At 38.8% G+C, this 70,528-nt stretch overlaps 6 protein-coding genes across 8 annotated transcripts in view; 4 read left to right on the top strand and 2 right to left on the bottom strand.

Annotated features, from left to right (window-relative positions):
• The first annotated feature begins 18,367 nt into the window (after nt 1-18,367).
• Nucleotides 18,368-25,951, top strand: LOC103937636 (probable cytosolic oligopeptidase A). The gene is made up of 17 exons (XM_009347585.2): nt 18,368-18,796; nt 18,982-19,149; nt 19,372-19,495; nt 19,907-19,983; nt 20,377-20,520; nt 20,616-20,846; nt 20,920-21,010; nt 21,341-21,462; nt 21,695-21,802; nt 22,020-22,265; nt 22,884-23,029; nt 23,494-23,611; nt 24,335-24,494; nt 24,586-24,617; nt 24,774-24,839; nt 25,453-25,524; nt 25,665-25,951. The coding sequence occupies exons 1-17, from the start codon at nt 18,383-18,385 to the stop codon at nt 25,746-25,748; spliced, it is 2,403 nt and encodes an 800-aa protein (XP_009345860.2). The 5' UTR covers nt 18,368-18,382; the 3' UTR covers nt 25,749-25,951.
• A 1,213-nt stretch (nt 25,952-27,164) lies between these two features.
• LOC103937635 (protein BRICK 1) lies at nt 27,165-29,173 on the top strand. Of its 2 annotated transcripts, XM_048570708.1 has the most exons (3): nt 27,165-27,397; nt 28,180-28,354; nt 29,035-29,173. In XM_048570708.1, the coding sequence occupies exons 1-2, from the start codon at nt 27,265-27,267 to the stop codon at nt 28,308-28,310; spliced, it is 264 nt and encodes an 87-aa protein (XP_048426665.1). In that variant the 5' UTR covers nt 27,165-27,264; the 3' UTR covers nt 28,311-28,354; nt 29,035-29,173. The 2 variants fall into 2 exon arrangements, with proteins under 2 accessions (XP_048426665.1, XP_009345859.1); XM_009347584.3 differs by lacking the exon at nt 29,035-29,173 and having other exon boundaries at nt 27,166-27,397; nt 28,180-28,443.
• LOC103937640 (nodulation receptor kinase) lies at nt 28,916-37,557 on the bottom strand. The gene is made up of 15 exons (XM_048570202.1): nt 37,464-37,557; nt 36,508-37,083; nt 34,746-35,336; nt 34,500-34,650; nt 34,020-34,106; nt 33,859-33,927; nt 33,036-33,107; nt 32,875-32,946; nt 32,601-32,773; nt 31,323-31,549; nt 30,881-31,007; nt 30,712-30,780; nt 30,045-30,234; nt 29,569-29,701; nt 28,916-29,415 (listed from the first exon to the last, which is right to left on the bottom strand). The coding sequence occupies exons 1-15, from the start codon at nt 37,555-37,557 to the stop codon at nt 29,086-29,088; spliced, it is 2,961 nt and encodes a 986-aa protein (XP_048426159.1). The 3' UTR covers nt 28,916-29,085.
• Nucleotides 37,558-41,023: 3,466 nt separating this feature from the next.
• On the bottom strand, nt 41,024-44,397 carry LOC103937641 (ABC transporter G family member STR2-like). The gene is made up of 3 exons (XM_009347592.2): nt 43,473-44,397; nt 42,411-43,159; nt 41,024-42,104 (listed from the first exon to the last, which is right to left on the bottom strand). The coding sequence occupies exons 1-3, from the start codon at nt 43,953-43,955 to the stop codon at nt 41,105-41,107; spliced, it is 2,232 nt and encodes a 743-aa protein (XP_009345867.1). The 5' UTR covers nt 43,956-44,397; the 3' UTR covers nt 41,024-41,104.
• A 12,676-nt stretch (nt 44,398-57,073) lies between these two features.
• LOC103937637 (uncharacterized protein At4g37920) lies at nt 57,074-60,470 on the top strand. Its single transcript, XM_009347586.3, has 6 exons — nt 57,074-57,414; nt 57,668-57,945; nt 58,256-58,421; nt 58,736-58,980; nt 59,571-59,758; nt 59,862-60,470. Exons 1-6 carry the CDS (start codon nt 57,195-57,197, stop codon nt 60,073-60,075), a joined length of 1,311 nt encoding a protein of 436 aa, XP_009345861.1. The 5' UTR covers nt 57,074-57,194; the 3' UTR covers nt 60,076-60,470.
• Nucleotides 60,471-68,348: 7,878 nt separating this feature from the next.
• Nucleotides 68,349-70,528, top strand: part of LOC103937638 (glycine-rich domain-containing protein 1) — a 5,176-nt gene continuing 2,996 nt past the window's right edge. The window contains exons 1-5 of one of the 2 annotated variants that reach the window (XM_009347587.3): nt 68,349-68,510; nt 68,835-68,998; nt 69,261-69,378; nt 69,468-69,722; nt 70,243-70,528. The exon at nt 70,243-70,528 is cut by the window's right edge and continues 170 nt beyond it. In XM_009347587.3, the coding sequence (XP_009345862.2) occupies nt 68,841-68,998; nt 69,261-69,378; nt 69,468-69,722; nt 70,243-70,528 (817 nt within the window). In that variant the 5' untranslated portion in view covers nt 68,349-68,510; nt 68,835-68,840. The remainder of the gene's footprint in view (nt 68,511-68,834; nt 68,999-69,260; nt 69,379-69,467; nt 69,723-70,242) is intronic. The other variant, XM_048570674.1, reaches the window with a different exon arrangement.

The following is a 70,528-nucleotide window of genomic DNA, read 5'->3' as shown; positions in this document are numbered from 1 at the left end:
TTATTCTTATTCAATGGAGATTTTTCATGAAATGACCAAAATAATTGATGATGGATAAACTCAGGGACCAATTCTATTGATTTCAATTCTCAAGGACCAAAGTGAGGAGTTATGCAAATTTCAAGGACCATTTTAGCTAAAACGCTTATATTTAATACAGATGAAACCCCATGGGCCTTACCTCTATAAGAAATCTGATACAAATAACAGTACAAATAGACAGTAAGATATATTTTATACAACAAACTAGGGGTGTAATTAGGGCAGGTTGGAAGGTCAACACAATCCTAACCCAACTTTTACAATTCGAGCTCAGGTTCAGGTTGAGTTTCATTCGGGTTCATTTGGGCTAGGGTTTAATTGTGTTAGGGTTTACTTGGGTTGGGTTCGGGTCACCCGACATTTTCAAGTTTACTCTTGTAACAATTTAGTTTCCAAGAATTCCTAAAAAAAATTAAGCCAAGTAGCATTAAAACTAGCTAACTTTAATTTCATAAACCAATCTACTATAAAGCTTTAGGATTTAGAGACTACAAATATGGGCTGACTAACTAAAGCCTCTTATTTCCTAAAAGCTTAAGTAATTATAAAGGGTAATTTGTTAAAAAAATTATTAGAAAAGACGTTGGTTTTCACTTGGTTGTAGTATAAACATTAATTAATTTAGGTTACAATCTGGTTAGACTGGGTTTGGTTAGTTGGGTTAGGTTGGGGATGGACGGGCAAATGATCAACCCAACTCAACCCAATCAATGAACGGGTTGGCTTGGGTTCGAGCAAGTTATAACTAAAAAAAAATCCACTTGTTCAGGTTTAAAGTCGGGTTGGACATGGACGGGTTTGGATTGGCTCAACCCAAGTTCCACCTCTACAACAAACTATGAAAATATTCATGGACCATGTGAAATGTGGCTATGAACACTAACGCTTAAAGATATAGTAGTAATTTTGTAATTATATCGGTATTCCGTATGTACTTTGAGGGACAAGACTTATAATGTCTCATTGAATAAGTGTATATTTCTTGAAAATCTTTTGCATTGTCAAGTTTTATTCAAAACAATTTTATATAGGTGCTGTTATTGCCACTCTAAAAACTTATTGTACACTCCTTACAATTGAATTTTTCTTATAAAATTGAGAAAGTTTGAAGTGCACAATGTGTTTTTGGAGTGTCAATAACATCTTTTTATTTATGTCCAAACATGTTTGTCTGTATATATTCTAGTTGCATATGTGGAAAACAATATTAAGAGGCTTTTTGATAGGTTGTGTAACTTATAGTTATAACCCACCCAAAAAATTTCTGGCATCATCCTGAAGTGGCATTTAAGTATCTTCATTCTTAAGAGGTTAGCTAAGAGCCTAAGGGCTTCCACAATGAGCTGGAAAGTTGAGTGTGATACCAATAAAGAAATCCAAGTAGACTAGAAAGTGATATGAGAGTGATTATTTCAATGTATTGGAACTCATGAGTGTGATTCCTATACAATAAATGACAAGAGCGAAAGGTAACTAATTACAAAAGAGTAGTGTTATTCACACACTCATTTTTACCTCTCACTTACCCTTGTTAATTTTTTACCATTGATCTTCTTCAATTCATTTGATTCGACTACCACAAATTGAGAGGGGTGTGTGAAAAGTAAAAATGGTTATGATAACACTACCTATCACAAAATACAAAAAAAAGAAAAAGTAGACTGGTCATATATTTAATATATAAAGCTCACCCCTACTAAACTCACACTAGTGTGCCGGTAGTGTAATATGAATCAAACTCACGATGTAGGATTCTTATATTTAGACATCACACTCACCCAAACTAAGCTGGAAGACTGTAAACACGAATTTTCCTGAAAACAAGAATACGTGTACAAAAACAATATTTTATATTAATGATTTTGGGGTTACAATCTCTTTTAATTTGGTCCTCTGATTCTATCTTCGTAAGGTGTGGGTTTATGGAAAAGCTGTTGATCCAAAGGGCTGTCGGGGCTTGATCTAGGGATCAACAGTTGATGAATGGATCTTCAAGGGCCGTTGGGGCTTAATCTTAAAGAACAGTTGTTTGTTGATCCAATGGCCGTCGAGGCTTGATCTTAGGATGAACAAGTGATGAACGATGAACACTTTCTTCAAGGGCCGTTAGGGCTTGATCTCGAAGGTTTAGGGAAGTTTCTTCAAGGGCCGTCGGGGCTTGATCTTGAAGGAGGATTTTGACGAAGAACGAAGAGGGTTTTTAATGATCCTTCAAGATTTTCTTGAGAGCTTTAGAGTTTCAAAGCTTTAAGGTTTTTGTGTGATGTAAATTCCTCCTTTTTTCCCTTGATGGAGGAGGCTATTTATAGACCAAGAGAATGAATCACCACCACCCATTTTTTTTGGTGAAATGAGTGGATGTTGTAGGTGAAATAAGTGTGTGTGAGGTTGGTGAAGTAAGTGGAAGTTGTAGGTGAAATGAGTGTGTGATGTAGGTGAAACGAAGAAGGTTGTAATTTTAATACATTGGTCAACATTTATTTCACTGAAATTTCAATGTCTACAAATGCCCCCACTTCAAGGCGCGTTATATACATGTGTTTGTCATGTGTAGAAGATGCGCTTTGAAGTCCCTTAATGTCGATGTCGATCTAAGGGCCGTCGAGGCTTGATCTTGAATTGGCTAGAGATTTCTTCAAGGGCTATTGGGACTTGATCTTGAATTCAACTGGAAGATTTTCTGGTCCTCCAATCGTTGATTTTCCATAGGCTTAATCTTGAACTGGGCTCGAGGGTTTTCTGGTCTCCTCAAAAGGTCTGAACTTACTCCTTTTATCTGGAGCTAAATTTGATTCAAGGGTGGTGAACACTTGATTTTGAATCGGACTTGTGATTTCTTCAAAGGCCATCGAGGCTTGATCTTGAATGAAAGTAGGACCACGAGCGGTTTCAGGATTCGGACACATAACAGGCAAGCACGAGGTGGAGGTGATGGCTTGTTTCTTTGTTTAATCTTTCCAATTCATATTGAAGAGGGTTAGGGGATGAATCAGTACGTGCAGTTGTTGCATTTGTTGACGATCCACAAGATTGATGCTTCATTGTCATTCGCCTATGCCTGGCACCTTCAGTGTAAAGAGCCAACATCGTATCAACTATCTTAGAATATCTGTTGAGGAAATTCGAGACCCACCAACAGTTGAAGACGAGCACTTGAGAGCAGTGCTAGGTAAGCAACTAGGCAAAGCTTTCGGGGAATCAGTTCCAGATCGGACGTTTGATTTCAGGTTCCGACTGATTGTTTTTTTTTTCCTTATCTTGAAGGCAAGAGTAAGGGCAAAGGGAAAGACAGGGGAAAAACATGATATGAAATAGCTTTTCTTTTGACCCTGATGATATGAGATACGTTTGCTTTTGAAGAAGTAGCGGATGGATCAGCATATGTATTTGTTGCGCTTGTCTCCATATACTTTGATGTGTCATCTTCACTTGCCTCATCTGTTTTCCAAGCAGATGTGGTGTCTTCTTTGGAAGTACATCAACGGTTGAAGATGAGTACTCAAGAAGCAATGCTAGGTAAGCAATCAGGGAAGGGGTTTCTAGGCAGTTGGTTCCAAGTCGGAAGGTTGATTCCAAGTACCGGCTGATTACTCTTTTTTTCTTTGACCTACAGGGAAAAATAAGAACAAAGAAAAGGACAGGGAGAAGACATGCTATGAGATACTCTTGCTTTCGACCCGGATGATATGAGATACGTTTGCTTTTAAAGACTCGGTTAAAGATGTGTTTTCAGGGAAGAAGAAAACTGAGTATATTGAGAGGTTTAGTTGCAGCTGCATTCTTGGCAAAGAAGAAGAGTCATGCGTTTTGGATGTATGCCTTGCTATGGAGGATGAATGTTGACATATATAAGGATTTTAATAGCAGGTAGTGGTGCAGGTGCGACTTTGTTATCCACGCTTGTCGGCAAAAGTGTGGTAGTTGGGATAGTGAACTCCATGCGTTTTCAACTTTGTCAGAGATCTTTGATAAAGTTACGCGCGTTATCTGAAAAGATGAGATTGCGTCTAAAAAGTGTTGACGAACTTTACGCAGGAAAATTTGGCTTTTAAAATTCGAAGAGTGGTGTCTCTTCGATTCTTTTTTTTTTTTTTTTTTTTTTTGAGTTGGTGGCTGTGTTGCCTCTCCTTTTATAGAGGTATCGATCACATCCAACATGCACACTTTGAAGATTGCCTGTTCGTGAAAATCGTCTCCGGTGTATTTTATTTTATTTTATTTTTTTGAGATTTTACTCCATCCAACCCTTTTCTTTTAACATCTTTGAGAATGTCTAACCCATCTAACATTTGTTTAGATTTGAGTCTCAGCGGTGATACAGGTACATCGTGTCAGGGTAATATATGGTGCTCGTCCTTCTTATCTTCTAATGGCCCTCTTACAGGTGAAGACTTCGTGATGAGGGATGCAACAATGGCTACGGTAGTAGCTAGGAACCTCCTCATCCCTAGAGATAACAGGCTACTTTCAAGATGGTCCGATGAGTTGGACATTCAAGAGTCCCTAGCTCTCAGCGTTCAGTGTGCGGGCTCTGTGTCCAACATGGGCCAACGCCTACTTGCTTGAACCCGTCAAGTTGAATCATTAACGGTCGAGGTGGAAAGTCTTAGACAAGAGATCATACAGCTTAAGCGCGAGAATAGAGATTTGCATATGCTTGCAAATAATTATTCGACTGAGCATGAAGAGAAAGCTTGATCAGCTGCAAGAATCTGAAGGTCGAATTCAAAGTGACCATCAGAGGTTTGTGGCTTTCTTCTAGAGGCATCTTTTGCCTTTGTCATCTAGCATTCAACCAAGTATTGAGGCCTCAAATAATCTACCTTTAATGCCTCCTGCTCTTGGGTTTCGCCAAGTAGTAAGGCTTCGCGTGAGCAACCTTTGTGAAGGCTCCCTCTTTTTTTCTTTCTTTCTTTTTTTTTTTTTGTATGCATTTGTAATTTCTCGGAGATATTAGTAGACATGCTTTATTTCATTCAGTGTATTGTGTTAAGTACAAACAAAACATATTAAGATGTGTTACTTCCTTTTTATTGTTATTTTTTTAAATGATACTTTTGCAAGGTGCCGTGCACCTTCCTTCCCCTATTTTCTTCTTTTCAATAATTCTGTCGCCACCATCTCTTTTCCTTTTTCTTCTTGACTTGCTAACAGTAGCTTGCACCTTCTTTTTGTGTGCGTGTACATTGTTCTGATGACGAGTATGGTAGATTGGCACTGTTGGGTTCCTTGTTGCACCGCATGTGAACCTTTTTCATTTTTTATTTTTTATTTTAATTTGCACAATCATCTTATTACATTCTTCATTGCATGGAGATTACTGTTTGCATAGTCACCGCACCATTATTTGCATAGTCACTGCACTTCATTCACTTCTCTGGCTCCTCAATAGGATCCTCGCCTGTATCCTTTTCTGCATGCGGACTCGCACAGTCACCGCATCATTACCTGCACATTCACGTACTCCATCTGCTTCTATGGGTTCTTGTACACATACATACATATATATATATGGGATCGCACCATCACTGTGCAACCATTGCACAGCTGCTGCAATATTTGCTGTCTTGTGGTGAAGGAAGGAAAAAAGGCATCACTCGAATCAGGCTGCCTTTTATTGAAGTCAAAGTAACCCAGCAGCTGGTGTCTTTTTAATGTTATTTTCTGCTTGTGGCATCCTCGTCGAGGAAGAGGGAGACTCGGCCTTCTATGGTTCTGCTTCAGTTTCTGCATGTAGAAGCTTTCACATCTTTGGAGCCGTATATAGATAATATATATATGTGGCAGTGTTTGTTCCACCACTCTGCATGTATATATATGGCAGGTAATTGTCATGGCTTGTCCTATCACTCCATACATACATATATATATATATATATATGTTGACTGTCTCGTAGCTTGTGTTTGTTCCACCACTCTGCATATATATGTATATGGCAAATAGCTGTCATGGTTTGTAATGTCACTTCATGTATATATACATATATATATATATATATGCTGACTGTCTTGTAGCTTGTGTTTGTTCCACCACTCTGCATGCATATGTATATGGCAAATAGTTGTCATGGTTTGTAATGTCACTTTATGTATATGTACATATATATAATGTCACTTCATATATATATATATATATTGATTGTCTCCTCATCGTGCGTATACATATATAAAATATGTAATGTGTGTATCCCACTGATGGATTTCTTTGTTGTGATGCTAGGATTTTTTTTTAAAATTTTATTTTGAGAAGACAAAGCGTGATGCTGGGAACCTCATGAAGCTTCCAAAGGTGTGGTAGCTGGTGGCGGAGTGGGCAGGATTGCAGGTGTACCTGTGCTTTCTGCTGCCTAGTGTTTGTGCAAGAGACTGCAACGGGGTTCCGCTATGTAGTGCCTTTTGATCACAGTTTTCCCTCAGTGGTGTGCTGCTGTGTGGTGCTGTGCAAAAGACTACAGCGAGGCTTCACTGTGTAATACCTTTTGGTCACAGTTTTCCTTTGGTGGTGACGTTGTCATACGGTGCAAGAAACTGCTTGCGTAATCGCTGTTGGGTTGCGTAATGCGATTGCGTGGCATTTTGGTTTTCTTTACCACTGTAGCGTGTCTTGAATGACCGTTCTATGGCTGCCCTCTTTGCTGTACTGCTCAAGTTTTGTGGCTAATTTTGCTTTGTTGCGGTCATGGTATTGTTTAAGTGTTTTAAGAGCAACACCATCACCATTCTTGCGAAGGAAAGTGATTCGCAAGATAGGGGAACAACATTAAAGCTTTACGCACCACTGACTGGTCCTAAGGCGTTTGCTCTTATTGCAAAAGACAACTTCATGCATATTAAGTCGTGGTTTTCTAAAGTATTTTGGGAGGTGGTAGACTTTGTTCAACCAAATACAGAGAAGAAGGTGTGCACATTGAGGATTCTTATCTTAAACCCTTCGCACCATGTTTGTGACAGTCATCTGGCTTCGTTTAAGCTTCTTGGTGATCATCATATGGCTTGGAATAATACCTTGTTGACTACTCGAGAAGCTGTTTTTGCTGAGTCTTATTGGGAGTGGCTTGAAGATGTCTTGGGCCGATCTAAACATGTGCTTACTAGCATGGGCCTTTACTACGCCATGTACGCATCTTTGTTCAGTTATGATCTCCATCCTTCGTCCTTCATGCGTTCTTCAAGCATTGGTGTTCAGCGACTAACACGCTTTATACGGCTCATGGAGAGATGTCAATTTCACTTTGGGATCTTCACAGGATAGGGGGCTTGCCAATCGAAGTAAGTTTTATGACGAGGTCGTTCTAGTGCGGAGAAACTTTCTCTCTACAATAGCCGAGGATTGCCTGCGAGTTGTCGCTGTTTGTTTTAGGTGTATCACAAGCTTTCCCAGGATGCTCGAGGTAAATCAGGCGTGAAGATTTCTTCATGGATTCGATTTTGGTATTGGGAGGACATAAGGTACAAGAAGTCCTTGAAGCAAAGAGGTTGCAACAAGACCACTAAGCCAAAAGGAGACCCATATCTGTCTGGTGCTATTGGTTCAGCTAGGCGCCGCTTCCCTGCCGAGTTGAAAGCGTTTGAGGACTTTGGCATAGCATCAGAGCATGTGGAAAAATCTTACCTAGCTGTTTTCCTAGCTTGTTAGCTTTGTAAGTTTGTTTTTCCAACAGGCGACGTCAACTTTGTTCGTCCTAGAGTTTTCAAAGTTGCTAGCAAGATGCCTGCAGGGAAATCTTTTGGTCTTGTTATCCCGGTCTTAGCTAACATTTATAACGGCTTGAGTGTTGTGTCAAACTCGGCAAGCACTGAAGATCGTGCTGCGATTCTTCCCTATCACTATGTGAATGGTTGGTTGGGTGAGTACTTCGGCACTCATTTTTCTTCTTCAACTTTAGATAAGTCGGGGCCTTTGATGACGAAGTATTCTGGCGTGCTTTCTTCGAAGAGCCTCGATGATTCCCAAGCGCAAACGCTGTTTAGAAGTTATGAATGCTTGAGGATGAACCATCTGGCGAGAGTTGGCTAGGTATGGTAAGGCATCATGGATGATTCGCATCTTCGCTTCTCAGGCTTGTCTTAACTTATAAGTCTTCGCTCGGGGTATGTTTCTTTGCGGCAAGAAGACCGATGTATTGTTCAGCCGTATGGTCCCCACCATTTTCAGCAAACCATTTGGTTTTGTCCAAAATGTGCCAGGCAAGCTGAAGGAAAAAAACCAATTAGAATCCTTGCAAGCCGTGTATATGCATTGGGAGTCTTGTACCCGTGCATATATAAATGCTTCTATCACCCTGCCGGCCAAAGACGAGTTTAAGAGTAATCTAGTGACTCGTGCTTACGTAAGTTGGTGGTCAAAGGTACGTTATAAGAAGTTGGGGATGGCAAGTGGTACCAATTCTTCTCATTCACGCCTTGATGTATCGATGGGGGTTGTTCTGTGGTTCCTATGCAACTGATACGTTTTGATTACGCGAGTGCTGCTACTTTGCAAGATAGACCAGTGGTTTTAGTCCCTCAATGCCCACGCTTGTCTTTTCAATATCTGGATGTATCTGAAGAGGCCAGTGATGAAGTTAATTCGCATGAATATGGACTTGTTTTGCGGCAGCATCAACAAGTTTTAAACAAGTGACGACTTGAAGGCGCTCAGGTCGACAGTGATGTCAATTTTCGTCATAAGAATAAAGAAGTGTTTAGGCTTCCTCAACTCGATAGTAGTGTGTCATTTGAGAAAGATGTATGCATTTTCTTCTCTCTTGTGACTTCTTCTGCTTTCATTGTTTTAGCTTTTGTTTCTAACAGCTTTCTTTGTTTTCTTTAGGTTGGGCCTTCTTGCTTTTTGACTTGGCGACCACAGGCATTTATTCCTATATGGAGATGCTATTTGGAGGTGACCTACCTATAGGCAGGGAGATCGAGGATCCGCCGGGTGCAGAGCTTGTTCCAAATCCGCTAAGTTTCCCAAGTTTGCTGTGTGTAGGTGAAGGTATGCAAGAGCCCGTCATGCATTCAATACCTTTGCCAGCTAGCTCTGAGATCTCTCTAAGAGGGCCAAACCTTAGTGGTACTGAGCAACTTATTCATTGCATCAATCTTCGTGCGGTGATGGATATCAAGAGCCAAATTGAGGGGAGGATTTCAAAGTGCCCGTTGGAGGACCTTGCGTTGCTTAAGGAGGATTTGTCAAAGCTTGTTTATGCAATTGACAATCTTAACATTGATTCTTCATCCTTGAAGATCAAGATTGCTGAACTTATGGCCGCCTCGACTGAGTATTCTTCCTTGCGTACTATTTCTTCGAAAAAGTTGAGTCCAGATGTTAGAGCTCACCAGCTTGCAACAATAGACTTGTCACTAACCCAAGTCCAGTCTTCTCAGCAAGCTGCTTCGAGAGGTTATCAAGCCATAGAGACTTCTTTAGCTTCCGTCCAAGTGCGTCTAGATACGTTGATACGAGAGTAAGAATAGCTGGGCATCGAAGCATCACAACTTGAAAGTGTTCTCGGGGAGCAGGGAGCTACACTTTCTTAATGCCATGAGGAGATTTCACGCCTAAAACAAGAGAAAGGCATGGCTATGGAATTGCCTATCTTGTCTCCCACCGAGGTAGAGACTTTGAAGACTTTGGAAGGCTTGCTTAAAGATCACCTCCGCAGTTTTAGGGACATAGTTTTCAAGTAGTATCTTCTGCTTTTTTTTTTTTTTTTTTTTTTGTAATAAGGCTTTGGGGCCGACTTTTTCCTTTAAAGAAATAAAGTGTTTGCATTCTTGAATTTGCTCTTTATTCTTCAAAGTATTTGCGTTTTTGTTGATGATGTGATTGTACTTGAAGTTTTGAAATTTCAAGTTGCCTACGTACCTTTGGTTGAGGAGAGATCAAGTCATGACGTAGTTCAAATGAGTAATGGTTTTTTTTTTTTTTGATGATTTTAATGGTGATTTTGATGATGATTTTGCCGTACACAGTTTATGCTCTTGCAGGCCAGGAGCATGGTGCGTTTGTTTTAGGGGTAGTAGCGCTTCAAAAATCTGCCGTTGATGGGGCCGATCTTCAAGCCGTCTTCTGCCATGATTAAGTAGGCGCTGTTGGTGTAGACCTCTTGTATTACGTATGGTCCATACCACTTTGATGTGAACTTGCTTTTTGTCTTGTGAGTTGTGATGATAGGCCTACACAATGCCAGTACGAGATCTCTGGCTTACAAAGACCTTGGGAGAACCTTCTTGTTGAATGCCTTGGATAGCCGTGCTTGGTAGCATTCCAAGTGTTGAGCTTCGAGCCTTCTTTCATCCAGCGCTTCTAACTTTTGAAGGCGCAACTTTGCATTTTCTTCATCAGTCAAGCCTTCTTGTATAACCATCCTTAGTGACGGGATTTGACTTTCGAGCGAGTAGAACATCTTCCATACCATACACGAGAATAAGGCGTAGCTTGGGTGGGAGTCCTATGTGTAGTCCTATATGCCCAAAGTGCTTCACTTATTCTTTCATGCTAGTCTCTCTTTGTTCGGTTGACTACCTTTTTCAAGAGGTTGCACATCGTCTTGTTAAATGCTTCTGCAAGGCTGTTGGCCGGAGCATGATACATGGAAAACTTGTGCTGCTTGAACTTGTATTTGTCGCAGAGCTTGTCCATGAGTCGGTTGGAGAACTGTTTTCCGTTATCAGTGATAATGTAGCGAGACACACTATATCGGTGGATGATATGCTCCTTGATGAAACGAACAACAGTTTCCTTTTTTACTTCCCTTAAGAGTATGTCTTCAGCCCACTTAGAGAAGTAATCTATTACAGCTAAGATGTAAGTTTCTCTTACAGATGACTTTGGCGTAATTGGTCATACAACGTCCAATCCCCATGCGTCGAATGGCCATGAAGCAACTGTAGGGTGTAATGGTTCAGGCGGTTGATGTATAAACTTGGCGTGGAATTGGCAAGCTTGGCACCTTTTGGCATGTTCCAAACAGTCCTTCACCATGCCCGACCAGTAGTAACCCATTCTTTTGAGCTAGAAATATAGCTTTGGTCCAAACTGATACGCCCCACACACACATGAATGTGCTTATTTCATGGCTTGATTGGCTTCTTCCTCACCTAGGCATCTCAGGAGCACTCATTCAAAAAAGCATAGGTAGAGTGTTCCTTTGTGGTAAAATAAGCGGGGTGCTCGTCAACGTATTTTGGAACGATGTCTAAGATCATCTGGAAGCTTTCTGTGCTTTAAGTAGTCGATCAGCGGCTGTCTCCACTCTTTAGCGTCGACTGGAAGTACTGAGATGACATTTGTATCATCTAGTAACATTTTAGTAACGAGCGGGATCACCCCTCTTTGGCAAACTGGCACGTCTGCAGCTTCATCTTTTCCTAGTGTCATACTCGAGGCTAGATTGGCAAGAGCATTTGCCATTTGATTTTCCTTTCTTGGCACATGTTCTAGTGTCACGGCCTCGAACTTTTGTAGCAGTTGAGTTGCCAGCCGAAAATATGGGATGAGATCATATTTCCTCACCTTATATTCAGTTAATAGTTGATTGATTATGACCTTGGAGTCCTTATATACCTCAAGTGTTGTGATTTCCATGTTGATCGCCATTTGGAGCTCGATGATCAACGTTTAGTACTCAGTGACATTGTTAGAGCATAGCTCACTCAGTTGGAAGAAGTAAGGTAGTATTTGCCTTTGTGGTGACATGAATACTACTCCAGCCCCCGCTTCGTCTGCTCGTGCGAATCCATCGAAGAACATCGTCCATATCAGGAAGATGTCGATGTAGAACACCTTTTCGTTAGGCAAGTCGTCTGAGATTTTCCAATCAGTCGGGATTGGGTGATCGGCAAAGAAGTCTGCTAGCGTTTGTCCCTTGACGGCTTTAGCTGAGACGTAGATGATCTCATATTGATTAAGAAGCAAAGCCTATTTAGCGAGTCGCTCTGTCAAGACTGGCTTGGACATGACGCATTTGACAAGGTCAGCTTTAGTAACCAGGTGGATGGTGTAAGCATGTATGTAATGTTTGAGCTTCTGAATGGGAAACACCAAAGCGAGGCACATCTTTTCTATTGGGGAATAATTCAACTCAGCGCCGGTGAGAGTTCGACTGAGGTAGTAAAGTGCTCATTCTTTCTGGGATTCATTCTCTTGTGCCAAAAGTGCTCCAATTGAACTTTCCTGAGCAGCAATATACAATATGAGTGGTTTCCCAAGCATTGGTGCCCCCAGGACAGGTGGACTTGACAAATATTTCTTTATGCTTTCAAAAGCATTACGGCATGCTTCGTCCCATACGAATGAAACATTTTTCTTCATGAGGTGACTAAACGGTTGACAATGCCCTGCGAGGTTGGAAATGAAGCGTCTGATGAAGGCTAGCCGTCCTTGTAGACTTTTAGCTCGTGCAGGTTTCTTGGCTCGGGCATGCTTTGAATGGCCTTGATTTTTGATTGGTCCACTTCAATACCACGGTGCCTGATGATGAAGTCAAGGAATTTTCCAGAGGTGACGCCAAACGCACACTTTAACGGGTTCATCTTGAGGTTGTATTTTCGCAGCCTTTCGAACACTATTCGTAAATCCTTCAAGTGGTCTCATTTTTTCTTTATCTTGACCACCACATCATCTACATAACATTCTAAGTTTTTGTGTAGCATGTCATTAAAGATTTTCTGCATTGTGCGTTGATACATAGCTCCAGCGTTCTTTAGACCAAAGGACATCACCTTGTAGCAGTAGATACCTTTTGGAGTGCGAAAGACTGTTAGTTCCTCGTCTTCAAGGGCCATGCAAATTTGATTTTACCCAGAAGAGCCGTCCATAAATGACAATGCCTCATGGCCAGTGGTTGCAGTCCAACATGATTTTAATGATTGGCAAGGGGAAGTTATCCTTTGGGCAAGCATTATTAAGGTCCTGGAAGTTTACATAAACACGTATTTATCCTGATTTCTTAAGGATAATGACAATGTTGGAGATCCACTTGGGGTCTTACACTTCTTGAATAAAGTTTGCTTCGATTAGCTTGTCGATCTCGACCTTGATTTGTGGTATGAGCTCAGATCTATAGCAGTCTTTGATGATGACCGCAAGATGATGAACAGCAATGATAAGGTCCTAGGCCTGGCATTCTTTATAGGTCCAAGCAAAGACGTCTTCATACTCTAATAGCAGCTGGTAATACTCCTCTATTTTATCCGTACTTAATAATGCACTTACGAAGATAGGTTTTGGTTCTTCGTTTGTGCTTAAGTTGAGTTCCTTGAAATTATCAACCGTGGCTTACCTTCCATCTTCGAGCTGTGATGGTGCAGCAGTGACATCTTCCTCAGGGATTTCGTCTTCTTTACCATCTTGAATCGTGATGTGGAAGACATCTTGGACGTCTTCTTCAGTGCTGTCTTCTCGAGCTTGTTGGCATGAGGATTGTCCGGTGTGGATGATAGTACGCCTTTTTACTTTCAATGGTTCATTTGTGTCAACCTCTAAGATTGCTTAGCACTTCATCCTTGAAGGAATCAAGCTTCGAACATCGCCTTTTTCTTCTAACCCGTCGAGCTTTTCGTCCTTTGGTGTTGTCTTCCTCTTTCTAGAAGGCTTCTCATTATCTTCAAATCTTTTCGAAGCTAACCATCGCCAAGGAGAGCTAGCTGTGTTGCTTTGGTTCTTAAGTTTTGACAATCTTTCAAAAACAGAGCTTTGGGATGTTGACACGTTAAGCCTCTTGAAGACGGAGGTTCGGTCTTGACTGCCAATGCGATTAAGCACTGAAATTCTGGGTCTTGAATGGCTCATCCTATCGAAGACTGACGTCCGAGGAGCGAGTTTGGGCTCTTCTTGGTCTTGTTCAATGCTCACAGCTGACCTATTGAGCGCTAGTGTTTTTCGCTTTGTTTGAAATCAACACGGGTGCATTTGGTGTAAAGCCAAGTCCAGCTTTGCTGTTGTCAACCCCATAACCATGCTCCTTTAACTTCTTTTGAGTCTTGGTGAGGTTACGTTCTTTGTCGCTGACGGTGTTTAAAACCTTCTTTCCAGGATTAGAAGAGGAAGCGAAGTCATACCCAGCCTTCGATATGAGTTTGTAGGTGTTTGGATCAAAACCTTCATCGGTCCTCTTGGTTGGAAGAAAGCTTGATTCCACCCCTTTTGGTAGAGTTTTTTTAAAGCCTTGTGGTAGTCTTGCAACCTTAGCACCGCCTAGCTATGTCAGAGGCAAAACTGCATTCGTTTTGAGCAACTTCACATTATCCTTGTGCCATTGTGTATCGGCTTTTCTTGCTCCAATTTCGAATGAAGATTGACCATTCTTTCTTCTTGACATCGGGATGTATCGGAATATGGGTGTGTTCAGTCATTTTGAAGTCGTCCTACACCCTTTGGTTGTTGTAGGTTTAGTAAGCACGTCATCGTCTTTGCTTGAAGATGGCATAGCTTGCCTTTTTTGTGTTTTAGGCATGGCTTGTCACTCCTGCTTTTTAAGTGCTGCTTTGCCCATGGATCTGATCTCTTCTGGAAGAGCTTCGGGCACCATGTCTTCCTTCATGTAGAACTTGGCGTCTGCAAAGTGTGATTCGGCTTCGGTGAATGGTTTGGTGTCGCCTTGGATCACCTTTACAAATTCTCGGTAAAATTTTAAGCATTGGTGAAGGATGGACGATACTACCCCATTTGCGTGGATCCAAGGTCTTCCTAAGAGCAAGCTATAGGAAATTCTTGCATCAATCACATGGAATATCGTGCTTGATTTGTCACCAATGGTCATCTCCACTCGGATCATACCCATCGCCCTTTGTCCTCCCTAGTTAAAACCCTGGATTAACAGACGGCTTAGGGATAATTCATCCACCTTGATGCCGGTTGTGGTCATTGTTGATTTTGGCATGATGTTTATGACCAACCCACCATCTACAAGCATGTGGTTGACTTTGTGTTCCCTTGCGTACCCCGAGACGAAGAGATGATGGTTGTGAGGCTTTGATCCCAGCAATAAGTCTTCGTCAGTGAAGTTAATTGAATCATGGGTGACACAATATGTGGCACATTCATGTGGCTGAAGCTTCAAGTCTTCATCATTGCCTTCTTGCACTTCGTGGTCGCCGGGACTTGCCAAGACTGCTGCTAGTGCTCTTCGTATCTTTTTTGGCAATTGTAGCATTTCCTCGATGCTAAAGTGTGTTGGCAAACCTTCTTTGGGTGTGAGGGTATTTTCTACCTCAATGGCGATAGCTTTGCCTTTTGAGAGCTCTTCTATTTCTACTTCAACCATGTGACAGGCGACGGTAGTGCATTGTTGGAAAAAGTCATTCGGGAAATAATCGTGCAAGGAAACGGGAATGCGTGGCTCCTGCTTCATAGGTTCCCCAACATATGTTGTCTTATCAACTTTTATGTTTCTTTTAGGCTTCCCATTGTTGCAGCGATGGTGATTTCCTCTTTGTTTTGCCTTTGGTTGTATGACTCGTGGTTTTGGCTTCCTTGTCTTTTTGTAGGTTACCAATGTCCATCATTCTTCATCATCGGTATATGCATCTTGATCGCTTCCCCCCCCCCGGTGATGGTTGTGCAGGAGGTGCCGTGCAGCTTGAGCATTCACGGGAATGGTTAGGTGCCGCTTGGAATGACATGGGATCGAACGATCCAAACGCAATTGTAGTGATATGCGTTGCGGCCATGTCTTCAAGGTCGAGCTCAATTTGCCCTTATTGTGCTAGCTTCATGATGAGTTCTTTAAGAACGAAGCACTTGCCAGCAGAATGGCTCACAATACGATGGTACTTGCAGTACTTAGGATCATTTATGTGATTCATCTCTTCAGGGCGCTTGCATTCGAGTTGCTCGATCACCTTTTTTTCCAACAAGTCATCTAACATTGCAGCCATGTCAGAGTCAAGAAAAAGGTACGTTTTCTGTTCCAGCTTCCTCAAGGTGTTCTTGTACCTGTCTTGGGTACGAGAAGACTCACCTTTCTTTATCTCATTCGTTTTCTTCTTGGAGGAGATCTTGATGGGGCGCTAAGGAGGTCTTGATGGGGGTAATGTTGACGGTGAAAGCTTCTTTAGTGGGCCTTTTCCCAGTCTTGTCTACATGTGGGGCGAACACTTTATCCTTCTTGAAGTTAATATTCGGCTCATTCTTCCCGTGATTGGCGATACTCAGCTTCATGTTGTGGGAACGAGTTAACAGCTCCTCAAATGTTCTCAGTTTTATGCCTTGGAGGATATAATGTAACCCCCAGTGCATGCCTTGAACGCACATCTCAATGGCAGAGGTTTCAGAAAGTCGATCTTTGCAATCCAGACTTAAGGAGTGCCATCTATTGATGTAGTCAACGACAGGTTCATCCTTCCACTATTTCGTATTGGTCAGCTCTAGCATGCTTACAGTGCAGCGAGTGCTGTATAAGCGGTTGAGGAATTCCCTTTCTAACTGATCCCAACTGTTGATAGACTCAGGTTCGAGGTCGGTGTACCAGTAAAAAACGTTACTTTTCAGTGAACGCATGAACTGTTTGACAAGGTAGTCTCCCTCTGTCCCAGCATTGTTGCAAGTTTCAATGAAATGGACAACATGTTGCTTTGGGTTGCTTTTTCCATTAACTGTATGAATTTTGGGGGTTGATAACCCCTTGGTATCTTCAAAGCATCAATCTTCTTGGAGTAAGGCTTTGAGTACAGTACGGAGTCATGTGAGCTTCCTTCGTATTGTGTCTTGATGGTGCTTGCAATCATTTCTTGTATCTGCTGGATAGAAAGAGATCTCATGAACGCCGTTACTTGGTCTAGCTTTAGCTTCTCTTCGACTTTCTTCGCTGGAGGCTCCTCTTATTCGTTGACTTCTTTCTTTGATGGATCAACATTTAGGTCGACTTGCACGTCGAGCTGCACATCTAGTTGGTTTACGAGTGCAACGATCTGCAAGTCCTTCTCTTCCACAGTCCGTGTGAGCTTTACGATTGCTTCATTCATTTGAGCTAGCTGCTCCTCGATTGAAGTTGCTCCAATGGTCATGACTTGCATGGTTGTACTACCGCTTGAGTCGGCATCGAAGAGTAAGGACTCTGAGTATTTCCTCGGACCCTCCTCTCTTGGTGCCCTTAGCGAGGCTAGGGTGATCACAGGGTCGTGCCTCAAGTGCTCTTGTTCCTTTGACAGAGTTAATGCAGGGGCGGAAGCTGCGGCAAAAAGAGCTCTTGCCTTGCTTTGGGTTATGATGCTCGAAATATCACCACTTGCGGTGATGATGTTCTTGTTCTTCACTTTGATTGCGAGAACAGCTTGATCCTTTCTTGATGTCATTTACGCTTTTTGACGATTTGAGGACAGAGATGAGAGGTAGAGATTATCCCACCGGGCATGCCAAATTTGTCAACACGAATTTTCTTGAAAAGAAGAATATGTGTACAAAAATAATATTTTATATTAATGATTTTGGGGTTACAATCTCTTTGTAATTTGGTCCTCTAATTCTATCTTCGTAAGGTGTGGGTTTGTGGATGAGTTGTTGATCCAAAGGGTCGTTGGGGCTTGATCTAGGGATGAACAGTTGATGAATGGATCTTCAAGGGCCATTGGGGCTTAATCTTGAAGAACAGTTGTTTGTTGATCCAAAGGCCGTCGAGGCTTGATCTTAGGATGAACAAGTGATGAACGATGAACACTTTCTTCAAGGACCGTCAGGGCTTGATCTCGAAGGTTGAGGGAAGTTTCTTCAAGGGCCGTCGGGGCTTGATCTTGAAGGAGGATTTTGACGAAGAACTAAGAGGGTTTTTACTGATCCTTTGAGATTTGATTGAGAGCTTTAGAGTTTGAAGGCTTCAAGGTTTTGGTGTGATGTAAATTCCTCCTTTTTTCCCTTGATGGAGAAGGCTATTTATAGGCCAAGAGAATGAATCACCACCACTCATTTTTTTTGGTGAAATGAGTGAATGTTGTAGGTAAAATAAGTGTGTGTGGGGTTGGTGAAGTAAGTGGAAGTTGTAGGTGAAATGAGTGTGTGATGTAGGTGAAACGAATGAAGGTTGTAATTTTAATACATTGTTCAACATTTATTTCACTGAAATTTCAATGTCTACAAAGACCTACATAAGAGACTTTATAATTTTCATAATTTTAAATCCGATACTTCTAGGCTTAAAAGGTTTTAAAAATTTGTTATTAACACTCCAAGTAGTCATCACACAGCAAAAAATTGTATAGAAAGAAGTAAATAATGATGTATGACGTTTTATCACAATGACAAAAAATAATCATATCCATACACCATAATCCACATTCAATTCCCACTCATTATAGAACCTGAGACAGAAACAAAGAGATATTTTGTTGGTCATTACAAAGAGGTAAAAGGAAAAACAGAATGAAGCGTATTATCTTACGAAACAGAGTCGTATTGGCTTCTCTTCTTATACTCAACGTCCTCATGGCAACTCGCTTCATCCTCTCTCGCTCGGTCCACCCTCTCCTTAAACGCCCTCCTCCTTTTCCCCACTTTGCCCCCAAACGTTTCCCCAAATCTCATCCTTGCCCCCTCTGGTCTCCCTCCTTCTCCTTCTGCCTCGCTACTCCCCACAAACCCACCACTCCCACCATTCCATCGTCACTCTCCAGTCGCTCTTGCTCCTCCCTCTCTGCCACCGCCATGGCCGCCTCCGCCGCCGCAGACGAAACTGTCGCAGCCAACCCCCTCCTCCAAGACTTTGACTTCCCTCCCTTCGACGTCGTCGACGCCCAGCACGTCCGCCCTGGGATTCGCGCCCTCTTGAAGAAGCTCGTAATATTTCTCTTCCGTTACTGGAAAATTTCAATCTTTTCATCGTATTTTATGTCGTTTGATTATTTGATGTGTTTTGATTTCTGGGTTCTTCGTGTTTTCGTTTGTTTTTGAGATTTTTGAGGATTTGGGTTATGGGGTTTTCTGGGTTTTGGATTTGATGGCTTTCATGGTGGGGTTTAAAGGAGGCTGATTTGGAGGAATTAGAGCGCACGGTGGAGCCGACGTGGACGAAGCTGGTCGTGCCGCTGGAGAAGATCGTTGACCGATTAACCGTGGTTTGGGGATTAGTCAACCACCTCAAGGCTGTTAAGGACTCCTCCGAGCTACGTTCTGCTATTGAAGAAGTCCAGGTCTGTATTTTTGGTTTGTTAGATTTTGTTTCTGTGTGTTGTCGATTTCTTGTAGTTCCATTTTACGCCTTCGAATCTCGAATTGCTGGGTTTATTTCAAAGGGGCCATGTTAGATGATATTGATTTGACTCTGAAAGTTCTACTGTTACTTGGGTCTTAATGAATGAAATTTTTGTGTTCTGATTATTCCTTCGGTTTTTGGTTTTCGTGGTGTCTTGCAGCCGGAGAAAGTTAAGTTTCAGCTTAGGTTGGGGCAGAGTAAACCAATTTACAATGCATTTAAAGCTATTCGAGAATCTCCTGATTGGCAGACACTGAGTGATGCTCGCAAACGTATAGTTGAAGGTGAGTATTCGAATAATATCGTACCATGTATAGTGGAATCTGCGCAAGTCATTTTGTTCACAACCTTGTTATTCTGGAGTAGTTGTCATTTTTGATGAACTACACATATACATCTGATCCTTGCCTTATTTTACACTTGAATAAAAATATGGCTTGCATTTTGTGCTTCAACTGGGAACTGGACTGGGAGCCCTGTGCAAAGCATGTTATTACCTTAATGTATGTTTGTAAATTCTTGATAGGATATCCAAGATTTATAATTGTCAAATCATTAAGGAACAAAAGTAACTTCTAAGCATCCTGCTAAACCAATATCCTCATAAATTTTAGTTTTTCTTTTACCTTGAGATTGTTGTTCTGTGCTTATCTTGTCTGACATTTGTCTTTTCCCTTTTAATCGTGCCTGTGCAGCCCAAATAAAGGAGGCAGTGTTGAGTGGTGTTTCTCTTGAGGATGACAAAAGAGATGAATTCAACAAAATTGAACAGGTAATTTTCAATACCATTATTAAGCAAGTACTGTAGAAGTCTTTTTGACCATCATCCTGAGTTGCTGATATTTTTCTTTTGTGAAGAAGGCTTGGTACCATTTACGATAACTCAGTATTTATCATCATCATATGAGTTGCTTCAGTTACAATGGCATGCTAATTTATGCTGCATTATTTCTCGGTAACAGTCTTATGTAGCCTTGTATGAGCACTGCATATTAACAATTCTCTCTTTTTTCTTATATTTTTTTGCGGGGGGATGAGTGGGTTGGAGACATTAGTTGGGCTTGCTGTATTAGATAAGTTTTGTTCTGACAAATAGATTTCGGGGATGATATTCTCTTTATAGTTGGGTTTCAATGTTACTTCAGTTTGGCATCTCTAAGTGCAGGAACTAGAAAGACTGTCTCAAAAATTTTCAGACAATGTTTTGGATGCAACAAAGAAGTTTGAAAAGTTAATTACTGATAAGAATGAAATTGAAGGATTGCCAGCCACTGCTCTGGGAATGGCTGCACAAACAGCGGTGTCAAAGGTAAGCCAATTCTTACCCGGACGATGGATCTTAGTATTTGTTATTTAGCTCTCTTTGTATCATCTGTTGCATCTCTAATCTGTGTATCTCATCAGGGGCATGAAAATGCAAATGCTGAGAATGGGCCTTGGATTATTACATTGGACGGCCCAAGTTTCCTTTCTGTCATGCAACACGCTCGAAACCGGGCTTTGCGTGAGGAAATATACCGTGCTTATGTAGCTCGTGCATCCAGTGGAGATTTGGATAATACTGCTATCATTGACTCGATTTTGAAACTTAGGTTGGAAAAAGCGAAACTTCTGAATTACAATAACTATGCTGAGGTACGCCAATTCATTTTGTTATATTTGGTTTGAAACTTTCTTATGATAGGGTTGCTGAGATATAGTGTATCAGGTAAGCATGGCAACCAAAATGGCTACTGTTGAAAAAGCAGAGGAGCTCCTAGAAAAGCTTCGAAGCGCTTCATGGGATGCTGCAGTTCAAGGTACATTATTGGCATACTGCATGGGAGGTTATTGCTATTATTTTTAACAGTGATCTCAATGCATGCAAGAGCTTTTCATTCTTAAAATGGATTTACCATTCACTCTTTCTGGTATTCAAAATTTTTCTTTTTGACTTAAAGTTTCCAATTTTGATTTCTAGAAATGAAGTTTCTTTCTTCTATGTTCCTTGGTTTCTCAAAGTGTCTTAGCTATTTCTGATAGCAAAGAAGGAGGAAAATGGATATAATTTAATGAAACTATGTTTAACATAAGTCGCTCACATTAGAATGATAACTGACGTTTTTTAATTTATTTATTGATTCTTGTAGATATGGAAGATCTTAAGAATTTTTCCAAGAGTCAAGACGCTCCAGAAGCTGATGATTTGAATCACTGGGACATCAGCTTTTGGAGTGAGAGGCTTCGTGAGTCAAAATTTGACATCAATGAGGTTCTCTCTTTCTCTGTGTGTGTGTGTGTCTGTTGTACTCAACTTGTAATCTTAACTGGTTTGGAATTGCATGTGTAACAAGAAATGGTGTAATTAGGATCTGCTACTCTCATTTACTTCATTAAATCTTGTATCACTTTTGTGTGATAACTTATGGTTTAAAATATTGGAGAAACATAATTGCAAAGGATTTTCTAACTCTTGCTTTCTTGTGTTCAATTTCTGTATACAGGAAGAATTGCGTCCATATTTCTCCTTGCCCAAGGTCATGGATGGCCTATTTAGACTAGCAAACATGCTTTTTGGAATTGATATTGAGCCGGCTGATGGTCTAGCGCCGGTAACATTTCAGTTGCTTCATTTGTGCTCTATTTTGGTTCATTGACGAAGCTATGAATTTGTGTCCCCTACTCATATATACATATATATATATATATACACACATTATTATATAATACGTATATATTATATAATACATATATATACACACATTATTATATAATACACATATATATATATGTACATACACTGGATACACTGATACACATGTTTTTCAGGTTTGGAATATTGATGTTAGATTCTATCGCATCAAAGACTCTTCTGGGAGTCCCATTGCATACTTCTATTTTGATCCATACACTCGTCCATCTGAGAAACGGGGTGGTGCATGGATGGATGAAGTTCTTGCTAGGAGTCATGTCTTGTCACGTGATGGTACCTCTGCAAGGTTACCTGTGGCACACATGGTGTGCAATCAATCACCACCAGTGGGAAACAAGCCCAGCCTTATGACCTTCCGTGAGGTAAATTAAATTACACTCATTTTCAGCTTACTGGTCATGACCAAAAAGCTAGAGTAACAGAAAGACTGTTTAATTAGTAGGGGGAGCGAAAATAACGGGTCAGGGGACATGGAAGAAAAAATGTGTTCTTGGTTGAACATGAATGGAATTGGAGTGGTCCTGTTTTTAAGGCCCATCATATTTTGTATGAGGAAGTGTGTCAGAAATCTGAATAGTGCATTACGGATGTCACATCAGACTGAAACGCATTCGTTAGGATCCATCCATTTAGTGGATGGAGGGACTTTAGAAATTCTGATTCAGTATGAATGAGTGCCAAGCAGGTTATTTATAATATTTTCGCACTTTTAGTATTGATGCTGTGATGGGCTTTGGTCCAATATGTATTACCAAGCCTAGGCTTGTGCTATTGCTAACAACTGACAAGTCCAGTTCTTCTACTGGGATAATTTTTTTTTCAATCACTAAACTCTTTATTATATGTTGTGTGGATAATATCAACAGCTTAGTAAGAAGGCTTTAATTTCATTGTGGGAAGAAATTCTGGGAAATTTTGGATTGGGCAGTGGATGCCGCAATTTTGTATTTCGAAGTTATGAACGACCGATCCATTTGCAGGTAGAGACTGTCTTCCATGAATTTGGTCATGCACTTCAGCATATGCTGACTAAGCAGGATGAGGGTCTAGTTGCTGGTATTCGGGGAATAGAATGGGATGCTGTGGAATTACCCTCTCAGTTCATGGAAAATTGGTGCTACCATAGGTAATCTTGTCTGCTAAAGTCGGTTGAACGATTCTGCATCTCAATTTAGATTTTATTTCTGAAATCAAGGACCTTTATACTGATTGTGTCAAAGAAGGGAGATAGGAAGAGGAAAGGGATTATGTATTCAAATATGTAATTTGCTTTATCATCACTCAACTTGACCTTTATTTCTCAAATTACTGACCTATATACTGATTGTGTCAAATATGCGAGCTATGATTTAGCAGACTTTAGATACTGGGGAATTTTGAACCACTTTGCAAAGATTCTATTTATACTTTGTATCTCAATACTAGCTTTTATGGGTAAATGGCCTGCAGGATGCAGCTACTAGTACCTTGTTAAGATTTTACATGCCCCAAAACTTGGAGCTCATTTCCTTCCATGTAGTATCAAGTGGCAGTTCCCATGATTTTATTTATCATTGTATTGGTGATTTATTTCTTGTATTGGGGCTGTAGGGATACTTTAATGAGCATTGCAAAACATTATGAAACTGGGGAGACTCTTCCAGAAGAGACATTTTTGAAGCTTCTGGCGGCTAGGACTTTCCGTGCAGGCTCCCTGAGCCTTCGGCAGGTCAGTTCAATATCTGATGTTACTTTTTCTTGACATTTTGTCTGCATTTTATATTGCTTTATATCTTTTTGTACTATTGATTTGAATATTACTTCATTTTAATTTACTTTCTTCAGGGATGCAAATCTGGATTCTTTGTTGGTTTTGTCTTGCTTTTCAAATATTATCAAAATTATCTTTGTCATTGTGCTAGACAGAAGTACACTATCGTGTGCCCTCTCTGAAGGATTTGTCTTTTATTATGGTATTAAACTCGGGTGGTGTAAGCCATTCTGGCATCTTGAAGGATTTATTAGAAACGTCTTGTCAAATTTTGAATCTGACATTTTTGTGCAATCTATTATGACTATAGAATGTTCCAAGGGTGTAAAAAATTATTTTAACGTAAAATGCATAAGTAGACTTTGGCAAACCAAATAGAGAATCAAAGAGACGAAGCATTTATTGAGATACAATCATACAATTTACGTGCAAAAGTAAGAAAAAAAAATTGGAGAGAAATCTGAACAGATAAATACAAAGGAAAACCTAATAAATGGAATAAAAATTTAGACCCTTGGTGAAATAAGAAAATGCCTAATAGAAATACTATAATACATTAAATTTCTGTATTCTTTATTCTATTTTAATGTGTACATGATTTTCACCATTTTCTTTATTGTAATAATTTTCTGCATATCATCTGTATTCATACATGACACATTTTGTCTTTGCCTTTTGCAGATAAGATTTGCAAGTGTAGATCTGAAGCTGCACACAGATTATGTACCTGGTGGAGCAGAATCCATATTTGATGTTGATCGCAGGGTTAGTGAACGAACACAAGTGATCCCTCCACTTCCAGAAGACAGGTTCCTTTGTGGTTTCAGCCACATATTTGCAGGTTTGCTTTTACTATCTAACCTTCAGCTTCTCAGAAGTGTTCCATTTTTAACTTCATATGAAGGTATATATTTATGTTCTATGAATGTCAGGTGGATATGCAGCTGGGTACTACAGTTACAAGGTATTTCTCATTCTTTCTTTTATGATAACCTACATTCAACTTTCTGAAAATTAAAAAAAAAAACAAAAAAACAAAAAACAGCTTTGCACCTTATGCTGATTTTACTTTCCGTAAGGATCTTTTTTGTGTGCTGATGAAACTCACACTATTTGTCAGTGGGCTGAGGTGTTGTCTGCTGATGCTTTCTCTGCATTTGAGGATGCGGGATTGGATAACAGCAAGGTAAGTTTGAAATACCTGTGCAGAAGATCGGAGCAATAGAGAGTAATAATTCTTGAATTATTTATGTATCACCTCCATGTAGCTCCCGGTTGATTTCTATTTACCGCCTACTGTCAAAGTCATGCTAGGCATGCTTTAACACCCATATGCGATTCTGGAATTGATCATTGCCAAACAAAACTAGGTTACATGAAGAGATACGAAGTTTTTTTTATTGGCATCTGGTAACAAGTTTGAGTTGGACGCTTGGACTAGATTGAGAGGGAAGTAACACATAACTAGGTCGGAGATTTTTGTTAACAGTCATCATCCTTAAATGTTGTACTGGTCACATGTTCTCCCATCAGTATTGAAAGTTGCACAAAACCATACACTTGTCTGATGCTTGCTGTATCTTATCGAATGTGATATAATGTTTCTGCTTTCATCTCAAAACTGCCATAAGGGCTGGGAGTTTTCAGAAGGCTTGTTATCGGAGCCATTTTAATGCATATCAGTGACTGGTGCATTATCTTGTCATTAGTCACTAATTCAAATTCATCAAGCATGTTAGACTCTGCATACTTGACCCTCCACATTCGTATATCAGTAGTGATTTTTAATGTTGCAACAGGCTGTTAAAGAGACTGGGAACAAGTTCCGAGAAACCATCCTTGCTCTTGGAGGCGGGAAAGCGCCACTAGAGGTTAGACAATCTGTTCATAGCATTACCTTTTCGTAGTTTGCCCTTTATTCTTATTGCACAATTTGTTTGCAGGAAAAGCGTTATATGGTCTACTCTCAGCCCAAGTTCCTTTGTTAATGTTATGATTGTTTGTTGTCCAGGTTTTCGTGGACTTCCGAGGTCGTGAACCTTCACCAGAACCTCTGCTCAGGCACAATGGCCTATTAGCCACAGCTTCTGTGTGAGTTACACGGAATTAAAAACGTTTACTTGGTCTTTTTCAAATCATTTTCGGTGCGTTTCAAGGGTGCTCGTATGAACCATGTATTTCTTCTCCAAGAACTTGAAAATAACAAAAGAAACGAATGCAGTAGGATTTCCTCTCTTATTTGTTTCGGTTTGTGATTACAAAAACAAAAAGTAAAGATATTAAGCTTTTTCCTCTCTTGTTTCGGTTCGGTTTTGGTTTTTAGAATCTTGTCCCGAAAGAGGTCGGTTCGGGATTCAGTTTATGCCTTTCGGTTCGGGATCCCGTCCCGAACAACCTTACTTTCACCTTGATCTATAAATTTAAAATTCTAGGTTAACGTCACATAAAAAGCACTAAAAGCCAAACATATTTTTCTTTTTCTAAAGGGAAAAACAAAATTCTAGGTCAAAGTCCCATAAAAAGCATTTAATTCTAGGTTAACGTCCCGTGAGCAAACTCGACCATGCCTAAGAGGCACGGCCTTCCCGCTTGGCATCCATAAATGAACAGTGAGGGAAGTAACGAGCCTTCAACACCTTTGCCCACAGTGGCTCAGATTTCTGGATTAGATGTCAACATTGTTTTGCTAAGAGGGCAACATTAAAATCCATGAAGCTTTTGAAACCTAGCCCCCCTCGAGCCTTCGGGAGTCCAAGAGTTTCCTTGAATACCTAGTGTATATGTTTCTCCCCCTTACATGCCCCCACCAGAAATTAGTAATCAAGGAATCCATTTCTTTGCAAATTGTGGCAGGAAACTTGAACAGGTTCATCGGATAGGCCGGGATAGCCTGAACCACCGCCCTTAATCAAAACCTCTCTGCCAGTCTACGATAAGATAGCATGCTTCCATCCCTGTATTTTTCCCAATATCCTGTTCTTAACATAAGCAAGCCCATTTCTTTTTTATCTCCCCCACATGGTAGGCACACCAAAGTAAGTTATCAACAATTGGAATTCCAAGGATACAACCAAGCTTCTCTGATAAAACCACGGGAACATTAGAACAGAAGAACACACTAAACTTTTGAAGACTCACCTGTTGCACCGAGGCCTCACAATACTCCTTAATTAATTTCACAAGATTGCTACAATTCTGCTTGTCAGCTTTGATTAACAGTAGGGTATTGTCCGCGAAGAAAATATGCGATATAGTACGCCCACGATGATTGATTTGAACTCCCAAAACATTTAGAAAAAACTTACACATATTTATTTCATTGATATGAAACGCCATCCGTAATGATTTACTCGTGTCTTGTAAGCAATTCTCATAAATTAAAGTAATTTACTTAATAAAAAGAGAGAAACCAAAAAACAAAAAAAAAAAAAGAAAAAGAAACCACCTCCAACGACAGATGAACTACTGTAATAATAATGCACCCAACCGAGTAGCTGCTTGGCTTCCTTTCGAACAGAGCAGTCTGTAGATGAAGCAATAATCAATTTTGTACTGAGTTTGTTGGATGGTTGATTTCCCTGGTGTGAGAGAGAGAGAGGGAGAGATCAGAGATGGCGCGGGCAGGTGGGATAACAAACGCAGTGAACGTAGGGATAGCGGTCCAAGCCGATTGGGAAAATCGCGAGTTCATCTCCCACATTTCTCTCAACGTCCGCCGCCTCTTCGATTTCCTTGTCCAATTCGGTAATATCAACCCCCTTCCTCTCTTTTGTTCTTTACCTTGACTTACTTCTGCTGCTTTCATGGTTATTGCTGAATTTTGTGCTGACCCATCTGAGATTTGGACTTGTTTACAATCAAGTTGATAGCTTTGGTCAATTTGCTGATTAGGGTTTCTCTGATTTTTGAGATTTGGGGCTGATTTTAGACTAGCAAACATATCCAATTTGTTTTCATTGCATGTTAACTTGAACCGTAGCTAAAATCGCACCTGGTTTTACCCAAGATTGGGTTCTAATTTACCCGATTTTCGATATCTAAATAGATAGAAATGAGAGTTAACATGTGCCGGATTTGATCTTCGAAATCAAAGGAATGTGGCGTTGTTAATCATCTTGTTCAAGCATTATGCTTTTGTTTGACTCATCTCTTCTTCTTGCAGCCTTACTTGAATCTTTCCTTTGATGCATTGTTTGAACAACTACTTTACCCGACTTTAACCTAATCGTTTATTATGTTCGGAAATAATTTTTCCCTTGCCTATTTTTGTCCCGTGATTCTGTTTGATTTATCCAATCCAAAGGTTGAAAATAAGCAGGGGTCTGTAAGGGGAGAATAAGGGTGTGAAAATCAGTTCCCTGTTACGTAATCATTTAGTTTGCCGGAATCTTTGCATCTGGTTTTGAATCTGCATTTCTGCTTTTGGTATGTTGGTTAGATTTAGGTTGAAATGGACATTTCTCTTCTTTTGGGAGGTGGGTTGGATTACATTCCTGGACTAATTCTTGTGTTTCTTGTTATTTAAGAGGCCACGACAAAGAGCAAATTGGCGTCATTAAACGAGAAGCTTGATGTATTGGAACGTAAACTAGAACTTCTTGAAGTTCAAGTGGGTACTGCATCAGCCAACCCTTCACTTTTTGCTCGTGATGCTTAGCAGATCATGCCATTGTCATAGACTATAGCATACACGGGTTTCCTGTAAGCATTCCTCCTGTTTATAGTGTGGACATGAACATATTTCTTCACCTTGTAATGCTGTTCAACATCAATCTATTCATTTCTTCTCATTTTATTTGAGTAGAAGATATATCATTGTTTGTCGTGAGATTATTTTGTGAATTATACGCTTGAAACAAAGCATGCTCTGGTTAGAATCTTTTATTTTCTCTTAGAATTACATCCATGGAAGTATTTTCTTTTCCTCATTCCTCAATGCGCATTCCGTAGACATGGAATAATTTCATCCGTCCACTTGCTCACTTCCCATATAAGGAGTAGAAAACCAAAAGGAAGAACATCAAGAAGTAGAAACAAAAGAGAATTTCTTGAGAGAAAAGAAGTCCATTCAAAGCGCCCAATGCACACAAGGTATGCATTGGGGCTTACTCTAAGGTTAAGGGCTTGATCCCTTGCACGACGTTGAGTAATTCCTAATGCATACCTTGTACGCACTTGGCAAGTGCTGACACCTAGGAAAGTCTATCCTTTTAGGCAAAATGTAATGGGCATCATCAGTTGATGTGGTCAACGGCCGAAACCTTTTAGAAACTGGTTTTCCTTGTATTCATAACATCAACGTTACATGATTTATATATAGGGGGCAGATCCGTGGCACCATATTTTTTACACAAGATTTGACACAAATTTTTTACCATTAGATCCGTGGCAACAAAACAAATCATTCACAAAGGACGGGTGAAAAGCATTCACTATCTTGGCTCTGGAGGAGCCATTTGTGACAAAATAGATGACGGTTCTGAAGGAGTGGGTGGCGGAATCCTTCTCTCCATCACCATGGAAAAGCGATTGGATCCCGAGCTCTCTATGGATCTCATGTATTCTGATGCGTTGTTCTCTATAATCAGAGCATCCTCTAGCTCCCTTACGATTTCCATCATGTTTGGTCGTGAAGCGGCAAAGGGCTCAATACATGACAATGCCACCTCCACTACTCTCCACATGGCCTCGGCATGGTACGCTCCTTTTATGTTCGGGTCAACAATTTCATCAATCTTTGATTCCCTTACATAGGGTTTTGCCTGCATGCAAATGTCTCTCTTAGTTTTCATTTCTTTACTATCTTCAGAATTATATTTAATCTTTGTGGAAGAAAGAAAAGGGTTGAAGTCTCTGGCCAGTATGGGAGAATGTAGAGTGATGCAAAAGGTCAATGAGCACATGATCAAACATACCCATTCAACCAAACTCCACTCGGGGCGTGGCCTGTGTATGTTCAGAGGTTCCCGTCCGCTAACAATTTCAAGCAGAACAACGCCAAAGCTAAAAACATCACTTTTTGCTGATAGATGATGAGTCATGTAGTACCTGAACAATAGAAAATTGACATGATCAGGTTCTGATATTATGTTAATTTGATTATTATGTTAATTTTTAAGTATTTTATCACTTGGCATTGTGCCTAAAATATAAACAGGAAATACTACAATATGGTTTCATATTCTGGTATTTAGATTCGAGAATATCGTAATTTTCTCCATCTCATTCTTCTCCTCGAATTCCTCTTTTCCCTCCACAACCTCTCTTTGATCTTCCTCTCTCCTTTTTGCATCTCATTTCCTTTCTGTCCTACCTTTACTCATATCTGAGTGGTCTTGTAGTTCAACATATCTATAGTATATAGACTCTTAGGTTGAAGAGACAATCTTACTCCGGATCCAAGTATCCCGCCGTCCCTCTTACTTCAAGAGAAGCACAACTGTCACCTTCTTGAGGAGCGTATTTTGAAAAACCGAAGTCCGCCACCTTGGCAGTCATGCTATGGTCCAGAAGTATATTACTTGATTTCACATCCCTATGTATAATGCAGCGACCGGCAAAATTGTGAAGATGCGTCAAACCTGAACAGTGAAACTACTCATCAGAGGTTTTGATATTCTAAATGCTCTCATGGAAAAGATGGTGAAATCAATAAAACAACCAGAAATGAGGTTATAACATGACGAAAATTTAGAGTTGGTATGCCACAAATATAAAATGCTACTAAGTAGAACTTGACCGAAGCCGGACCAAAATCCCAGAGCACAAAATGAGTTGCCAAATTTCAGGTCCTTCAATATATGGAGGTCCGACGATAACAAGTATCAATCCATGGTAACATATCTATTCTGCACATTCAGACCTTACAAGTTTACGAAAAATGCTTCCGGTATCAGTATGCTATTCATTTCTTTTTTAATGAACAAGGGACATTCGCATGACATGTAACAAATTCATCAGGACTTCATGCTCTGTTCCCATTTTCAGAGCCTAGGAGTAGAGCATAAAAATACGGCTAAATATGCTAATAGTAGTATCAAATACTCTATATCACTTGCCTCGAGCAGCACCAAGAGCAATTGAGAGTCTGGTCGGCCAGTCCAAAATTTTTCTTTTTGCTGCTTCCCCTGAAAATAATACGTTTTCAGTGTTTTTTTTTTTTTTTCCTTTTGTTTTCAAAGACCATTAAACGGTATTAGTCGAAAGAAACAGTGACGTGATCAGTACCATAGAGACGATCCTGTAATGAGCCATTGGACATAAATGGATAAACCAGAATTTCTTGGTCATTTTCGCAACAATAACCGAGAAGGGGCACAAGATTCTCATGGCGAATAGCTGACAGAAGATTTAGCTGTGAAGTACATTAAAAGAACTGTCATTTACATTTTAAGGCATATTTAAGTCACAAATGACGGTTGATTATGGCAATATATAGAATAGTGATGAGAAATCTAGGTATAGATGGGAACGCTATTACCACACCCAAAGTGTTTAACCCACCCTCAATACTGGCACTCTCACATTTTACAAGAACAAAGCTATAACCACCATTACCAAAGAGTAACACTATTGCCACGCCCAAATGGTAGATAATAGTACGACTGTTGCATAAAATAATGAAAAGCTATAACCGGAAATGGTTAAAAATAAAAATAGAATATCCAACCTCATTCTCAAATTCCCGAGTTCCTTGGGTTGATGTCGCTGACCGGACCTTCACTGCCACTTCCTGACCATCAATTAGAGTGCCACGGTAAACAGACCCAAAACCTCCTTCGCCTATCAATGTTCTGTACCTTTGGGTAGCAGCCTCTATGTACTCAAGAGTAAATGTCTCTATGGATATCGACTTCATAACCAGATCATCCATGCTCGGTAACGAAAAAATTAAATCTGCAGTTTGAGGATTTCTATATTCAGAGGCTGCAGATTTAAAAAAGCCAAATACAATCTCCAAAAGTGCCTCAACTAGCCTGACCGTGAAAAACGTCTTCACTTTGCAGTTAATTAACACACCCATTGTTTTTTCTTTACTGAAAGAAGAAAGATATGTCAATCATGTCATGTCCCAGGACAGTCATAACTAGACTTGATGAATTAAGGACATTTTTCATATCCTTGTACATTCAGTCGTAACTAATCTAGAAGCTATATACCAGAACAGTCATAACTAGATTAACGTGCAAAATCATGTCCCAAAACAAGCTAGCAAAGCTTGTAACCTTCTCACAAGCTTACATAGACTAAATGTGTTGAAATCTCAAGTTATCTATACTTTATGTATTAAAACTAGCTCTGATTATACTAATAATTATTGTAAAATAAAATTAAAATAGGATTTCTCGTTTCAAGATTTATATGAAAATTCACATTTGTAATACAGTGTAAACATCGAATACAACATATGATTAATAGCATTAATATTAATGCTAGTTACTGAGTCCACTATAATTTTCGTCTGACTTGTATTAATTTAACCTTAAAAACTGCAAGAACTATTAGAAAGCAAGAATTTTTTATTTCCTTTTATTGTGGTGGGGACAAATTTTCCAGATGAGAAATTTTTTTTTTTTCTTTTATGTCAAAATAAAAACAAAGTTGGTTGTTCCTAGAATCTTAGGGATATGTTTGGGGTGAGGGATTTCCAAGTCATGGGATTGAAACCCAATTAATGAAAGGAAAGATCACAAATTGTTGGATAGGAGGGATTAGGAAGTGCATAATATGAGCATTACAAAGGCATATGAGCGGAATTAGCTAATCCCTCATTGGAAGGTGTTATTTGCAAATCCCTCTTACATGCCTAATCCCTCCTGTTCAACATTTTGTGATTCTTTTCTTTATAATTTGGTTTACAATCTCATGACTGGGGAATCTCTCATCCAAACATAGCCTACAAGCATAAGTGCAATACCAAGAGCAATAAAGCGTGTAATGCACTCACTCTTTGTCATATGATGTTGTTTCATATCAAAATTTCCTTGAGGCAGAAAGTTTCGTCTCCAAGTGTAGAAAATTATCCCAACTACAATGGTTAATAGTAGAGACCCAGATGCAGCAGCAGCACCAATGATGATTCGTTGATTAGAAGCTTTTTGAGCACTGCAACTTTCTTGGCTGTAATATAGAGAGACAAATTTCAGAATTTTTTTAAAATACTTCTAGTTATTCTTCAATTAAAAAGTTTCATTCGGATGGATAGACAATAAAAATCGCACCCCATGGTAAGTGTTGAGCCATTGAAGCTGGAGGGAATATCTTTTGCGACATGAGGGTTGCAACTGATATTTCTGTCGATGAACCACATGGAAATGAATGGAGGCATGTCTAATGTTATGTAGCTAAACTTGTATGCGACAAAGAATATAAAAGAGCTTACAGTATATCCAAATGTGGCAGTGAGATAAGAGATATTGGAAGTGATCCCCAAAGGTCATTGAAGCTCAGATCCCTGATGACATGAAGGTAATCAGGGATACAAAAAAAAAAATCAGAAATGAGTCATGCAGAACTATGACTGTTCAGAATACCTAAAATTGAAGAGAAGTACATAAAGAACCTTAAAAATTAAAAAGTGAAATTGAGCAGCTAGTCTTAACAACTTTTTTTTTATCTAAACTATAAAATCAGAAGATCAAACATCAAGGGCCAATCATCACTTTATCTCCAAAGATAGTACCAGAAAATAACTACAACCTTTCAACTACTATTTTAGTAGATATTTTAGAATTTCATATGGTTTGTTTTCATGCAAGTATACAAATTGGAAATATGTGAATGTCCTTGTAAATTTAGTATCAGCACAATATCCGGGATGTTATCTTCCTAAGCATGCCCAACACAGGTATGCCACAATTGATCCATGAAAGAAAAGGACACTTTCCTACAGATCAAGGCCAGATTTATGGATTAAGCCAGTTTAGAAAGCTTAACATTATTGGCTTATGTCATGCCATATTTAGGGATTACACAATGGCAGTAAGTAACGGTAGAAGGTAACATATGGAGGCCTTTCCTAGACATCACACCGTGACCTTAAATGATTTTACCGAAGCAATACAAGCTGTTCGCAATTTTTAGACCAATCTCTTCTATTAATAAATATTCCAAATGTTAGTATTCCATGGCTGGAGATGGATAACAATTTATTAAATCACCAACTGAGACTGCCATTCAAGACTGAATTTGAAAGAGAAATCTACACTGAGGTCAACAGGGAGGAAGGAAGAAATGCTGGAATGTTGCCAGTAAAGTCATTGTGGCTAAGGTTCCTGCACATCACAAACAAAAGAAAGCAATACATTGAAATTAGAGTTATAGTTACTCGGTCAAGTGCAAAATCCAAGGGGCGCTTCAAACATACAGGACTCTTAGATGGGCCAGCTTAGTGATACTTGAAGGAACTTGCCCTTTAAGAAAGCCGCCCCTCTGAATACCTGACGATAGATCCCTGAAATTCGAAATCATGAGCAAAGTTATATGTGAAATACATCTAAGAAAGCACAAGCAATTAATCTAATGAATTATCAATTTCCGGTGAAAGCTGACAACCGTCTTCTTTTACCTACTTTGCAATCAAACTTTCTTTAGTAATTTAACAAGAACCTAAAAAATCATTATCAAATATTCTATGTTAAACTTATTATGGTTTTTAAGGAATTTATTACAATTCTGGATTTATGGTCTTTAACAATACATTTTTGTCGAAAAACCCGATAAAACTTCACTCCCAAAGCATCCCGCAGCACTGAAAACTAGTATAATTCAATACAAATGCCATATTCTCATGATTCCATGAAAGCTATTTGCAGAACTTCTAAGAAAATGGAAACAAATAACTTACAATACAGTAATGACAGCATAACCACCAACGGAACCACAAGTAATACCATCCCATGGAACTGGAAGACATGGACATCCAGACCACCCTTCCCAAACTTCACTCTCTTGGTTACTCTTCAGCACCTCATTTTTCACCTCCAAAATCACTTCCACTGTAAAAAAAATTGCCAGTGATTAGAACACCCAGTTAATTACTACAAAGACCCAATTGGAAGCTATAAAATCCAGTGAAAAAAACCCATCTTACCATCACTTTTATTAGTCTCTGGACGCCTTGGAAGCACCTTCAAGATCTCATAAGCATTGCAAATGGGTCCATTTTCCGACCCGGAGACCTTAACCAGAGTCAAATTCAGAGACCCATTTGCCGTGACAGTGAAAGAAAGCTCCTTGTAGTTGGACCCATTTCCCGAGACGTCAAATCTCCGCTCTTTCAGCTCATCGTTGAGGAAAATGTCGAACACCCTCTGGCCAGCTTGGACGGTCCGATCGACCTCGTAGAAGTAGAGGAACACGAGGTACTGGTAACTTTCTGTGGGAAGGCCATTGTGGAGAAGGAGCAGTTGGTCTGGAGCCGCTAGAGCTGTTTGCAGGACTTGCCGAGGCGGAGACGCGGTGGCGTTGCCGGAAATGGAGACGTTGGGTTGTGATAAGTAGTAGGTTCCAGTTCCTGAGTCGGCACTTGGATGTGATTTCCAAATTCTGTCACTTGTGTCATTTGGGTACCTGAAAATTACCAACCCAAAAAATATCATAGGAGAGCAACTTTGAACTTTGCCATGTTTAAATGTTTGGTTAAATAATATATTGTTAAATAAGAAATTTACACATAATAATACTTTATTAAATTGGTGTTTAGAAATGCGATTTTAACAAAGTTATAGTGTGAACTACTCTACCTAACAAGGAAAGAGGATTGAACTTAAGTGCAACAAGAAGAAAATATTGTCGTGACCAACTTACCTTATACATATTTGCCAACATGATTGTACTTTCAACTTTTAATTGTGGAAAAAATTTCTTAAAAGACATTCTACATCATTTACTAATGTAATGATATGTAAAATATGAATATCATGTATGGTATGTGACATGTCATGATATCTTATATCAACAAAGATTTTGTTTGAATCTGGAACGTAGCATGTTAAAGAATAAGACTCTACCCATCAATTGCGTAGAAGTTAATTGAGCGTTGAGGAAATAATAGTGTGTGTCCTATGATTTCTCTTGACATATTTGAGTATTTACAATTTAATGTGTCCATCATACTAAATAGTAACATATATATATGACACATAACAACATACATTCCATTTTGTATATGATTTCTAAATATCATTGCTCCTTTTGTTACTATTACAATATTCCTCATTCGTAGATGCATGCAAGTGTGTCACATGTTACGAGCCACCAATAGCATAAAGCAGTTTACATGTGAGTTTATCTACCTAGATTTGGCATAATTTAAAGTATTAAACTCATTTTAAATATGTGTAAACAAGTTGTCTGACACATAAACTAAGATATGTATTTGAGATTTGATGATTGAAATTTGTGAATTGGAGATAATTGTAGCAATGATCCCTCAACTTTAACCCAATTGGAGCAATGGTCCCTCAACTAAAAATTCATGACCATTGGTCCCTTAACTTATCAAAATGTGCAGTTATGATCCTTCTCGTCAACTCCGTCAAAATTCCATCAAAATGACTCATGTTGAAGCACCATTGCTACAATTGGGTTAAAGTTGAGGGATCATTATTGCTACAATTGGATTCAGCCTCATGTGCATAGCACATGACTTATTTTGACGGAAGTTCTAATGGAGTTGACGAAAGGACCATATCTACACGTTTTAATGAGTTAAGAGACCACTAGTCATGGATTTTTAGTTGAGGGACCATTGTTCCAATTGGGTTAAAGTTGAGGGACCATTGCAACAATTTCCTCTTGTGAATTAAGAAGACGTAATCGTTGTTTTCAGGTACTAATTTTTGTTTAATTACACTTTAAGCTAACACCCTTGTTCCTTGGCTTTGAAGAAATCAAATAGAAAGCATACCTGATATCATCTTTTGTAATTGCAAAACTACTTCTTGTAACCAATTTCAGAACACTTGAAGGGAAGTCCTCTAAATAATATTTCAATCCCTGCAGAGGCCTCAACTCAACCTCTGAAATATAGGGAGTTCCCTTGCCATACACCAAGCATAAGTATGTATTGTCCTCGGTAGCTCGAAAAATCCCTTCAACAACTGCTGAGTCCTCTGACGAATCTACGACACCAATTGGGGTCACACCAACCGAAACTGAAAAACTAGAGCTCCAAATGTGTCCAAATAGAAATGTAGCCCTAATCAGATAGTCTTCACCCTTTTTTGTTGATAGCTTATAACATCTTTTCTGGTTTGAATTTTGGTAGAATACTCTACTTCTGTTGTAACCGGAATAGTCTGCCTTTGACGGAACTCTTGTGTGACAGCCTGTGGTATTCGGAAACTGATTAAAGTCTGATATCCAACTAATGTTTCTGCTATCTGTGTAATTCGATTCAGCGCAGCACGCAATGCTCACAAAGCTGCCTGCGTAACAAAGCAGATACTACATGAATTCTTGTTAAGAACATTGGGGTTGAAATTAAACCTACTCCGGAACATGTTAGGAAGAATCGAAATATATGTGACTAAATCTCGAAAACCCTAGTTTCAAATCTTCGAAAAGATCTGCCGTTGCAAAATGTTATGTCATTGATCTCCAATATTATGACATGAGAAAAATCAATCTGTTACAAGAGTTGACTCATTTTCTTTCTACCTAATTTCTTGATCATATCAGGAGGTTTGAAACCGAGTCTCAAGGGATGAAATATGGATCACAGTTATTATAATTATAGAATCATGTACAAATCTGAAAACCATAATTACTATGTTGATCTCTTAATGATGATCATGAATATGCTTACCTTCATCTGCAGAAGTGGATGGAACAAAAATGAAGAGGCAGATGATCGAAAACTCGATTAGTCTTAAAACCCAATATTCAAATTTCTTCATCATCGTTTTATCTTAGGCCGACGTCGCCCCATTTGGTAATCAAACTCATAACCATGCCAACATATGTGACCTGTTTTTTCAGATTCCACCAACTATACACAACAAGCTCTTATAAATTTCATCAAAATCACCCGCTTTCCAGCTTGCGAAATTCCTCACCTCAGTCAACTTGACCGAGATCTTCGACTAATTTCCACCAACTTACATGTAATTAGTAAAACAAATTAAGCATCATGATCGTGGCTGAAAAATACACACTTGTGACAAAGATGTATATGTAGCAAGCTAAAAAGTTGTTAACATGGAATTATGATATTGGAGCTGCAGAGACAAAAGAGAATCAAAAGGGTTGGGGGAATAGGAGAGGGAAGAGATCTGGGAAAATGGTTTGACTTGTAATGTGGAGGAGCAGCGCAAAACCGAAGAACAAGGAAGAAGAATGAGTGTTTCTGGATTAGAATAATACAATGTTTAATCAAACAATTATTTAAAAAATTATTACAGTTGTTTCTTATACTGGTGGATGATGCTTATTATAAATTCTCCAATTAAACAAAATGTTTTTTAATAACAAGGTGGAGCAACCCTTCGTCTGTCTCCTTGTCTGTTACCATGGAAGCAACATCACAGAAGTTGGGTTTTGGCTTTCTCCGGTTAAAAACCATATTGCATTTTACTATTGTAAATTTTTTTGGTACAACGATTGCATTAGTGGTTGAATAGTTAGTTTTTAGAAGGGAGGGAAATTGATGGGGATTGAATTCACACTAAAGGATATATGCATAATTACGTTCTGCTACTGCGATAAAGCGCTATGTGCAGATGCTAAGTTAATTATGTAAACGTGAGGTCAATGCTTGATTTTTTTTTTCTTTTCTTTTTGTGCTAATGCAAAAGTTAATTATGTAAACCTAAGGTCAATGCTTAATTTTCCAGTACGTAATATGAAAATTGCTAAGAATATCTCTAAATAAGATGTCAAAATGTTCAAATCAACAGTCAAAATGTTCAAATTAGCACTAACAGTCAAGAACGGCAAGAACAACATTTTCCAACTAAAAAGTGAATTTTGATGTGCATGACATGGATTGGCAACCGTCACCCTTAGTGCTAAAATTGACAACAACTTCAAATCTATGTAAAAGTGCCACATAAACTATTAAATTAAACTTTATATTTAAAATTTGACATCTCAAAATACTCTAATTTATGAAAAGAGATTCAACAGGAAGAGGGTCAAGCCATTGAAAAGGCACTCTCCATACATGTTCGTCAATTTTTCTTCTAAATTATGGCATCATTTTAGTAAGAAAAAAAAACATAGTAATATTAGTATGATTTTCATTATTTTTAAATTGGATTTGTCTCCAATTATTTTATATTGTAAGAAAACAGAAGGAGCAAATTCATATTAAATATCAGTTTAAATATGGTGATAAGGAAAAATATGAACTTCAGGAAAAACTACCAAGCACAATCCATTGGTTGTTAGCGTTAAAGGAGCTATTTTCGTTGCAGGTGGACATGGTGAGCACTCGGTTGCAGTATGAGTAAGAATTTGGCTCTCAATGAAAGCACAAACTGTTGAAACTAAATTTGCGCACCATAGTAGATGGAGGAGTGCAAGAACAATCACTTGCAAAAGAGAGACATGAACCGTGAATCCCTAGGGCAGTGGCGTGGTACCAACCAAAGGTTCTCCAATAGTCAAGGTAGTCATGGTCTTAGAACTCAAGCAGTAGGCTAGAGAGCGAGAGAGTGATATGTAGGAGATTGCACATTACCAACGCACCTTTGAGGAGCCCTAAACTAGTATATTTATAGCGATCGTGTGAAAGTCCGTTTAGGATAGTGAATCCATGTAAACCAGGAGAATCCTAGCCAATATCTAGCAATAGATATTCTTTCCTTATAAGATTGTGATTCCTTGAGGCTAAATCCAATATCTAGATTGTAGGAATCTCATCAAAAACCATTCAATTGAAATGAATGTTGTGCCTTACGGAGCAAACATGGTCATTCTCAAGAAAACTTGCAGGCCTTACCAACCAGTACAAAACCCAATTGGGTGTGGTGGCACCGTTGGTCCATTTATACAATTAGTCCAATCGAAGCCGTTTAAACAATGATTGGACTATGAAAACGCTCTTATTACGATACGCCTTACTTTGGATCAGGAAAATTCATGGTCCCACACTTGCAAAGCTTAGAATATTTCACTCAAATATGTACAACTTATAAGTTTTGAGTCAAAATTTGGAACAATTGCTTTTGAAACAAAAAAAGTATATTGGGGAAAATTTGTATTAATCAACAAATTCCTCTTTTTTTTTTTAGGCGAAAACGGTAGAAATTTTATTAAAAATTAAACGTTACAATCTTCAAGTAAAACATCACAGATAATATCTGGATGTTGAATAAAGAGAAAAAACTCAACATCATAAAAAAGGCTAACTTGGCTAATCTACGAGCCATAACGTTCGCAGAGCATCATGCATGAATAATAAGTAAATTAGGGATGGAAAAAACGTCTTGACAGAAAGGAAAGTCGAGGTTCCATGCACTAAGCAAGCTTTCCTCTTTCTTCTAGGGTTGTTTTCTGACCAGGGGGCTGAACCCCGCCTTTCACTTATTAATCTTATTTGGTGAAATATGAGTTTATCTTTGCTCCCACTGAAACATGTAAATTATACACAAAAAACATAAAAGATCAATGATTGGGTAGAATGTTTTGCTCTACTATTTATTATATTATACCAAATGAAAAAGATTCAGCGCTTATAATCTGTTTAACTGTTGATTAACATCAAAATATTAATTAAGCAAAATCATTAACCTAAAGAATAGTACCCTTTTGTTAATGCCGACCATGACCTATGAACTATGACTAAAGCCATGGATTTTGATTTTATATGGGTCAAACAATTTATATATTAACTATTAAGTTGTAGTCTGGTCTTCTGTGCACAGCGACGTGTGGGTCGATGCCTCCAACACATTGCTCGCATATCCAAAGCATCAACTTTGTTTTTGACAAAACAAGTATTAAACTTTGTCAGTTCTCAATATAATTTGGCCAAAACATTGACAGGATAACATTTCTTTTGGTTTGTTCCCTCTACTATGTAATTATTTTTCTTTTTATTTAGACTGACATGTTTTGTTTATCAAATTAATTTCCGATAATATATTCACGCGTAATTTCACCTAAAAGTATGATGATTTAAAGTCTGTAATCTCTTTACACATTTCAACAAACAGTTTCTTTTCATTCTTATTGTTGTTGACGAAGAAAGAAAAACCAAACAACTGTGTTTTCAGTTGTTACTAATTCATGTGGTTTACATTTGTTAACCAATATGCTACACGCACCACCAGTTTCATGCAATTGGACATAAAAACAATATATTGCAGCTCTAAACATAATTTCAAATATTAAGCAAAAGAAGCTAGCAAGAGAAATTAACAGTTCACTTTCACAAATCATAACTTAGAAAAGCAAATTGATCTACATGATGATCGCACTCTCTCGTCCCTCTGTGATTTCTTTCTACGTCCTCTGGTTCTTGGACGCGAAACGAATGACTATGTAAAACAAAACCCTGTACAGAACAGTCATGCCCAACATTATGTACACCTTCTCCCATTTCTTTACTTCAGAGTGGGTGTGTTGTCCGCCGTAATCTATGCGAAGCCCGTCCAAGATGTCAAAACCGGTAATGTTGGTCCCGTCAGAGTTTTTTCCAAAAGTATCGTCAGTTTGGTACTGATTCATTATAAGTCCTTCATATGGATATGTCATGGTGGAGACTTTGTTCATCCATACCCAGTAGCCAGGGATGTCATGGCTATTCAAGAAGTAGCCACAGAACAAGAAGAACAACGCAGTGAAGGCAATGACGGCTGCATATCCCAAGATGTAATTGGGCACAACTGAGCTGACAAACACCACAAATGAATTGGTTGAGAGGAGAGAAACATAGAGAACCACTAAAAAGTATATGAATGGCCCTCTAAGTCGCAAGGCAAACCAAACAATGCCAGCGTAAACAGATGCTTGCAACGCAAGAAAGGGGAGATATGTTACTAGGCCTGCAATTGTGTATGAGGAGGCTCTGTAGGTATTGTGAGCAGTCTCACGGACGAAGATGAAGCGCTCTTGGATGAAGGCTGGGACAGCGTCGTTTGATGAGAAGAAGAAGAGGCAGACAGTGAAGATGAAGAAACTGAGGCGATTGGTTATGCCTTGACTGGTAGCTGGTGGGTGTAGGAACATGGTGGCCATCAAGAAGCCCATGAATGTGAGGACTACTAGTCTTGAGAGGAAGAGCTCGGGCGTCCGCCTGATGTTGATGAAGTTACGCCTCATGAGAATCCAAGTCTCCGGGAAGAATGAGTTGGCGAATTTGGGACCAAGATGGTGGTATGACTTGGTGTTTGGACCAAGATCTGGGGTCCGATAGTCATTTTCGTCCACTGTGTAGTCACTGCTACGGGGTGTTGGTGTGCTTGGAAGAATCTCACTCGAATAGTTGTAGCCTGGGGATGCACTGCAACATAATACAATGCGGTTTTATTTAGGCTTTGAGACATCAAATTTTCAATTAAGCATAAAAACCAGAGGAAGATTCTGATCAACTATTGACAAATGTGATTAATTCGGTGGAAACAATTAATCACGTTATATGAAATATGCTCGACCCCCAAAAGCGTAAAATGGGGACACTATAAGTGCATAGATCTCTGGTATCATGTAAGACAACTATTCAAGCTTAATTGTATGAGTTAACCAACGTAAATTAATCCAACACATTTAGCATCAAATTTGAAACATGACATTTTTCATGTTGACTTACCTCAGACTCATGGGGCTTTGCATCTTTTGACCTGCTCGTTGCCTTGAAGGGGTAAACATCTGCAGTTTCTGCATAACTCCACCATGGCTTGGAGTCCATGACCTTGAATTATTATTACTGTAAGGACTTCTCACACTGTGATCAAAATCATTGCCTGCATGTGTACTAGTTTGTAAGTGCAGGCGCTTTCCAGACCTTCCCTTGTCCTCCAGGTCTTCACCTCCACGTCCGCCATGGCGCGGTGGTGTTGGTGTTGGCATAGCAGTCGAAAGTGACACGTCCACATCAACTAACAGCGGGGGTTTCATTCCAGTACGTGCAAATTCGGCTAGTGCCTCAACCCCGAGTTCAGACTGATCATATTGCTGAATCACATCAATGAGGTACTCGATGGGGCTCTCTTCCTTATGCACTTTGCGCCCCATTCGACCAAGGTGGGTAGCAACATCTTTTGGTGATCCTTGGTACATGAGCTGCCCTCGAGCAAGGATGATCAGATGGTCAAGAAGCAATTGAATTCTGGACGAGGGTTGGTGAATCGTGAGGATTACAGTGCTTCCAGAGCGTGCGATGTGGTGCACCTTTTCGATGACACTGTGAGCACTGGTGGAATCTAGACCAGAAGTTGGTTCATCAAGGAAGAGGATCGATGGTCCATGAATGATGTCCACTCCAATTGAAACTCTCCGACGCTCGCCACCAGACACTCCTCGGGTTCCCTCATCACCTATGAAGGTGTTTCTAGCAGACTGCAATAAGAATGAAAAGGGAAAAAGAAAAAAAAAAAACTGATGTAAGTACGCACTAGGGTTTTGTACTATCGGTAAACCAACGAAGAAATGGAAACTGAGATTTTAGTTAATTTGGAAGATGACCCTATAAAACATGCATATATGCCGGGAAATATTTTTTTTATTGATAGTATGACTTGTTTTGCTATCAAATTGTCAATCTAAACTATTGATTAAACTGAAAATTCATATAAATATTCAATCCAGATTGAAATATCCCGATGGATATATCCAGAAACATAAGAAAAAAGATTGAATAAGAATTACTCACAGTTAATCCAAGCTGCTGAATCAACTTTTCGACTCGCTGCTTCTTATCTGCAGTTGAAACCGGTCCCAACCTCAAATCAGCAGCAAACATCAAAGTCTCATAAACTGTAAGAGCTGGAAAAAGCCTATCCTCCTGCATAATATAAGCTGAAGTCCTTTTAATCAAGCTTGGACTCATTTCCTTGCCATCCAAGGACACTTTTCCCTTAAGACTCCCACTCGCTATCCTCCCGGCTAGTCCATCCAAAAACGTAGACTTCCCGGCACCACTAGGACCCATCACAGCCGTGATAGACCCTTTCGGAGCAAATCCCGTGATCTTGTGCAACAAGTCCACTTCTTGCGTCATCCATTTTCCCTCCTCATCCTTGGTTTTCTTTTTCACCGTGTACGTGAGGGTGGAAAACTCAAGTCCCCCTGTGAAGCTCGACGGCTTCCCTATGTCAATCACTGTATCACGCCGACGATCAACACTAGGAGCCATGTATACCGACAAAATCAAAGCAACTAGTGGTATGGGATTTTATGTGGCATATAGAGAGAGGAACTTGATTTTTTTTTCCCCGGTTGTGGTTAGGGATCTCCCAGGTTTAGGGTGAAAGTACAGATGGGGAATTAAAAAGAAGGAGTTTGTGAGGGCAAAGGGCTCCTTACAGCTGGTGAAGAGCATATCAAGGAGTGAGTTCCAAAGCTAGGAGGAGGCTGTCCTCTTTGACAAATCCGTTTCTCACTCGTTTCAATCGAAAAAGATTGAAAAAAAATGGTTTCCTTGCTGTTCATCGTTTGGTTTTGGCATTTGTGTTTGTAATTGAGTGATGGAATTGCCCTGGAATTTAACTCATTGTTGTAGATAAATCCATTTTTGCCGAGCATGCAATGTTACTGGACCAATCAATCAAGATTCCCCCAGTTGATGAAAAGTTACTCAAATGGAAGCTCATTGGTGCCTATGGAATTGGAATTTGTATGAGCTGAATTTGTCACGACTTTTACTGTTAGAGACACGAAATTATTACACCAATTTCTGAAATAACAGCTAACATGACAATGTTTCATTTATTTTGTTTGTGTCGACTTTAGGCCTTAATTTTTCAAACCAAATACGAAATTCTCGTATGCGTTGGTGTCGGAAATTTATTTGTGTGATTAGGTTCGAAATTCAGAGATAATTTGGGTGATGATGAAATGATTATTTCCACATTACTTGTGCGTGGATAAAAATTAGAGGTCCTTGTCCTCCTCATGAAATGTTTAGCTTTCACTTACAGAGAGTGCATTGGGTGTTGCTAACTTTCAGATGGTTCAATAAGTACAGCCGGCCTTTTGCTCTTGACTTTGCTTTAAAACAAATAGAAACCTGTTGGCAGGAGGTATATTTTGACCAATTTAGGCTGTTTTAATGGATAATTCTGTCTAAAACGGGTAAATCCCAAGTCTACCACTACCGAGAGGAGTTTCTTTTGTAAGCAACTCAAAATTTGCATACTTGTGAAATGTATGTTAGCTTTTGTTTTATTAAAGATCTAGTCGGTGAGAATGGTCATACCTTGAGAATTATTGGAAGAAGGACAGCACGGCAAGCATACAGCACGGCAAGCTGTATGTACAGACAGCACAGCAAGCATACAGCACGGCAAGCATGGGTAAAGGAAAGACAGCAAGGGTGTGCACTCTGGAAAGGAATGTGCATGTGATTGCTGACTCATGGACAGCAGGGAAAGGAATGTGCATGTGCATGTGTGCTGTTGCATCCGATTACAAGTGTGTAGGGTGTAAAGCTTTCAGCTTTTTTTTTTTGTATTGTGTATAAGTATGCCTTCCCATAAGGCTTTCTATGATATGAAATGTATTACAATTCAAATCAGAAAATTCAATATGGTATCAGAGCAGGAAAAAATTCAATATGACATATCAAAGATTAAGCTCAGTCTTGTTAAATGAGTTTAATTACTTACCTTGGTCGAGAGCAGTGAGTCTTGCCCTAGGTGGAAGGTCCAAGCTAGGGTTCATAAATGGAAGCATCGAAGTTCCTGATGTTTCTTCACCAACTTATGAAATCTGGCTTTGCAAGGATCAGCTAGTTATGTCATGGCTCCTAAATTCCATGGAACGTAAACTAGCTGAAATATTCAGTTATTCTGAATCATCATTCAAACTATGGGAGACAATCAAGGAGATGTATGGCAGCCAGAACAATGCTGCACGTGTGTTTCAATTGAAGAAGAACATTTCCAATATACAACAAGAAGGAAAGCCCTTTGTTCAACTTCTAGGCAGCATGAAAAGCATGTGGAATGAGCTGGAAATGTATCGGCCTCACACAACTGAGGCGTCTTTACTACTGAAAAGGGCAGAAGAAGACAAGATATTCCAACTCTTGTCAAGTCTCGATTCAGGATACGAAGCCACATACTCATGAACCCCGAACTACCTTCCTTCACCAGCGTATGTGCAACAATCCAACGTGAAGAAGTACGAAGGAAAGTCATGAACACTGGCACAAAGACCAGTGTAACTGAAGCAAGGGCTTATCTAGCCAACGAAAGAAAATACAAAGTGAAGAATCCACACTTAAAGTGCCAACACTGCAACTATACTGGTCACGTTAAGGAGACATGCTGGATTTTACATCCAGAATTAAAGCCAGAGTTCATGATGGATAGCAAGGGCTCACAAAGACTGAACCGTGCACCACATAGAGCCAACAATGCAACTACCTCAACCTCTCATAGGTCTGATGCACTCAAGAGCTTCACTGCAAATCCAGCTGCACTCATAAATGAGTTTACAGTGTATCTTCAAAGCAAGAAAGAAAGGATTAAGAGTGACCAAACGATCGGCTTTGAAGATGGAAATTCAATAGCTTTGCTAGGCAAGTTTGCTGGATTTCTGACAGAAACACAACACATGGCCCAAGATGACATGCAAGGTATCATGACTGCTTTTAAAACTGCTCTTAATGTAAATATGATGCATGATTTGTGGATTGTTGATTCGGGTGCCACAGATCATATGACCAACCATGTTTCTAAGTTTCACAAGTTTGAAAAATTTTCAAAACCGTCTCAAGTCTCAACTGCCAATGGTGAGAGTTCTAAGGTTTTAGGGAAGGGAAATATCAACTTAATATCGGACAAAATTGAGTCAGTGGCCTTATTTGTTCCTTCTTTTCCATTTCAACTTCTATCTGTGGGAAAAATCACCAATACCTTAAATTGTTTGGCCATTTTCTCTCCTCACAATGTTATTTTTCAGGATTGCCTCACCAAGAAGACGATTGGTGAAGGGTTTTACCTAGATGGCCTCTATTACATATCAAAAAACAGTCCCAGAGGATTTCAAGCCAAGTCCAGTCCATCCCAAGATAGTCAATTGTGGCATCAACGTTTAGCTCATCCTTCCCAACCTGTTTTGTCTTCCTTGTTTCCAAACTTAGGGAATGATTTAATTTCGTGTGAAACATGTCATTTGTCTAAAGCCACCAGATTGTCTTTTACCTCAATTTTATCTAGGACTAGTAAAGTTTTCGAACTAGTTCACTCAGATGTATGGGGACCAACGTTTGAATCTTTTGATGGTTATAAGTATTATGTAACTTTTGTCGATGATTTCTCTAGAGCCACATGGTTGTACCTTTTAAAGTCTAAGAGTGAAGTGATTGAAGTTTTTAAGGATTTTCACAATCTTGTTAAGAACCATTTTTCCTCTCAAATTCAAACCTTAAGATCTGACAATGGCACCGAATATATGTCCCATATCATGTCATTATATTTGAGCAAGCATGGTATCATGCATCAAACAAGTTGTGTCGGCACACCTCAACAAAATGATGTAGCTTAAAGGAAAAATCGTGACATTCTGGAAAAAACGAGAGCATTAATGTTACAAATGAACGTACCAAAGAGATTTTGGTCACAAGGAGTCATGGCGGCTGTGTACATCATCAATAGACTTCCTAGCCGAGTCTTGGGGTTTAAATCTCCACTTGAAGTCATGAAAGGAAGAAAAATCGACCTTTCACATCTTAGAGTCTTTGGCTGTGTCTGTTTTGTTCATATACAGTCACACCATCGAGATAAGTTGGACCCTAGAGCTCTCAAATGTATTTTTCTTGGTTATTCATCAACACAAAAAGGATATAAGTGCTATGATCCTCAACTAAGAAAAATAATTGTATCTAAAGATGTACAATTCCATGAAGCTAACCCTTTTTTCAGCAAATCACATGAAGCCACAAGTCAGGGGGAATGCATCTTAGACCTAATTCCTCTACCAAGAATCTGTACTTTTACACCTCCCATTGAAGTCAATAATGAAGGTACTCTTCTTGATAATTCTGTGCATGATGATGACTCGGTGCATGATGATGACAACGGCAACATAGAAAATCCTCAAGGTGTGGATGACAATTTGAACGAGGATAAGACAAACCTCCTAGTACCTCGACGCAATCCTCGGCATGATAGACAACCTCCCACAAGGTTTCAAGATTTTGTCACATATAAACCGAGGCATCCAATTTCAAATTGCGTGTCGTATCAAAAGGTAACTCCATCTCATGCTGCCTTTCTTAACAACATTTCAAGTCACAGTGAGCCTCAAAACTTTTATGAGGCTAATAATCAAGTTGTGTGGAAAGAAACAATGAGAGATGAACTCAAAGCACTAGACCAACACAAAACCTGGAGCATCACCAAACTTCCACAAGGAAAAAAGGCAGTGGGCTGTAAGTGGATCTATAAGATCAAGTTTAATTCTGATGGTTCGATTGAGAGGCATAAAGCCAGGCTAGTGGCTCGAGGATTCACTCAAACATTTGAGGTGGATTACAAGGAAACATTTGCTCCTGTTGCAAAAATGAACTCAGTAAGGGTTCTATTGTCTGTTGCCGTCAATAAAGGTTGGTCTATGTATCAAATGGACGTGAAGAACGCCTTTCTACATGGTGATCTTGAAGAAGAAGTCTATATGAGATTGCCACCAGGACACCCTCAAAGCCAAGAGCCTAATTTGGTGTGTAAGTTACATAAGTCAATTTATGGACTGAAGCAATCACCACATGCTTGGTATGCAAAACTAAGTACCGTTCTTCATAGCATTGGTTTCAAAAGGAGTAATGCAGATTCATCATTATTTGTTCGCACAAGAGCTGCAAGCAAATTAGTTGTGTTGATATATGTGGATGACTTAATAATTACAGGTGATAATGCTGCTGAAATCACCACACTCAAACAGTCACTTCAACAACAATTTGCGGTTAAAGATCTTGGGGTGTTGAAGTATTTTCTTGGAATCGAAATGGCATCTTCTTACAAGGGACTATTTCTTAATCAACGAAAGTACGTCATGGACCTACTTAAAGATGCCAATATAGGTGATGCCAAGCCTGCACTTACCCTTCTTGATAGCAAGCTCAAGCTTGACTTGGGAGGCACGCCACTCTCAGATATCAGCTTATATCAGAGGCTTGTCGGCAAGCTGATCTACCTAAGGATCACCATACTAGACATCTCACATTCAGTAAGTATTGCCAGTCAGTTCATGCACTCTCCCATCATCGAGCATCTGAACCTTGTCAAAAGAATCTTACGTTACTTAAAAGGGTCTGTTGGTCGTGGCATCCTCATGGCAAAGAATGACAACACTCAAATCATGGGGTACTGTGATGCTGATTGGGCAGGAAACGCAATCGATCGCAAGTCCACCACTGGTTATTGTACCTTTGTTGGTGGAAACCTGGTCACGTGGAAGAGCAAGAAACAAACTGTCATCGCAAGATCAAGTGCCGAAGCTGAATATCGTGCAATGGCCTCAACCGCGTGTGAGCTGTTATGGCTAAAAGGACTTTTATGTGACTTAGGTGTGTTCACAGCTCAACCAATGACCTTATTTTGTGACAACCAGGTTGCCATGCACATAGCATCAAACCCCGTCTTTCACGAGAGGACGAAGCATATTGAAGTCGACTGTCACTATGTTCGTGAACAAGTACAGTCGCAGGTGATTCAGACACATTATGTAAAAAGCTTCGATCTGCTGGCTGATATATTCACCAAACCTCTGGCTTCTCATCAGTTTCAAAGACTCCTCTCCAAGCTTGGATCCATCAACCTACTGGATCCAGCTTGAGGGGGAGTATTGGAAGAAGGACAGCACGGCAAGCTGTATGTACAGACAGCACAGCAAGCATACAGCACGGCAAGCATGGGTAAAGGAAAGACAGCAAGGTTGTGCACTCTGGAAAGGAATGTGCATGTGATTGCTGACTCATGGACAGCAGGGAAAGGAATGTGCATGTGCATGTGTGCTGTTGCATCCGATTACAAGGGTGTAAAGCTTTCAGCTTTCTTTGTACATGGACAGCAGGGAAAGGAATGTGCATGTGCATGTGTGTTGTTGCATCCGATTACAAGTGTGTAGGGTGTAAAGCTTTCAGCTTTTTTTTTTGCATTGTGTATAAGTATGCCTTCCCATAAGGCTTTCTATGATATGAAATGTATTACAATTCAAATCAGAAAATTCAATAAGAATGATATACAATATCAAATTCAAACAAATACAAATACACAATCTGTTAACTTGAGAATGGTCATGTGACTGCTTTGAGCCTTCATTGGCTCCACCCCTGATCACAAGCACAAATATCATCACTCACCACCATAATTAACACATATCTACACTTAAATGGACCTCCATTTAACTAAATGGATACCCATGAACCATCAATCGGTGAGATTTTACTATATCTCCTTTAGTTAAATCTCAAATGTCACTAATATTCAAGAGAGTATTTCCATTCCTTTCATCACATTTATCCAGGTGTAAAGGGTTAATAGCAACTGATCCAAGCATCCATGGCATCGATGTGGGTTGGGGGCTTGGGGCAATCCAACCAAGAAATTGTATCAATGATCTCTCAATTTTAACTTAATTGGAGTAATGGCCCCTCAACTAAAAATCTACGACTATTGGTTCCTTAATTCCTCAAAACATGTAGCTATGATCATTTTCTTCAACTATGTTAAAAGTTCCGTCAAAATGAATCATGTGCCATGCACATGAGGCTGACTCGAGGAGCAAATATGGAAAACCAAATGAGAAAAATTGTAGCAATGGTTCCTCAACTTTAAATCCCTCAACTTTAATCTAATTAGAGTAATGGTCCCTTAACCTTAACCCAATTGTAGCAATGGTCCTCCTAACATAACCCATTTTGATGGAATTCTAACAAAGTTAACGAAAATGACCATAGCTGCACATTTTGATGAGTTAATGGATCAATGATCATGGATTTTTAGTTGAGGGACCATTGCTCTAATTAGATTAAAGTTGAGGGACCATTGCTACAATTTTCTTTTATGAAAAACAAATTACATTAGAGATGCTATTATTTCCAATCTTCCTTTTTCACAAGAAATAAAATCTACATTAAATTTATTTAAACTATAAGCATGAGAGGGTTTGAACTCAAGATACAATAGATTGAATAGATCATTTGAACAACCAGGATAATCCACACTTATTGAGTTCCTCCTCAATTATTGTTAAGACAACATCAATACTGATGAGTATGGTCACATGGCAATATTACATATAGTTGCCATGTCAGCAAATCAATTGGATTTGGTTGTAAGGACAGTTGGATATAGTTGTAAGATTTGGTTAAATGGATAAGATTTAGTGAGATATGTTGAAGGGTAGCTTAGTCATTAAGACAATAGTGATAGTCCTTTATATTTGGTTATCTTGTAATAACGTTTTAATTCTTCTACAATACAAGAATAGTGAAGTCTTTTTCCTCTTTGAGTTTCTGAGTTTTTCTTTGATTCTTCGACTCTCTTCCATTCTCTGAAGATCTTGATCAATGTCAAACTCTGTTTTTCTAGTTAATATGGTATCCAGAGCCTTCGGTCCTCCTGTGGTTCGTAGTTTCTTGGGGTGGTTTCTCTGAGAGTTTGATCGGTTCTTGGTGCATAGGTTTTTTTTTTTTGGGATTTCTGGAGTTTTGTTCATGGAGCTTTGATTCTTTGTTTGTGGTTTATGACATCAGTTGAGGCACGAAGCCATTTCAAGATTTTGTAGCAGGCGCGAAGCCATTTGGGTAATTTTCTGGATTGTGAAGTGGGCACGAAGCCAATTCAAGATTTTGTAGCAGGCATGAAGCCATCTGGGTAATTTTCTTGCAAGAATTGTTGTTTAGTAGGCAATTTCGTTGATAATTGTTGAATTGGTATTTTGTTTTCCTGATTTGTAATCATCATGGCATCTTCTGGATTTAAAATTGAGGGTTTGCTTGGAATGTTGACAATCAAGTTAACTGATAAGAATTTCTCAAAATGGGTTTTTCAGTTTAAGTCGGTGTTGAAAGGATATAAGTTTTTTGGTCATTTTGATGGCATTGCAGTGTGTCCTCCTAAATTTGTGATTGATCCGACCTCTGGGGTTACTAATGTTCTCACAAAAGCGTTTCTTGAATGGGAATCTATTGATTTAGCTCTTTTGAGTTTATTAATTGCTACTTTGTCTGATGAGTCTATTGAACATGTGTTGGGGTGCAAGACTGCACATGAGGCATGGTCTAATCTTCAAGATAGATATGCATCAATCTCAAAGGCTAGGGTGAATGCGTTAAAGACAGAATTTCAAACAATTCAGAAGGGTGGTGATTCAATTGATCAATATTTGTCCAAAATGAGACACATTAAAGAACAATTGGTTGCAGCTGGTGAATTTGTTTCAGACAATGATTTTGTGGTGGCTGCTTTATCTGGTTTACCGAGGGAATATTCTACTATACGAACTGTAATTTTTACTCGAGATACTTCTATTTCTCTAAGAGAATTCAGAGAGCAATTACTGTGTGCAGAGAGAGAGGCTGACTCTATGGTTAACACTTTGGCTCATAATTTTTCTGGGTTGTATATGCAAGGATCGTCTTCTCAGTCAAGTGATTCTTAGGGTTCCTCTAGTAACTCTGATAATGTTCCTTTCACCACTGGTGGTACTATTACTTGAGTATCCAACACTGCTTCTCCTGTGAGTGTGCCATTTCTATCTCTGGGTTCTAATACAATGCATGCTCTGCCACCAGGTCCTATTTTTCCACATATTCCTTATTCTATGGATGGTTCTATGTTTCCTCAAGTTCCATATTCTCCTACTTCATACATGCTGCCTCCATCGTTGCCTCCTATATATCCTGATTTTACAAATGTCTATGGTTTTATTGGCAATGGTAATTCTCCTAGGCCATTTCCTAATTCCAATAATGGTTCACGGTCTTTCTCTGGTTCTAAGCCTAAAGGGGGCTATAAAGGTTCCACTTTTGGAAATGGACGGGGACAATTTTCTGGTCCTAAACAAAGTGGAGGTACTTGGCAGTCTTGGTCAGGGAATACTGAAACCAGATCTCATGTTGTCCCAGAGTGTCAAATCTGTTCTAAACGTGGTCACACAACCCCTAATTGTTGGAAGCGATCTACTAGTCCTAGTTCTATAGGACAAGTTGTGGAATGTCAAATATGTGGCAAGCGTGGTCATAGTGCTTTGGATTGTCATCATCGTAATAACTTTGCCTATCAGGGCACATCTCCTGCTTCTTCCTTGACTGCTATGCAAGCTCATGCTCCTCCTAATCTTCTACCTCAAGATTCTTGGATAGTAGACACTGGTGCTTCGCACCATATGACTGCTGATTTGAACTCCCTGCAGCAAGTCACATCTTATGCAGGCACTGATAAGATTACTATTGGAAATGGTGAAGGTTTGCAAATCAAAAATATTGGTTCTGCACGTTTACATACTTTACCTCAGTCTTTACTTCTCAGAACAGTTTTACATGTTCCTACTATTGCAGTTAGTCTACTGTCAGTTAAATAATTATGCAAGGATAATTTTTGTTGGTTTATATGTGATGATAACGAGTTCTTTGTGCAAGACAAGGTAACCAAGGCTGTTCTATATCACGGAAGGACAAATGAGGGTGAGTTGTTTCGGATTTCAGTGAAGTTGTTATCAGAGTCTTCATCTCGGAAGTTAGTGGCTCTTCTTGGACAAAAAATAAAGTCTGAAGTATGGCATCAACGGTGTGGTCATCCCAGCAATGAAGTGTTATCTGTAATGTTGAAACAGTCTAATATATTTAGTTCTCCTGATACTCATCAACGTTTGTGTTCCTGTTGTATTTCTGGCAAGATGTCTAGGTTGCCATTTCATGAAAGGAACGACTCATGTAACTTTCCATTTCAAAAGGTGCATACTGATCTTTGGGGTCCATCACCTACTATGTCTATAGAAGGTTACAAATACTACATTAGTTTTATTGATGAGTTTACCAAATTTGTATGGATATTTCCTTTAATCAATAAATCAGAAGTGTTTGATGTCTTTCAAAAATTCTACAATTTTGTCTTCACTCAGTTTAATATTGGAATTAAGTGTTTGCAAACTGATGGTGGTGGGGAGTATATAAGTAGAAGATTTGATGATTTTTTGAACCATAAGGGCATTGTACATATGATTTCGTGTCCATACACTCCTCAACAAAATGGACTTGTTGAGAGGAAACATAGGCATATTGTGGAAACTGCTATTACCTTGATGACTACTGCTCAGTTACCTCAGGATCTTTGGTATCATGCCTGTGCACATTCTGTGTTTTTGATTAATAGAATGCCTTGCAAGGTTTTAGGCATGCAATCTCCTTATCAAAGCCTATATGGTGTTTCTCCTTCATTACAAGGTCTTAAAGTATTTGGTACTTCAGTTTATCCATACATTAGACCTTACAATGTTAATAAATTGCAACCAAGGGCTTCGTTATGTGTCTTTATGGGATATGCCTTAGGCTATAAAGGAGTAATCTGTTTCCATTCAAAGTCTAGGAAATTTATCCTTTCTCGGCATGTGATTCATGATGAAGATTTGTTTCCATATAAGTCTCTGCATTCAACAGAATACATCTCAGGGGATTAGTTCTCCAGATTCCACACATGTATCTTCTCCAATACCTTCTGCTATCTTTCTGCCACAGTCAGTTTCAATGCCCAATGATGGTTCATCTCTGGATTGTGTTGTGGGTCGAGATGGTATTGATTTGTCTGGTTCTACTACTATGCATCTTTCTCAGCAATCTTCTGGCACACTGAGTCATTCTTCGACTGTCCCTGAATCTGAAACAACTCCCTCATCTTCCTCAACAGCTTTGATGTTACCTGTCCTTGATCCTACACAATTGGAGGTAATTCTTCCATTTCCTTCATCTTCTAATGGTGGTACTACACATCCTATTGTTTCTTCTCCTCCAAGAATGCAAACAAGGCTACAAACTGGTGCCATTTCAAGGAAGACTTATGCTAATTACATAGCATCATTACCAGAATTACACTCATTGCAGCTTGATTTCCAGGATTCTTGTGCTGGTGGTTTTTCATTTATGGCTAGTATGAATGATCTCTCTGAGCCTAAATCTTTTAAGAGTGCTGCAACTAATGTTAATTGGCAAAATGCCATGCAAGAGGAATTTGATGCATCAAAGAGTTAAGGGACTTGGGTTTTGGTTCCTCCACCTACACATAGATCAATCATTGGTAGTAAGTGGGTTTATAAACTGAAAAAAAATCCTGTTGGTACAATATCCAGATATAAGGCACGGTTAGTGGCTCAAGGTTATACTCAAGAGTATGGTTTGGATTATTTTGAAACCTTTAGTCCTATTGTTAGGCATACGACAGTTCGGTTGATCATTTCCATTGCTGCTCAAAACAGATGGGAATTAAGGCAACTTGACATTAAAAATGCATTCTTACATGGAGATTTAGAAGAAGAGGTTTACATGAAGCAACCTCAAGGTTTTGTGGATTCTACACATCCTGATTTTGTGTGCAAATTGGTTAAGTCTCTGTATGGTTTGAAACAGGCACCTAGGGCCTGGAATGCTAAGTTTACAGGATATCTTCCAGCTATGGGATTTACAGTGTCTCAATCAGATAACAGCCTGTTTATCAAACATGATGGCACTGATGTTATTGCCTTATTATTATATGTTGATGACATTATCTTGACAGGATCTAATGCCACCAAAATTCAAGCTATTATTCACGAATTGGGAGATGTTTTTTATCTCAAAGACATGGGCAGATTGTCTTATTTTCTCGGGTTGCAGATTAAGTACAACGATAATGGTGATATTTTCTTGAATCAATCTAAGTATGTCAAAGATTTGATCCACAAAGCTGGTATGGACAATTGCAAGCCTGCATCCACACCATGTAAGCCACACACTCAGCTCTGAGCATCTGATGGCACTTCTTTAAGTGATCCAACTATGTATCGCAGTCTGGTTGGTGCTTTACAGTACCTTACCTTTACTCGACCAGATCTTTCTTATGTTGTAAACATTGCTTGTCAGTATATGAATCAACCTACTGATGTTCATTATGGTCTTGTGAAAAGGATTCTTCGCTATGTTCAAGGTACTGTACTATGTGGTATTACCTATTCTGCATCTTCGGACAACTCTATTACAGCATTCTCTGATTCGGATTGGGCCGCTGATCCTAATACTAGAAGATCTATTACTGGTTTTGTGGTGTATATGGGACACAATCCAATCTCGTGGCAATCAAAGAAACAGTCCTCAGTTTCTAGGAGCTCCACAGAGGCAGAATATAAGGCCTTAGCTCATTGTGCAGCTGATGTAATATGGATTAGGTTGCTGCTCAATAATCTTCATCAGTGTCTGTCAATGCCACTGTTGTTACATTGTGATAACCTCTCTGCGTTAGCCTTATGTTCTAATCCTGTGTTTCATACACGGATTAAACATTTGGATACCGATTTTCACTTTGTAAGAGAGAAGGTTCAGAAGAAGGACTTGCAAGTTCAATATGTTCCCACTGCAGAACAAACGACTAATGCTCTTACCAAAGGTCTACATGGACCTGCCTTCTTCAAACATTGCTGCAATCTCAGGATTAGTCGCCCTACCTGCGATTGAGGGGGGATGATGAGTATGGTCACATGGCAATATTACATATAGTTGCCATGTCAGCAAATCAGTTGGATTTGGTTGTAAGGACAGTTGGATATTGTTGTAAGATTTGGTTAAATGGATAAGATTTAGTGAGATATGTTGAAGGGTAGCTTAGTCATTAAGACAATAGTGATAGTCCTTTATATTTGGTTCTCTTGTAATAACGTTTTAATTCTTCTACAATACAAGAATAGTGAAGTCTTTTTCCTCTTTGAGTTTCTGAGCTTTTCTTTGATTCTTCGACTCTCTTCCATTCTCTGAAGATCTTGATCAATGTCAAACTCTGTTTTTTTAGTTAATAAATACTAGATACGAATATGTCAATATAATCTTTTAATATAACATTGATATTGATATAATATCGACTTTGTGTCATTGGAGTCGCTCCATATATTCAGTCCGAGATAGACAATGCACAACCCATATGCGCGAGAGAGAAGAAATAAAGTGGGTGAGTCGAGTCGAGTCGAGTCGAGCCACACTTGGTTGCATAGGTGAATGAATAAAACGACGCAATATTTGGTTGCACACGTGTAAAAACGACGCCACAAGATGGTCTCTCCGCAAGCACTCACTAATTTCGGCATTATCTTATCAGTACCTCCTGCTGCTGCTTGTCCACTTCGCTCTGCTGCAAAGCGCACAGACGCACTCAGCAGCACAAAGCAGTAGCAGCAGCGAAGCTACACTATGAGCAATTTCATGGGATTGGAGCTCTCAGCCTCCATAACCAAACCCTCCACCTTCTTCTTCGACGCCATTAATTTCTTCCCAATCACTGAAAATGTCTCCCCAGCAACCCTTCCAATCCCTTCCATGTCCTCTGCCTCTCCTTTCCCTCCTCCCAAACACCGCCTTCAGTCCAAGCACAGAAGAAAGGCAGGAGTAACTCAATCAATCTACACTACCCGTGAGTCCTTTCTAACCTTCTTTCTTTTATTTCAGCACTACCGGTCTTACTTTGGTTCTTGAAGCAGAAATGGTGAAAATTTGAGAAAATAAGAATTTGTTTTAGATAATTTGCCACTAAATTGAGTTTTTTGAGGTGGGTTTTTGAATTTTTTGAAAACCCAAAACAATATATAGCAAAAGGCTCAAAATTGCTGTAATTTTGTTTTGGTTTGTTTTTATATTAAATTTGAGGAGGGGAATTTGTTGCTCAGGTACTCAAGCAAGTAACATAGCCAGTGCCCAAGTGGCAGAGCAAGTAGATGTTGAAGTTGCTGAGGGTTACACCATGACTCAATTTTGTGATAAGGTTATTGATATCTTCATGAATGAGAAACCCAGGACAAAGGATTGGAGGAAGTTTTTGGTGTTTAGGGAGGACTGGAAGAAGTATAGGGAAAATTTTTACAACCGGTGTAGGACGCGAGCAGATACGGAGGTTGATCCAACAATGAAGGAAAAGTTTACCTCTTTGGGAAGAAAGGTGAAGAAGGTATGTTGATGTCTCTATCGTGTTCTTTTGGTTTGATGATTCTTTCTTTGTTTCTGTAATTTGTGAGGAATTAAAGGTCAAAGTTGAAGCCATGCCTTTAGTTACATTGGAGACCGAAAATTAGATAAGCATTGTACTTGATTTAGGGGTGGGTTTAGTTTTCCAGGTCTACTAGGATTATACACTTCATTCTTGTTTTTTCTTCTATTTATTAGCATCTGAAAGAACAGGTAGAGATTCATGTAAATATATGCTTGTTTGAGTTTAGAGCTCTTTTACGGTTATGTTTGATCAGGAGTGAGCATTGCAGATTGATGATGAAATGGAAAGGCACAATGAACTTCTCAATGAGATACAAGACAATCCAACTGACGTTAATGCAATAGTTGCACGGAGACGTGAAGACTTCACAGAGGAATTCTTTCGCCACCTTAACCTACTTTCGGAAATTTATGATAGTTTGGAGGATCGTGATGGTAATCACAATTGCACAATCATCTTCAGTGTTTGTATTTGGATTATGTTTTGTGAAATTAGTTGATGATGACTTGATTTTGACGTCCATAAACATTTGAGAGCGTCGCTGGTTTTCTTTTCAATATGGTTTTGCAAATACACAAAGTTTCTCGAATTCTGCCAAATCTGACCTGTTTGACTTTGGGTGGAAACGTATGATGTTGAACTGATCATTTTGAACCTTAACACTTACAATGACAGTTCTTTCCATCTAAAGATAGAGTTTTGTAGTTTGTTCACTTATCTAATATGATCGTCTCAATTTTTTGATCAGCAATGGCCCGGCTGGGGGCTAGGTGTTTATCTGCTGTCAGTGCTTATGATAACACACTGGAATACGTGGAGACATTAGATACTGCACAGGCCAAATTTGATGACATCCTAAATTCTCCTTCCATGGATGTAGCATGTGAGAAGATTAAAAGCCTTGCCAAGGCTAAGGAGCTTGATTCTTCATTAGTATTGTTGATAAACAGTGCTTGGGCTTCAGCAAAGGAGTCCACAACTATGAAAAACGAGGTATGGTCATTAACCTTGTACCTATAGCATATCATCAGTTTCCTAATAATTATCATAATCAATCAATGCGTCAGAGAAGCGCAACTCAAGCGAAGGATAAATCAGTTTTCTTCAAATCATTATAATGCGTTTAAAGAATACGCCAAGCACTGCATTGTTCAGTTTCCTTAGGTACTAATGGGTGTAAGTCATTTTAGAGGGTGCACGAGATACTGTTGAATGAGTTCATCTTATGAGGATATGACTGTAGGTATCTTCAAACAAAAGAACATTTCTCTGACAGCTATCAAGTATTAGTGGAATTTAGAATGATTTCAAAGGTTTCCCTTTGCACATTATCCCTTCAAGAAAGGAACATATATAGTGACAAAGACGTGTGTAGCTACTTGTTGATCAGTTGTAACTCCTACAAAAAATATATATTCTTCTATCGAGGTTCTGTGAAGCACTAGGACATCAACAACTCTGGCTTCTTTAACGGAAGATTCACCATTATTAAAATCTTTAACTACGAAGTTTTGTAGGCCTTCATGAACTTGAATGCTTGCTCTTCCTTGTCTGTTACCTCAAGATTAGATGTCTTAGTGCAGGTCAAAGATGTAATGTATCATTTGTACAAAGCCACAAAAAGCAGCCTTCGGAGCATTGCACCAAAAGAAATAAAGCTACTCAAGCATTTGCTGAACATCACAGATCCCGAAGAGCGATTCTCGGCATTGGCAACAGCTTTCTCCCCTGGAGATGGACCTGAAGCCAAGGACCCCAAAGCTGTATACACGTAAGAGAGCCCCTTTCTTTTTCAGATGATTTTTCATCAATAAAAACTTCAGTTACACTTTCGAGATAACATCTTCTGTATGTCCCTCTTTGTGGCTGAGCAGTACTCCGAAAGAGCTTCACAAGTGGATTAAGATCATGCTTGATGCGTATCATCTAAATGCGGAAGAAACCGACATTAGAGAAGCCAAGCAGATGACTCAGCCTGTGGTTATACAAAGGCTGTTCATCCTCAAGGAAACTATCGAACAGGAATATTTGGAACGAAGCACGGAGCAGGAGTCTCAAGCAGAGGGTGCTAAACCAGAGGAGTTCTAAAGTACCACCCATATTCATTAATAGCTTTATTCTGGACGTCATCTTCTTGTTGGAGAAGAATCTTAGTTATTGATGTACATCTGGTGGAGTAGATCGAGAATCGGATTGGAATGCGCAAATATGACGGCAAAGTCCAAGCATTGCAGAATTGAACTCTGGTGTCCGATATGAGCCCGTGGCCGGCCGTTTTGCAGAGAACGTGTGACGGACTAGACTCAGTGCTTCACCCTGACATATAGGCAATTGTAGCCGCATTCTAATGTTTACTAGACCAAAACAGTGTTGTAAATTTTGAAGATCTTTTCGATATTTTGGTTGGTATTAAGATTCTTAGCAAGCCAAGAGCTGTGTACTATATTTCATATTATTCAATGAACAACTTTGAAGTTTTCTTATATTCTCGTGTGGATTCCAGTTTCATATGCTTTAAGGTTATCGTATGATTTCACTCTCTTTATCATGCTACATCACTTGTAGAAAAAAGTTAGTAGCCGACTCTGGCATCTAGAGTTTTCGGCTTCTTAATTTGAACGAGGATATTGGGGATTCTCAAATCGTGTCCGTTCATTGCACATCGTACTGTCAATTTTCTTCAAGTACTATTCATATTTAATTTTAAATAAAAGTATTTAAAATGATTTCGACCGTACGATGTACGATAAACGGACATGATTTACAAAAAGGATCCATAGAGGATCCTCACAAAGAATATCCGAAAAGAATCCTCAATGTCTTAATTTGGTTCTATGTCTTCGGGTTACATTGGAAGAAATTGAACATTGAATCTATCAAGTGTCTTAAAACAAAAAAAAAACTTTAATGAAAAGGTTTTCCTAAGCTTTTTATTAATAAAAAACCATCTACTAATTTTATTTAATAAAAAAATTAAACTTTAATTAAAATAACTTATATTTTAATAAAAATGACAAAAATTTAACATAATTATTATAAAGAAAAAATAAAAAACAAAAACCGAGGTACGAATCCCACACGTCACATCACACACAATCAAACCCCTACCCCCAACGTCCTTAACCTATTTCTCTCTCCTTTCACATTCTCCATCCACATTAACTTTTGGAAAATTTTATTTAAACTCATTTAACCTCTTTTTACACCTAATTTAAAATTTTAAATGTTAATTGTCTATTTTATCCTATTGCATAATTACTATTAAGTACAAAATGAAATTATAATAAAACTCAAATTTATCAATAAACCCAACACTATAATTAAATCCTACGATCAAATTTATCTTCCCACTGTTGTACTTGTGTAATTGAAGGAGGCATGGTGCAAGGGTCTGTTGCTGATGGACTCTTAACCAATGATTCGGTCATAGACTTCTTGGTGACTCATCTGCAGGACAAGTCATACGGGGGCGTTTGTTTGCCCTCACTAAGTTGGACTGGACTGGACTAGCTATTAGTCCAATACTGTGTTTGTTCCATGCTGGGACAACATTAATGAGACTAAAGGGGACTAGCATGGACAAAACCCTTCCCTAAGAGGTCTTAGCGAGACCCCCCAATAACCATGGGACTAGCTAAGACTATCCTCTTTTTCTCGTCCTCATCATGCTCAACGACCACTCCCGACAAACTCCTCGTCATCTCCGATCACCTAGATCAATCATTAACTTTTCGACTCTCTTTCAGATCCATTTCACAACCAACTTTCATATAAAATATACCAAATTGAAGCTGGGAGTGACAAGATTACGATTTTACCTGAATCGAGGCCAAAATGTGGTCAAATGTGGCCGGAAAATGGCCTGGAAGTCTCGGCCTATTTGGGCTTCTTCAAATCCATGACAGATTCGAGCATTCAAAGCTAAATTCTCGATCTAGGGATGGTGATGAATTTTTTGGCGGTGCTAACTTCATCTAATTTAACAAGGGTTGGTCGGAAAACACATCGGGAAACCTGCAACTCGTCGGGAAAATTGGAGCCGTGAGGTTCCATTCGAACAACGCATAGCTGGAGAGGGAGGGAGGACAGAGAAATAGAGACTGGAATCAATAAGGAGTTTGACCAGGAATGAGAAAGAGACATGAATTGAGAGGTCTAAGAGGAAAAAAAGAGGGAGAGGGTGGGACGATGAGAGAAGAGGAAAAGAGTGGGACGGAAATGGTAGGAAAAGATGAAGAAAAAGATAAGATCATAATAAAATATTAATAATTTATATATTAAATAATATAATATTAAAATTTGTTATTATCCAGCTTCTTAGTCCAATACTGCATCAAACGCTTCACTAAGTTAGTCCAGTTTAGTCTAGTCTAAGCCAGTCCAGCTTAGTCCTTGAAGCTAATCCAGTCCGAGATAGTCCGGCGTAACAAACGCCCCCGATTCGAGCACAAATGTGTAGCGGCTTTGGGTATTCACGGCTCAAATATTAAGAGTTTAGCATATTCATTTAACAGATGAAACATGTAGTCATACACATAGTTCATCTTTGGCTCCTCTTGAATGAAGTCGCTTGCTGCTTTTCCAATTGCTTGTGCCTGTTCCAAAATCCGTAAGTAACAGAAACCGTAGAGTATAAACTTCCAGAGTAATGCCAGGGGGATCACATTGTTGACCACACCTCTATAAATGTGGCACAAATAGCTTTGTTCGGAGTTTAAAAAGGATAATACCATAAATTACAAACAAAATGAAAAGTTAATTAGAAGGAGGAGTCACCTTTTGTTTGTGGTTGTTGCCCTAATCCACAGTAAACTTAATGGATATACATTTGTTTTCATGCCTTATAGGCCAGTAATGGTGCACTAGTTGCAGACCTCTTGTGAAGAAATCATAGTACTTCGGTTTTACCAGCAATGTTGCTGAATCACAGGCTAGAATGTACTTCTCGCTCACAGACCATGCATAACCCTCAATATAGATCCCATACCTGCATAAATCATGATAAAACCACCTGCATAAATCATGATAAAACCAACACAGGAGAATTTTATTTATATGTCTACAAGAAATACTTGTGTGTGCATTGGTCTGCTACATTTGATTGCTTGAAGCCTTGAGATTCAAGAATCCAATCCTGAAACTATACCTAATTTGTTTGTAGATTTATTGGCTAATTGGGTTTTCAATCAAAAGTTAATGTTGTTGATAACATATGCCATTTGTTTAAACGAAATTAGTTTTTAGCTTTAATGGTACCTGGATGAATAGGCTAACATTTCAGTCCTGTGTCTCTATGACATTGCATTTTTGAGTAAGTTTTTCCTTGTATCAGCAACAAAGGGGCTTCCTTTCCAGTATGCATAAGGTTCTCTGTCCATCCATTTGATCCTTTCATTGCCTTTCTTGACACCTTTCAATAATTGAATTATCAGCTTTTGTGTTGTGGAAAACCATGCAAAGAACTTAGGTCTAAACTCATCAAATTTAGCTTTTGTTTGTGGAAAACCATGTAAAAATAAATCCACATATTGAATTGGGTTTATGGGGGTATATTAGGTATCAAATTTGGGTTTAAAGAGATATTAGTAGTTTAGTTAAAAATCAAATGGGTGCAAAGAGAAAGTTGAGTGTAGAAATAGGTTAGATGAGTTTAAATAAAATTTCTCTTAACTTTTTCTCTTCTTTCTCCTCAACCCTTTCACCTCTACCAAATCTCCTTCTACTCTCACTCTATAAAAAATACATTTTTAATTTTTGTATTTTATTATTTATTTATTTGATCATTGTTTCATAATTTTTTTAGAACAAATTAAGTAATAATATTACATGACCAAAAATAAAATAAAAAAATTATTTCTTCAATTTTATGAATACTAATATTATCACTATTTCTTAAACTGAATAGTATCTCTTAAACTAAACATTGATTATATCTTAAACCGAACACTAGTACTATCACTATTTCTTACACTAAACACGAGTATTATAAATATTTTGTAAACTAAACATTGACTATTTATTAAACAAACACTAGTATTATCATTGTTTCGTAAACTAAACACCGACTATTTCTTAAACAAAACACTAGTACTATCACTATTTCGTAAACTAAATACTAACTATTTTTTAAATCGAACACTAGTATTATCACTCTTTCATAAACTAGTACTATCACTATTTCATAAACTAAACACTGACTATTTTTTAAACAAAACACTAGTATTATCACTATTTTGTAAACTAAACCGTGACTATTTCTTAAAACAAACACTAGTACTTTCACATTTCTCTCAATCAATTTATTTGACTTTTCTTTAATTTATTCAATACAAAATAAAAATAAAAACAGAAATGAAGATGAGAAAAGCTAAGTGCGCTTTGGTTGGGGGATTCTATTCTAACATTCTCTTTCATTTTTTTTTCACACAAACTGAGTCATATCTTCCCCCACACAAGTTTTTCTCCTCCTTTTTCCTATTCACCTTCTTCAACCTTCTCTCTCCATTTACGTATACAAAAATACCCATATCAGTTTTGGTCGCCCACAACCCAGACCAATTTGAACCTAGCCCACCCCTTGTAAACCCACCGAGATGTGAGATTGAGAGAGTCACAAGAGCAACTTTGCAGAATTTCTTAGAGTTTTAGATGCAGACATTGGTGTTAGACTATTCAAGAAGAAGATGGCATAAGCATCTATGTCTACTAAAATTAACAAAGCAAGTCACCTTATTTGGTATTGTAACCACTTTTATCTAAATTTAATGAAGCAAGTCTTTTGGAAAGGAGAAATTTTTTCATGTGACTGGAACATACACCTTAACATTACAGGTGGTGTTCCCCATTAATAACCTATTAACACTTGTATTCTTATAACATAAATACAATTAATTAAAAAATAAAATTAAACCGACTCCTTGTATTCCAAGTCTCCACATCGCCTCCTACACCCTTCTCCTCCCATGCCTTCCCCATTGGCCGACTCCTTGCCGGAGACTTGCATTGTCCACCCCACCCCCACTCATCCCTCCCTTCCCCACATGTTTCCCTCTCCCTTTCTTTTTCATCTCAATATTTTGTCCTCCTTCTTGTGCTCTTTCTGAGATGGACACAAAGGATGCCGAAAGATAGATCTTAAATCGGAGGTCGGAGACGGTAAATCTAGGTTGATGGAGGTGAGTGGTTTCTGATAGGGTGGGGGAGAACGAGAGAGAAGGGGGAAATAAAAAGAGGAAGAGAGAATATATGGAGTGTCGCCGGTGGAATCATAGAGTGGCGCTAGAGGTGGGTGGTTTCTAATAAAGTGGGTGGTCGGCGTGGAAAGGGGTAGTCAAAGAGTTTTCTAACTTCTTTCTCTTTGAACTATAGGGGTATATTATGAAATTTTTTTATTAACGCCTATCATAAATATCAAAACGTGGAATTTTTTATTTATTTCAATAATGAAATTGGCATGTGTTAAAGTTGTATTGGTTGGGACCTCCAAGTAAGCTAATATGCTGGTCATCTGGAAAAAAATTTCCTTCGAAAGGACTAAATTTGGACATGTTGAGAGAGAGAGAGATAGAGAGAGAGAGAGAGAGAAAGAGAGAGAGAGAGAGAAAAGGTTGAAGAAGGTGAAGAACTTTTGCACTGCACGTGGTTCTCGGTTCTAACTTTGATGAATCGGTTGGCGTGCGTTGCATGCGCTTTGGTTGGATTAGTTTATGTTTTTCTTCTTTTTTAATCTCTTGTCATTGTCATTAAATAAAGTTATTAGGTAGTTTTTGGTTAAAATTCAAAGTTTTGAAGTCATTTTCCTTAGTTTTCCTTTTAAAGAACTAACATCGGGGTGCTCCTAGACGCCCTTGGAGGCAGGGCTGCTAAGGTACGTCTAGGCGTTCACTTGGGCCTGTTTTTCCCTTTCAAATCTAGGTATATTTCTGCTGTTCTTTTGTGTGCCGTTCTTGTTTCAAGGAGGATAAAGAGAAAGTTTCTCTAACTCTTTTTTAATTTTTTGGTTTTTTATTAATTATTGTCCATTCAAATTCTGCCACCTATCATTGTGATTAGCAAAGATTTTTTTTCTCTTGAAATTTCCTATAACTACTCCACTCGGCCATTATTTTCTTTATTTCTTTATAATAATTGCTCCACTCAATCTTTATTTCATTTTAAATTCTCTATGATAGCTCCACTTAGCCTTTATTTCCTTTTGCATTGCCTATAATTGTGACACTCCGTCTTTATTTCCTTTCATACTCCCATAATTGTGGTCACTCAACCTTATTTCTCTCCAAGTTCACTCTAATTGCTTACAATAAAATAAATACTTCCAACATTTTAATACTATATGACATAATTTCCAAGTACAACTAGACTTATTGATGAAGAAGAAGATATTATCTTTGACTTAGTTATAATTATATTTGTTTTACAAAGTATTATACTATATATATAATTATGTATGCAATATATATTAAGTCATTTAGGTTCCGTGAGATTTCGCCTCACACCTAGGCGAGGCTATCCATGGAACGCCTTGCCGACACCTCTGTACACTGGATCTATCATATGGGATGTGATTTCAACAAACTATTTTTATTCTATGGCTGGCTTTTGGATAAATGAATCAAAAGAAAATAAAGGAACATAAATAAATAGAGTTGTGCAGAAATAAAAGAAAATGCACGTCTCACCGTCGTTCATCCTTGGGCTGTAAAACGCTTCTTACGGCATTACAAGTGTTCCCTCGTTTTATTTTGGTAGAAAAAAGTTCAAACTGTTATACACTAAATTCATCTAAGCTACAAAGAGGAAAATTCGAACACAGGACCTCGAGTTAATGGTCAAATGTTTTTAATTAACTGAATTACAAATCATTTATCACAAAACTGTTACTAGTACTATCCGATTATTTTTGTTCCCAACAACTGTTTGGTGATGCTCAGTATGATTCTTGAAGTCGTATCCTGGCATATGTTGTACTGGAAGAGTATGGTACTGCAAGTCTTCTCTGTTTCGTACTACTAAAAGCAGGGCAAACGGCGTGTAGGGTTGGCATGTTAAGCGTGAGTGATCGGCATCTTTTTGCACATTGTTCATGTGTTTTCGATTTGTCTGTTGCTCCATTCGGGATTAGATAAGGATAATACTGGTAAGTAGCGTCCATTTGTTTTAGGTCATTCACTTTGTCTTTTGCCTTTCACCTAACAGAAAGAAGGAAATAAAGAAAAGCTGTCCCGCCTTAGTAGTTGACAAGTGACTTTCGTTATGTATCGTATACATGATTTGTTTTTCAAGTTGAAAATTTGCTAGCTATGAATAATTAGCCAAGCTGTAAACCCTTGAGTGTCTCGTACGTCACATTTGCTCACTCATGTTGGATCATATATAGATGTTGGATGCTTACCTCCTTTTCTATTTAAAAGTAGATCAGTTGGTGGGTTCGTCATGACACTCCATCAGGGGTTGGAAAGAGTCACAAATGTATTTCAGCCTCATTCAAATCACCATTGTATGATTTATCAGTGCCAATAATCGAACTCAAGACGTGTCGTGTTAGATGCTGATATAAGTTGGAAAAGATTTGAAGCTTTGGCTATACCTCTCACATTGTGGTCTCAACGATAGATGAAATTAACACAAATTCCAAATAGCATTGTTAAAATTGGATTAAAGAGCCCATTGTTTTATCTAATTTATATTGCTTATGTTGGAAATAAAATATGAAGTATAGAACAAAGTGAGAATAGATAGAGGGACGAGACAAGATTAAAAGGAGAATCAAAGTGTTTTTTCTTCTTATTAGAGGGTCTGTCTATATGGTTTGTTTTAAAAACAAGCCTAATAGGATTATTAGTCCATGGTATTAGAGTAGTCGGAAGATAGTCCCTGTAATGAAAAAATATGATTTAAGTCCCTCTGATGAAGTCCATTAGGATTTACGTCCAAAATTGAAAATTTCGTTAACTCTTAATTAATTATTAGCACGTGAGCTACATATATAAGGTTAAAACAAAGCTTTTCGTTAATTGTTGACGCGTGACGCTTACATATGAGGCTAATATTATCTTTTTAGTATCACATGTAAGGCTCTTAGCAAAATTATCATTTTGGGTCTAAATTTCAACGAACTTTATCATAGGGACATAAATTCTAATTTCTTTAAGGGGCAATTTCCGTTTATCGTATCACTACGAGGCCTATCAATCCAATCAAACCTTAAAAAAATAGTAACTGAAAGGACAAAACAGAAAGCTAAAAAATGTGTGGCTGGTAATTATCTGAACCATAAAGGTTATTTATGTCATTAAGGAATACTTGTACGAATGATTTTCCTATATCGTACTGCTGCAACTCCCAAGCTCCCTCCTATAAATTTCTGAGCGATCTATATCCTCCACAGCTTGTAATGGGAAGGCAACCCGAAGCTTCTGGCAATCAGTAAAGGTGCGCGTTAACCATCCGTCATCGGAGAAAATTCAGGCGGCGCAGCCAGCTTTCCGGCGACCTGGTCAAACTTGGATTTCCAATCCATTTCGGTAGATTGCAATCATTCCTTCTCAAATTTTAACTTGAATTGCAATTTACTAGTTGGTAAAGTAGACTGCAATTTCGAAGTTTTCTGTTTGGTTGCTGAGAAAATTTGGAAAAGAAAATAGAAATGGATATAGAGACGCTGTCCGTAAGTTTGTGTGCATAAATTGTATGTATGCTTAGTTTTTACAATGGTTATGCGTTGACTCTGTTTTGAGTTCTTGATTACCAAAAGTTTTGAAGCTTTTATTGTACTATGAACTCGATATCGAAAAATAAAAGTTGCAGATGTGGAAGGACTGAAAATTTTGGTATGTTTTTTGTTGAAGTTGAAGATGGAGAAGGAACAAGAAATTGAGTGGATCAAAGCTCAGAACATTGGAATAAGCGTAGACCTTGTTGCTGCAGCCAAACGTCAGCTTCAGTTTCTTGCTGCTGTTGATCGGAATCGATATCTCTATGAAGGGCCTGCTCTTGAAAGGGCAATCTATAGGTACAACAAATCCTGCAGATTTTTTGCTTTGTAGCTTTGGTTCAGTTCTTGTGTTTTTTGGGTGCTTTAGAGTTTAGATTCTTGGCCATTATTAGATCACATTTCTCGGTTTTGTTTTTTTAGTTTTGATGGTTTGTGTTCTGGTTTCCTGTTGTTTTCAATTCGGGGTTTTTGAGATGTATGCTTAGTTTGAGCTTATTGGGTCTGCAATCATATACTTTGTCTGGCCATTTGATCTTTATATGTCAAATTGGAATTACAGGTACAATGCTTGTTGGCTCCCGATGCTTGCCAAACATTCAGAGTCCCAGATTTCTGAAGGGCCTTTGGTTGTACCTCTTGATTGTGAATGGATTTGGCATTGTCACAGGCTAAATCCGGTATGCTTCTCTGGCTGAACTGTTGTAGTTTTGGTTATCTTTAATCGACAGATTGAATTGCTAAGCTTTGCGCTTTGAATATGTTTCAGGTTCAATACAAGACTGATTGTGAGAAACTTTATGGAAAGATCCTTGACAATTCTAATGTTTTATCGTCTGTCCAAGACTCTTGTAAAAGGCAAACTGAAGAAACTTGGAATAGTTTGTATCCAGAAGAACCATACGACTTAGACTTAAAGAAGGTGTTCTCGGAGGATATATCTGAAAGATCTGCTCGACTTGAAAAAAGCACCAAATATGATCTGGTTTCAGCTGTTAAAAGACAGAGTCCTTTCTTTTACCAGGTAATATGAGATTGTGGCCAATACATTTGTTAATATTACTTATTCTGAGTTTTCAAGGGGTCCATCATTGCTGACTAATTCACATTCTGGATCACTTTGTATGCAAGTATTTTTGAGAGTTTGGGGGGTTCCGATATAAGGGAAAATTGTTGTATATATAGGATCATCCAGTGTTATCATTAATTTCTCTTGGAGTGTTCTTATATGTTTCCGTTATGTGGTTATACAAGGAACTCCGTTTTGAGGACTTTTTGTTTGGAATACTTTCTTCTTTATTATTGGTGTTGTGAGGCCATCCCAGATTTCTATGTGGTTACTGGATCCAAGGACAGTTCATATCATATGCCATTACCCGCTTGCATTTTAGGTTTAGTTGCATAATGTATATACAAACACCTACACCTAGACCCACAAGTAAATATCAGACCTGCCAGAATGGTTCTCCCCTGTAACATTGCATTGTTCTTTTTTCATTTTCTTTGCTTCTTCTGGCTTATGTGTTTTTCCTTATGTTTGGCAGGTATCCAGACCCCACATGAACCATGATCTATTTATCGAAGGGGCTGTGGCTAGATATAAAGGCTTTCTTCATCTAATCAAGAGAAACAGAGAGAAGTCCGTAAAACGTTTCTGTGTTCCGACATACGATGTTGACCTTATCTGGCATACTCACCAATTGCATCCTGTATCTTATTGTAAAGACCTGAATGAACTAATGGGCAAGGTATTGGAGCATGATGACATGGACTCTGACAGAACTAAAGGGAAGAAACTTGATGTTGGGTTTTCTGGAACTACCAAGCAAT

Source organism: the organism of the source record quoted next, unplaced genomic scaffold, assembly GCF_019419815.1.
Source record: "Pyrus x bretschneideri cultivar Hongxiangsu unplaced genomic scaffold, Pyrus_bretschneideri_v1 Contig102, whole genome shotgun sequence".
Lineage (NCBI taxonomy): Eukaryota > Viridiplantae > Streptophyta > Magnoliopsida > Rosales > Rosaceae > Pyrus > Pyrus x bretschneideri.
This window is presented reverse-complemented; position numbering and strand designations above follow the sequence as displayed.

Coding starts and splice junctions, on each gene's coding strand:
- LOC103937636 (XM_009347585.2), top strand. CDS start 18,383: ATGAAGCGTATTATCTTACGAAACAGAGTCGTATTGGCTTCTCTTCTT. Junction 21,803..22,019: donor CGGCTGATGGTCTAGCGCCG/GTAACATTTCAG, acceptor CATGTTTTTCAG/GTTTGGAATATTGATGTTAG. Junction 25,525..25,664: donor GCGGGAAAGCGCCACTAGAG/GTTAGACAATCT, acceptor TTTGTTGTCCAG/GTTTTCGTGGACTTCCGAGG.
- LOC103937635 (XM_048570708.1), top strand. CDS start 27,265: ATGGCGCGGGCAGGTGGGATAACAAACGCAGTGAACGTAGGGATAGCG. Junction 27,398..28,179: donor CGATTTCCTTGTCCAATTCG/GTAATATCAACC, acceptor TTGTTATTTAAG/AGGCCACGACAAAGAGCAAA.
- LOC103937640 (XM_048570202.1), bottom strand. CDS start 37,557: ATGATGAAGAAATTTGAATATTGGGTTTTAAGACTAATCGAGTTTTCG. Junction 34,107..34,499: donor TATGCTGTCATTACTGTATT/GTAAGTTATTTG, acceptor TTCGAATTTCAG/GGATCTATCGTCAGGTATTC. Junction 31,008..31,322: donor CTCGGGAATTTGAGAATGAG/GTTGGATATTCT, acceptor TGTACTTCACAG/CTAAATCTTCTGTCAGCTAT.
- LOC103937641 (XM_009347592.2), bottom strand. CDS start 43,955: ATGGCTCCTAGTGTTGATCGTCGGCGTGATACAGTGATTGACATAGGG. Junction 43,160..43,472: donor TTCAGCAGCTTGGATTAACT/GTGAGTAATTCT, acceptor TTCTTATTGCAG/TCTGCTAGAAACACCTTCAT. Junction 42,105..42,410: donor CAAAGCCCCATGAGTCTGAG/GTAAGTCAACAT, acceptor ATTATGTTGCAG/TGCATCCCCAGGCTACAACT.
- LOC103937637 (XM_009347586.3), top strand. CDS start 57,195: ATGAGCAATTTCATGGGATTGGAGCTCTCAGCCTCCATAACCAAACCC. Junction 57,415..57,667: donor TCAATCAATCTACACTACCC/GTGAGTCCTTTC, acceptor TTTGTTGCTCAG/GTACTCAAGCAAGTAACATA. Junction 58,981..59,570: donor CCACAACTATGAAAAACGAG/GTATGGTCATTA, acceptor GTCTTAGTGCAG/GTCAAAGATGTAATGTATCA.